The sequence below is a fragment of the Pristiophorus japonicus genome, chromosome 19, assembly GCF_044704955.1.
Source record: "Pristiophorus japonicus isolate sPriJap1 chromosome 19, sPriJap1.hap1, whole genome shotgun sequence".
NCBI classification, from domain to species: domain Eukaryota; kingdom Metazoa; phylum Chordata; class Chondrichthyes; family Pristiophoridae; genus Pristiophorus; species Pristiophorus japonicus.
The window spans coordinates 2,817,137-2,889,225 of NC_091995.1; the positions used below are offsets into that span (position 1 = coordinate 2,817,137).

Sequence of the window (72,089 nt, forward strand, 5' to 3'; positions counted from 1 at the left end):
CCAGAAATGCCTGAAGCGGTTCCCAATCATGTACAATGAAAATAGTTCTGCGTTAAACCCAGGGGCCGGGAGAGGCAAACACGCCCAGAGACAGGTATTTTCAGTTTATCCGGATGCAAACAAAGGGACATAGGAATTCCAAGCCGAAAAGGACGGAGGTCCACCAAGTTCCCCTGGTACAATCGCGGCAGTCGCATAATAGATCAATATTGGGGATGGTGACAAATCATAGCAAACCTGTCTGCGGACTGACAGCGTCAAGAATGATTCGGCCCTTTGCCACTTGGAGCCTTGTATTAAACAGGTAACAGAGATCAACCCAAGCGGCTGTCCACTGATTTGTGACTTATTTAGTTTTCCAATTGACTCAGCAAGAGCAGGAGACAGATTGTATAATGTTGCTTCTACATCCGTTTTTATAATAAGCTGCAATTTAAGTTCCTTTACAATTCTCTTACATTTTTCTTTCATAACAATCAGATAGCGAGTTAATTGTTGTATTAAAGCAAGGTGCACGACAGGTGCCAGCCATGGCTCAGTGGGGGGCACTCTCGCCTTTGTGTCAGAAGGTTGTGGGTTCATGTCCCACTTTAGCATCGCAGCATAGAATTATATAAATTTACAGCACAGAAAGAGGCCATTTGGGCCCATCGTGTCCGTGCAGACCGACTAAGAACTTTCCAGCTCGTGGTCCATAGCTCTGTAGCTTACTGCACATCCAGGTACTTTTTAAATAAGGTGAGGCTTTCTGCCTCTTCCATCCTTTCAGGCAGTGAGTTCGAGACCCCAACTCCCTCTGCGTCGAGATATTTCCCCTCATATACCTCCCCGCAATTACTTTAAATCTATGCCCCCTGGTTGTTGACCCCTCTGCCAAGGAAAACAAGTCCTTCCTTCCCACTCTACTTAGGCACCACGTAATTTCATAAACCTCAATCAGGTCTATACTCAGCCTCCTCTGTTCCAAAGAAAACAGACCCAGCATCTCCAATCTTTCCTCATAACCAGAATTCTCCAGTCCATGCAACATTCTTGTAAATCTCCTCTGCACCCGTTCCAGTGCAATCAAATCTTACCTGTAATGTGGTGACCAGAACTGCAAACAGTATTCCAGCTGCGGCCTAACCAGTATTTGATATATTTTAAGCATAAAGTCCTTGCCCTTGTATTCCATGCATCGCATAATATAGGCAAGTATTCCACGGGCCTTCTTAACCCCCTTATCTACCTGGCTGGCTTCTTTCAGCGACCTGTGGAACTGCACTCCAAGGTCACTTTATTCCTCTACTTTTCATTGTCATACAATTTAATATGTACTCTCTTGCCTTGTTAGATCTCCCCAAATACATCACCTCACACTTAATCTAATTGTATTCAATTTGACGCTGATCTGCCCACCTGACCAGTACATTGGTATCTTCCTGCTGTCTGCCGCTTTCTTCATTTTCAACCACGCAGTGCCATCCCTAAACGTTTTAATCATAACCCCAACATTCAAGTATAATCATTGATATATACCATGGAAAGCAAGGGACCCAGCACTGAGACTTGCGGAATCCCACTGGATATAGCTTCCTGACTCTGGGCCAATTTTGGTTCCAACTTGCTACTTTGCTTTGGATCCTATGGGCATTTACTTTCCGTGACCAGCCTGCAATGTGGGACCTTATCATAAGCTTTGCTAAAATCCATATACACTACATTATATGCACTGCCTCTTCGACTGTCCCAGATACCTCCTTGAAAATTTCAATCAAGTCAGTCAGACACGACTTTCCCTTAACAAGTCGATGCTGAATGTCCTTGGTTAATCCATGTCTTTCCAAATTAAGATTTATTCTGTCCCTGAGGAATATTTCCTCTAATTTTTCCACCACTGAGGTTAGGCTGACTGGCCTGTAATTACTCTGTCAATCACTTTCTCCCTTTTGAAACAAAGGTACACCATTAGCAGTCCTCCAGTCCTCTGGCACCACAGCTGTTGTCAGAGAAAACTGAAAAATGATGGTCAGACCTTCTGCCTTTTCCACTGTTGCTTCTCTTAACAGCCTAGGATACAGTTCATGGAATACTCTCCACCTGCCTGGATCAGTGTCGGTCCAACAACATTCAAGAAGTGAACTAACACAGTAAGTAATCAGGAAGTCGAATGGAATGTTGGCCTTTATTGCAAGGCGGATAGAGTATAAAAGCACGGATGTCCTGCTACAACTCAACAGGTTATTGGCGAGGCCACATCTGGAATTTGCTTACAGTTTTGATCTCTGCATTGAAGGGCCGATATGGTTGCAGAGAAGATTCACTAGACTGATTCCGGAGATGAGGGAGTTGACTTATGAGGATATGTTGATTAGGTTGGGCCTATACACATTGAAGTTCAGAAGAATGAGAGATGATATTATTGAAACTTATAAGATAATGAGGGGGCTCGACAAGGTGGATGCAGAGAGGATATTCCCATTCATAATGGAAACTAAAGCAATGGGACATAGTCTTAGAATAAGGGTCCGGCCACTTAAAACTAAGATGAGGAGAAATTTCTTCTCTCAGAGGGTCGTGAATCTGTGGAATTATCTGCTCCAGAAAGCTGTGGAGGTTGAGTCATTGAATATATTTAAGGTGGGGACCGACAGATTTTTGAGTGATAATGGAGTAAAGGGTTATGGGGAGCGGGCAGGGAAGTGGAGCTGAGTCCGTGATCAGATTAGCCATGATCTTATTAAATTGTGGAGCAGGCTCGAGGAGCGAAATGGCCAACACCTGCTCCTATTTCTTTCGTTCTTTTGTTCGTAAAGGAATCTCAACACCGACCAGGACAAAGCAGCTCGCTTGATTGGCACCCCATCCACCACATTGAACATTCACTCCCTCCACCACCGCTGTATCGTGGCTGCAGTGTGTACCATCTACAAGACGCACTGCAGCAACTCGCCAAGGCTTCTTCGGCAGTACCTCCCAAACCCGAGATATTTACCACCTAGAAGGACAAGGGCAGCAGGTGCATTGTAACTCCATCACCTCCAAGTTCCCCTCCAAGTTGCACACCATCCTGATGTGTAAATAAATCGGGCGTTCCTTCATCGCTGGGTCCAAACCCTGGAACTCCCTCACTAACAGCACTGTGGGAACACCTTTGAGACGTTCCTTAAAACCTATCACTTTGAGCAAGCATTTAGTCACCTGTCCAACTATCTCAGCGGTTCAAGAACGTGCTATCCACTACCTTCTCAAGGGGCAATTAGCGACGCCCGCATCACATGAGTGAATTAAAAAAGAGAGAGACGGACGGACGGACGGAGAAGCGCACAGAGGGACTCCTCAAGGTTTAAAAATGTGTTTTTGTTTGTTTCCCAATTCTGCCACGTGGTGACGCTGTTGTCTGCTCAGTTACAGCAGGCGCTCGGTTCTGCCAGAGATGCCTGCAGCAGTTCCCAGTATTGTCCAATGCAAGTAGTCCTGCCTTAAAACCAGGGACCTGGGGAGGCAAACTCGCTTAGAGACAGGAATATTCAGGTTAGCCCGATGCAAACAAATGGACATAGGAACCACAAGCCAAAAAGGATTGAGGGCCACCAAAATCCCCTTCTACCTTCGCGGCTGTCACATAATAGAACAATATTGGAGATGGTAACAAATTATAGCAAACCTGACTGCGGACTGACAGCGTCAAGAATCATTCGGCCCTTTCCCACTTAGAGCTTTGAAATTAACCAGGTATCCGAGACCAACCCAAGCAGCTGTCTACTGGTTTGTGACTTATTTAGGTTTCCATATGACTCAGGAAAAGCAGGAGACAGGTAGAAAAGTGTTCCTTTTAAATCCATTTTTATTAAGATTTTGCAATATAATGTCCTTTACAATTCTCTTACATTCTCCATTAATAACAATCAGATAGCGAGTTAATTGTTTTAAAGCAAAATACTCAACAGTTGCGAGCCGTGGCTCAATGGGCAGCAATTTCACCTCTGAGTTAGAAGGTTGTGGGTTCACGTCCCACTCCAGAGACTTGAGCAGCTAATCGCAGTGCTGCACTGAGAGGGCGATGCACTGTCGGAGATGCTTTCTTTGGAATTGGCACTGTCTTTTCCTGAAGATCACGATATTACTTGAGAATCGCTTGCTGCAGCTGGAGCGTAACTCAGGCGTTGCTCGCAAAGCCAGGAATTTCTGGTCAACGGCTCGCCATTCTGCTTCAAGACGGAAGATTATATGTTCGGATTCCGTTCGGCAGCAGCCACATCGCTCGCCCTGCCGATCCTGCTCCCCCCATTTCCCCGTTCCACACAAGCTTCATTCAGCCCGGCTTTACATCCGTCGGGTTTCCGCCTCAAAATGCGCTCCTCCACCAATTGATATCCTGACTTTGCCCACTCAGAATGAGCTCCCCCCCGCACTGGGAACGGGGCTCAGTTTGTGATGTTCCCCAGTGAGTGCTGCACAGATTGCACCAACACCCCACACTCTCTGCTCCTTAATGAAGACGCTGAGCTGTTTCATTCAATGGGTTGACGGTTCCGCTAAAACCGCAGTCAAAGGAAGGTCACAGGGAATAAAGTTAAATGTCGATCCGGGTAATGTCGCCAGAGGAATGCCAGGCTGTGGTCCCTGGAGGGAGAGACTCTATCCCAGTACAGGTTGGGCGGGAGTGATATGTTGCAGGGTGAGGATGGGAGGGTTATTCAGTGACCCGGCCCTGCTGGGGTTACAGTCAAACACTGATTGCAGACTGAGATACAATTGGAAATGTTCATCACACAAACACACCCGGGGAGTGAATGGAGTCAGAAACTGGAATTGGAGGGAAAATGATGGAAACAGACCCATTAATGTTAGTGTCCTTTAACCCCGCAGATTATCAGCGGTGCGGAGTTTTTCCCGTCATACCATCCCGGACAGAAGATGGGAAAGATTCTCTCAGTGAAAGTCTGGGTGAAAGTGTGGAGATGGGACATGTTGTCCGCATTATAAAATGACACCTGTCCGCCCTCATAGTCCAGGTACACCCCGATCTTCCGGGGCTCCACACTCGGGGTGAGGGGGATCTGTGAGGGGGAGGTGAGGGCAGCATAGACACTTCCGGGTCTCAGCCACACAATCCAGTATCCAGTCTCTGGGCTCGGGGTGATTGGCCCTTTCCTCCCGGCAGACTCTCGGGTCACTCCCAGACCCCATTGTGACTTGTCCCCCACCTCCACCTCCCAGTAGTGTCTCCCAGATGTGAATCCCACCGATCCCAGGACACAGTGCCAGTAATCAAACCTCTCCGGGGTGTCAGGGAGCGGCTGCCGTTTATCCCCGAGTCTCACACTGGTCCGGTCCTCAGACAGGATGAGCCGGGGACTCGCTGTGTTCGGATCCAGAGTCAGAGAGGCTGGAGCTGGGGGAAAGTTAAAATAACACAGTCAGTGATTTAAGCCGCGATTTCCGCTGTCTCGGCGGGTCGGTGGCGGGCGATGTCGGTGACAGGTCCCGGACTCGCTGCTGGCTCCAGCCCGCTGTCTGAAATTACTTCCCTGATTACACCTGTTAAGCCCCGCCCAGCGGGCTTGCCGGCCAATTGCAGGCAGCGGGTCTGATGACGTCTGGAGACCTTTGACCCACTGAAACAAATGCTATTTTTCCCACTGATCCCGCGAAAAATTCACCGATAATTTATTGATGTGACAGAATCAAACTCTGAGTGACATTCCTTCTTCTAATCCTCAGCTTTCTGCATATTATTGAAAAATTACTTTGTCTCAGTATTGATCAGCACGTCTGGCCAGATAAACATGACAGAGAAAAATAGATCAAATAAGATGCAATTATATTTAAGACAGAAAAGACAAGTTAATGATAAACTAATCAAATTCAGAGAGGATGAAACTCAAGGATTGCAAGACGCGCATTCAAATAAATGCACAAAGATATAGCACTATTTTATATTACAGGCTTTCATTTTATAATTATATAGGGGCATTGGAGGAAGTGCAAAATAGATTTACAAGGAAATAGTACAAAAAGGTGAGAGGCTATAATTATCAGGAAAGATTGAATCGGCTCTAGAAATGGGAAAGCTGAGGGGTGAAATGATAGAGGTTTTTAATATTATGAAAGGGTCTGATAGGGTAGATGTAGAGAAGACGTTTCCACTTGTGAGGAGACAAAAACTAGACACCATAAAAGCATAAAATTAAGTAATAAATCTAACAAGGGATTCAGGAGAAACCTCTTTATCCACAGAGTGGTGAGAATGTGGAACTCACTACCACGAGAAGCAGTTCAGGCAAATAGCACAGAAGCATTTAAGGGGAAGCTAGATTAACACATGAGGGAGGAAGGGACAGAAGGATGTGCTGATATGGTTAGATGAAGAGGGGTGGGAGGAGGCTGTTGTGGAGCATAAACACCGGCTTGGACCTGTTGGGTTGAATGGCCTGTTTCTGTGCTGTATATATTTTGTAAAAATAAATCATCAGGCTGCGCATTCAAAGCATTTTTACCAAAACGAAGTGGCAACATATGGGACCGGGAAGACGGTGGCTGACCTCGAGAGGAGACAGGGTTGCAGGGAGGGTGTAATGGGATGGAACCTCTCAAAGTCGGATTGGTGATAAGGGATGGGGGCTGTGGAGATGTTGATGTCAGTTCATTGGATATATTCAAGAGGGAGTTAGATATGGAGCTTATGACTAAAGCGATCAAGGGGCATTGAGAGAAAGCAGGAAAGCGGTCTTGAGGTGAAATATCAGCCATGATCTTATTGAAAGGTGGTGGAGGCTCGAAAGGCCGAATGGCCTACTCCTGTACCTATTTTCCCTGTTTCTATGTTTTTATGTTGAGTTCCCAGCTTTGGTCACCCTGGAGCCATGTCTTCGTGATGTCAATTATATCATACTCGTTAATTGCTGCCTGCATAGTTAATTCATTCACCTTATAACAAATACTCCTCGCATTGAGGCACAGAGCCTTCAGCCTTGCCTTTTTAACACACTTTGCCCATTTAGAATTTTGCCATATGTGGCCCTTTTGATTTTTGCCTTGGGATTCTCTGCCCTCCTCTTTTACTTTTCTTCTTTCTATCTTTTGCTTCTGACCCCATTCTACTTCCCTGTGTCTCCCTGCATAGGTTGCCATCCCCCTGCCATATTAGTTTAACCCTTCCCCAACAGCACTAGCAAACACACCCCCAAGGACATTGGGTCCGGTCCTGCCCAGGTGCAGACCGTCCGGTTTGTACCAGTCCCACCTCCCCCAGAACCGGTTGCAATGTCCCACGAATTTGAATCCTTCCTTTCTGCACCACTCCTCAAGCCACGTATTCATCTTAGCTATCCTGCAATTCCTATTCTGACTAGCACGTGGCACTGGTAGCAATCCTGAGATTTTTAAATTTAACTCCTAGCTCCCTAAATCCAGCTTGTAGGACCTCATCCCATTTTTTACCTATAACATTGGTACCTATATCCACCCCGACAACTGGCTGTTCACCCTAACCCTCCAAAATGTCCTGCAGCTGGTCCAAGACATCCTTGACCCTTGCACCAGGGAGGCAACATACCATCGTGGAGTCTCGATTTTGGCCGCAGAAAGGTCTATCTATTCCCCCTACAATAGAATCCCCGACCACTATAGCTCTTCCACTGTATTTCCTGCCATCCTGTGCAGCAGAGCCACCCACGGTGCCATGAACTTGGCTGCTGCTGCCCTCACCTGATGATTCATCCCCCCAACAGTACCCAAAACGGTGTATCTGTTTTGGTGGGGGATGACCACAGAGGGCCCCTGCACTACCTTCCTTCCACTGCTCTTCCTGCTGATCACTCATTCCCTATCTGGCTGTGTAAACTTTAGGTCCGCTGTGTCGAACTCACTAAACGTGCTACTCACGACATCCTCAACATCGCGGATGCTCCAGACTGAATCCATGCACAGCTCCAGTGCCGCAATGTGGTCTGTCAGGTGCTGCAGCAGGATATACTTCCTGCACATGTAGTATCAGGGACTCTGGAAGCGTCCCTGAGTTCCCACATAGCACAGGAGGAGCATGACACGTGTCCGAGCTTTCCTGCCATGACTTAACCCTTAGATTAACTTTATTTAATTTGGCTAAAATGATCAAGGTTACCGACTGATAAAGGAAAAGAAAAAGAAGAAAAACTACTCACCAATCACTAGCCAATCACTTACCGCCTTGGCTGTGACGTCACCCTTCGATTTCTATCTACGTCCTTTTTTGCCTTCTCACCCTGCTACAGGTGTACCAGCTGGCTCCTCCTCGACTCCCGCTCCCCGACTGTGACTGATGGGCCTTTTATAGGCCTCCCTCCGATCTCCTCCGCCTGGTCGATGAACTCCCGCCGCTCAGACTGATGGGCCTTTTATAGGCCTCCCTCCGATCTCCCGCGTTTCCTCGACGAACTCCCACTACTCCAATGAACGGACCTTTTCTCGGCCTCCCTCCAATCTCCCACGCCTCCTCGATGAGCCCCTCAAAGTCGGGGGAGTTCCGTGGGATGGGGGGTGGGACGTGTTGCCGGGCGAGGAGGAATCATGGATTCTGTTATATCTTGAACCTGTTTTGTGATGAGCAATCTGGGTATTTTACTGACACTGCAGTCACCGTCAGTCTGAAGGGTGAGAACATTGTTCTGTGTTGTCAATACCATACACTGCTTCTGTATCGAACCCGCACTCCTGGATCTGATATAGGGTCACAAACAGTTACACTGATTTCACACACCAGTTTCAATCTCCTTTTGGAGATTATTACATAATATTTTTGTATCTAATTGCACAAACACTGAAGCTGTGTTTCATTATTTCGATGTATTGACGCAACGAGATTTTTATGAAGTCTGAAATTGGGGTGCTGAAAACGTTTTACCTGGGCTGATGCTCTCTATCATGTCTTTCCACGCTATGTATTGATCGGGCCCTTTGAATATTCCCAGCGGCAGATTCCGGCCATCCAACGAAAGGAGATTAAATTCATCACTGATTCTGAAAATATGAAACATTCAACTCTAGAATTCTCACAGTGCATTCCTTTAACAAATGATATAACAATTCAGTAAAGTGAACCTCATACCTTCTCATCCGGGAAGCTGCCTCCTGAAATAAAACAGAAACACAGACCTGAGTTCACAGGGAGGGTCTGGGGGCAAAATTTCAGAATCAGTGTCATACGCTACACATGGTACCAAGTGAGAAATAGTTCATAAATAAAAACAGAAAATGCTGGAAATCTCTGTGAGTCAGGCAGTATCTGTGGAGCGAAACAGAGTAAATGTTTTGTGTCTGTGACCCTACATCAGAACTGGAAACCTACGAGAAGAAACAGATTTTTAAGTAAATGGAGGGGCACTGAAAGGGGGAGGGGAGGGAAGAACAAAAGGGAAGGTCTGTGATATTCTGGAAGACAGGAGTAATTTTAGACACAACAGGGATGATCGCCAAATTGAGCTGGTAATAGCACAAGTTAGGAAACAAAATATGAGCCGAGATGGTGTGTGAATGGTGGAATAACTTCCAGCTGCCTTGGGAAATTGAGAAACAATAAAGATACAAGAGGGAAGGGTGGTTTGTAAAAAAAAAACGAGGAAAGAGAACAAAATATGGGCAGAGGTTATGTTCTGAAATTGTTGAACTCCATGTTGAGTCCAGAAGGCTGTAAAATACCTAAACGAAAGATTGGAACAGAGGATGCTGAGAAGGGACATTGAGGCGTACAACATTGTGAGGATCCTGGATATAGTGGACATCAAGGGCTTATTTCCCTTGGTGGAGGGGTCAATTACGAGGGGCCTTAGTATTAAGATGATTGATGGTAGGTTCAGAGGGGATGTGAGGTGGCGGGGGGAGGGGCTTCTTGACACAGAAGGTTGTGGGGGTCTGGAACTCACTGCCTGGAAGGGTGGTGGATGCAGGAATCCTCATCACATTTAAAAGGTGATTGGATGGGCACTTAAAGGGCCGTAGCCTGCACGGTTACTGACTTAGAGCTGGTCAGTGGGATTAGACTGGATAACCTTTTGTTGGCTGGCGCAGATACAATCATAAGTCACGCAGTGCATCGAATACGAGCCGGATGATCTCCTGGAGTAGTTTCGATCGCCTGGATGGGACGGAGAGGAATTTTCAAGCTTTGTTCCCCAATTGGCCTGGATTTTTATCTGGTTTTTGCCTCTCTCAGGAGATCACATGGCTCTGGCTGGGGTGGAGTGTAGAATGTTTTGGTGCAAGGGGTGTCGCAGTTGTGTGGGGTGGACTGGTTGGGCTGGGTGCTCTTTGCCTTCCCGTCATTGTTCATTGTTCATTGGTTTATATGTAACCTTCAGGGCTGCTGACCGAGGGACAAGCTCGACTGGCCTTATGGCCTACTCCTGTTCCTATTTCTTATGTTCTTATCTGATCAATCCTACTTTCTACACAAACTAACTGAGAGACGGAAGAAATTCCATAGCATTTATTCAACCGGATTTCCCACAACCCGGAGTTACACTGTGCATGTAGCACCGTGATGGGCGCTTCTCCCTGGGGATCTCACACCACTTGGATTCAGGGCATTGAGTGTCACTTTGGTGCCTTCAGGTGCCTGGTCTGGTTGTAAGTAATGATCAGGTATATGAGCAAACTGTTTGTGCACAACTTATTAAGATCGAAATAAAATGTAAACGGTCGGAAGAAAACGAGAATGCAGTGAGGCAGATTTCAGTCAAACGAGAAGCGAGCTAACTAGCTTGAGGCAATAGAAGAAAGATAGATACACAGAAATGAACATCAAAAATGGGATGTTTTAAAAAGTGATTCGAACAATGTCGAATAAATGTATTCTGTTAAAACAGAAGGCAATTGCTAGAAGTTTTTGAGGTCCATGGAAAAATAACGATGCAAGAAGCCTATTTAAATTAAAGCTCAGATTTCAACTGAGATGATCTTGTTGGAAATACTTCACAGATAAGTTTGAGGATAAAATAAACATGGTTGATGGGACAATACATTGAATGCAGTGTACATGGAGTTTAGGAAAGCCTTGATAAGGTACCAGACAGGCGATGACTAGAGAAGCTCGTGGGATGTGGAATTCGGGGAGGATAGCAAATTGGATTAGAAATTATTTAGGATAAAATCAGAGAATAGCAATTAAGGGTGGGTTTTCAGGGCAATTAGAGGTGGGCAGTGGGGTCCCACAATGTTTCGTTCTGGGGATAGAATTAATTTGATACAAGACCAAAAGAAGTGGTGAAGGGTTAATAAGAGCATGCGTGAATGGCCTAAATTTTGTTGGACAGAATTATCTGCCAGTAAGTGTGAGCTGAGACAGGGGAAGTAACAGCAGGAATCCTACACCGAATGGATGTCGGCTCAGTGCGGTAGAAGAGCAGAAGGATTTGGGGATATAGGTTCACAGAGCATTAAAGGCAGCTCCAAGGGTTGATAAGGCTGTTTAACAAAAGCTAATAAGATACTAGGTTACATAGGATTAAATAGGATATACGACACTGAAATATGCCACTCGGGCCAACCAGTCCATGCCGGCGTTTAAGGTCCAATCGAGCCTCCTACTGCCTTTCCTCATCTAAATCTATCACCATAACAGGTTGTATCACAAGAGATATAGCATAGAAAATAAACAGGCAATGATGCAGTATTAGGCTCCACACCAGAGTGACGCTAATCTGGGTTGAATGTGGAGACAGCACAGATGGTCTCGGATGCTGCCTGGAATCAGGAAATGTAAATGTGAAGAAAGAAAAAATCAATTTATGGGGCAACACGATATAATATCATGGACTTATTTAAGTGAGACAAGGTATGTAGAAACAAACAATGGAGCTGCTGAAGAGATCACAAACTTTCGGTTTAAAGAATGGACTCAGTCGAGAATATTTCGTGGACTTTATTGGCTTTTCTGAGGGTATTTTCCCTGTGGTGGGATCACCCTGTGCCGATAAGTGAAAAAGCTGGTGTTGTTAAAACTCCAGAGACCGCATGGCAGTTAGCTGTGACAAAAGAACTGTCAGTCATCCAGAACGGGTTTGCCCACCAGTCCCAGCTAAAGGAAGGGGGACATGAATATTGACAAAAGAGCTGTCGGCCAGGAAGGGGGGCCACTGACAAAGCCACTCTAACATGCAAAAGCACTTCTCGCCTGCATCTCCGAAGGAAAGCAGAACAATGAACCCACTAGCCTGGTCAGACAAAGAGGAGCCAGGTCTTTCCCAACACAAAGACTGAGAGAGATGCCCAGATTAAGAGCCATCAGCCCAATACATATGGGTTGGATGGCCCATCACTGACCATGACTCATTTCATTTACACTCTGAATAATAATTCCCGGGTCTGGAACTTTCGTAAGGCGATTCGAACCGTCCATCTAGCAATTGGGCTAAGATCAAAACCGCTTACACTACTTGTTACAAAATTTATGATGTGCAAAGAGTTCAGAATTTGAGGAGCACAGATATCGTGGTGGGTTGTTTAGCTGGAGGAGGTTGCAGAGATAGGGAGGGGAGAGGCCACGGAGTGAGTTGTAAACAAGAATGAGAATGTCAAAATTGAGATGTTTCTTAACCAGGAGACAGTTTGCGCCAGCGAGCCCAGGCGTGATGGGTGGACGGGACTTGGTGTAAGTTAGGAAATGTGCCTCCGAGTTCTGGATGAGCCCAAGTTTATGGAGGGTATAAAATCGCAGGCCAGCCTGCAGAGCATTGGACTTAGTCAAGTTCATAGGTAGCAAAAGCATAGATGAGGGTTTCAGCAGCTGATGTTGAGGCAGGGGCTGTGACGGGCGATGTTACAGATGTGGAAATAAGTGGTGTTAATGATGGCGTGGATATGTGGTAGGAATCCCATATCGCGGTCAAATAAGACGCCAAGGTTGAGAACAGCCTGGATCAGCCTCAGACAGTGGCCGAGGAGAGGGGTGGAGTTGGTGTCGAGGGAACGGAATTTGTGGCGGGACCAAAGAAAATGGCTTCGACTATCCCAATAATTAGTTGGAAGAAATTGCTATTCTTCCACTTCTGGATATCGGACAAGCACCGTGACACATCTGGAACATTGCCGGGGTCGCGAGGTGAGCTGGGTGAGATGAGCATATGTGACGTTGTGTTTCAGATGATGTCACTGAATGTATTTAAATAAAACAAGGTATTACCTTCAGAAATGAGATTGTGTCTTGCTCCTCCATCTGTCTCTGTAACTCGGATATCTCTCGATTAATACCATTTAACTTCTGTTGGATTCCACTGAGGTTCACATCCATTGATTTTAGAATATTCCCCTCTTGTTCCCTGAGATCTCTGATCAAACGCTGCTCTTTATCACTGAGAATCTGGTGCATTTTAGCGAACTCTGATGCGATGTGGGTCTGCAGAATGCTCGACTGTTCCTACCAAATGAAATGTGAAACATAATTAATGTGCCGTGAAAAAGGGAACAAAACTAACCGAGATCCCAGAAAATCAGCACAGGGTGACATAGGAACATAGAAAATAGGTGCAGGAGCAGGCCATTCGGCCCTTCGAGCCTGCACCGCCATTGAATATGTTCATTGGCAGTTCATGCAACTTCAGAAAACTCCCGCCTCCTCTCTATACCCGCTGAACCCCTTAGCCGTAAGAGCCACATCCAAATCCCTCCTGAATATATCCAACAACTGGACTCAACAATTTTCTGTGGTCGAGAATTCAACAGGTGCACCACTCTCTGGGTGAAAAAGTTTCTCCTCATCTCGGTCCTATATCCCTTATTCTCAGACTGTGGCCCCTGATTCTGGACTTGCCCAACATCGGGAACATTCTTGCTGCATCTAACCTGTCCAGTTCCTTACCCTAACTCCGGAAATCTGCTTTTCCTGTCGCCGTGCGGTGTCCAGAGCCGAATCCTTTCTCTTTGTAGCCGATTTCAGGGATGATTTCAGTTTATCCTGCAATTAGAAATTAAATTAGTGTAAAGTTTAAACACAAGATGTTTAAATGTTGCCAGAGATTCTACCCTCCATGTTACCCTGTACATCTGTGCAGCCTCCGTCAGTCCCACGAAGTTGTGGGTCTTGTGACTCCGCCCCTCTGTCGGGACCAGACACTTCACACAGATCAGTTTCTTGTCAGTTTTACAAAATAGCGTCAGTTCTTCCTGATGTTCCCCACAGAGATGTTTACTGTCTCTATCTTTTGCATTCACGGTAATTTTTCGAACTTTCTCCGCCAGATTCGCCAAGGCCCGATTAACCTTGAGGTTTATTTCCGGAAACTCCTCTCTGCATTCCGGGCAGCAGTTTGTCTCCTTATCCCAAAACTGTGCGATACATGAGCGGCAGAAATTGTGCCCACAATCCAGCATTACTGGGTCGGTGAAAAAATCCAGACAAATGGGACAATTTAAATCTTCGGACAAACTCTGGGACTGCTGTGGGGAAGTCATGTTCTCTCTCAGCACTTCCTGATTCAATCCGCTTTCAGTTTCAATGTTTGTTTAAAGGGAGGAGCCAGAGCGAGTTTTGGCACAAACCTGCCCGACCTGTTCAGCACTGAGATGTCTACCAGTGCTTAGAGGTAAACGCCGACATAAGAATACACGAGGAAAAAGATTGACCTGTGTGTGTGTGGAGATTTCCCAATTGGAGGTTAGGCGCTTCATCTCTTCCCAGAGAACACTGGACCTGTGGATCAAGGTGCCCGCTGACGGTGGGCGATGATTGACGGGATTCCTTCAGGAGAGAGTCGGACCTGTTTCTGGGTGGGGAGGAGATGGCCTGGGACCAGAGATAGCTACCCTGATGGCTAGAGAGAGTTTGATCTCCTAGGTTACTTTACATGACCTAAAGGAGCCGGAGAGGAATTTTTCAGATTCTACCCACCCCCAGGAGATTATGTGACTCTCTGGGGGTTTGGAGTGTCTCTGTGACGACACATGAAGGCAGCACAACTGTATGGGACAGTCTAGGGAGACCCGATGAACTCTTCTGTTTGGTTTTTTCGTATGTTCGCTGTTCAATGTTACAATCTGTTGATGGAAAATGAAACAATCCGCTCACAGGACAGTATCAGTCAGTATTTAGGTTTAATCAGTAAATTGTGGATCTATAGACAATGTTAAACAGAGAATGAAAGAAAGTCTAGAATTTATATAGCGCCTTTCACGACTACTGGACGTCTCAAAGCGCGTTTCAACCAATGATGTACTTTTGAATCGTAGTCACTGTTGTCATGAGGGAAACGCAGCAGGCAATTTGCGCACAGCAAGTTCCCACAACCAGCAATGTGATAATGACCAGATAATCTGTTTTTACTTCTGCTGATTGAGGGATAAATATTAGCCAGGACACTGGGGATAACTCCACTGATCTTCTTCGACATAGTGCCATGGGATCCTTTCAATCCACCTGAAAGAGCAGAAGGGGCCTCGGTTTAATGTCTCCTGCAAAAGACGATACCTCCGACAGTGCGGCGTTCCCTTCGTACTGCACTGGAGTGCCAAGCCTCGATTTTTGTGTTTAAGTCCCTGGAGTCGGCCTTAAACCCACAAACCTCTGACACAGAGTGTGAGAGTGCTACCCACTGAGCCACTAATAATAACGCACAAGAAAATAAATTGATAGTATTTGAATATGGGTTGTTTTAGTATCTGTTTCCCGTGGCAAGCTGAGGATGGACATCCATTAACAGAGCAAAGAATAGTGTAAAAGGAGCAGGAAGTAAATGGATGTTAAAAATGGTGGATGGGATGTCAATCAAGTGGGCTGCTTTGTCCTGCATGCTGTCGAGATTCTTGAGTGTTGTTGGAGCTACACTCATCCAGACAAGTTGAGAGTATTCCATCGGACTCCTGATTTGTACTTTGTAGATGGTAGAAAGGCATTGAAGATTCAGGAGGTGAGACACGCGCCGCAGAATACCCAGCCTCTGATCTGCTCTTGTTGCCACAGCACTTATGTGACTGGTCCATTTAAGATCCTGGTCAATGGTGAGCTCCAGGGTGATGGGTGAGCGGGACGTGGTATGATTTAAGACTTGGGTAGCCGAGTTTTGATCACTTCTAGTTTATTAAGCAAAGAATGTTGATGCCAACCAGAAGTGCGTTGGAATAGTCAAGCCTGGACCTAACAATGGCATGGATGAGTGCTTCAGCAATGGAGGCATGTTAGAATGGTGCAAATAGGTGGTCTTAGTTATGCTGTAGATATGTGGTGGGAAGCTCATTTCAGGGTCAAATATCACACCAACATTGTGAACAGTCTGGTTCGGTGTCAGAAAGATATTAGGGAGAGGGATGGAGTCAATGATAGTGAACAGAGTTTGTAGCAGGGAACAAAAACATCAGCTTCAGTCTTCCCAATGTTGAATTGGTGAAAATTATTGCTCATCTAGACAGCATCAAACAAGAAATTAGGAATGCATACAATAAAGGTACAGCAGTTATCATGGGCGACTTTAATCTACATATAGATTGGTCGAACCAAACTGGTAGCAATACGATGGAGGAAGATTTCCTGGAGTGTATTAAGGATGGTTTTCTGGACCAATATGTCGAGGAACTAAATAGAGGGTTGGCCATCCTAGACTGGGTGATGTGTAATGAGAAAGGAATAATTAGCAATCTTGTTGTGCGAGGCCCCTTGGGGAAGAGTGACCATAATATGGTAGAATTCTTTATTAAGATGTAAAGTGACGCAGTTCATTCAGAGACTAGGGTCCTGAACTTAAGGAAAGGTAACTTCGATGGTATGAGACCTGAATTGGCTGGAATAGACTGGCAAATGATACTTAAGGGGTTGATGGTGGATAGGCAATGGCAAACATTTAAAGATCACAAGGATGAACTTCAACAATTGTACATCCCTGTCTTGAGTATAAAATAAAACGGGGAAGGTGGCTCAACCGTGGCTAACAAGGGAAATTAAGGAGAGTGTTAAATCCAAGGAATTGGCCAGAAAAAGCAGCAAACCTAAGGACTGGGAGAAATTTGTAATTCAGCAGAAGAGGACAAAGTGTTTAATTAGGAGGGCGAAAATAGAGTATGAGAGAAAGCTTGCTAGGAACATAAAAACTGACTGCAAAAGCTTGTATAGATATGTGAAGAGAAAAAGATTAGTGAAGACAAATGTAGGTCCCTTGCAGTCAGACTGAGCTGAAGTTATAATGGGGAACAAAGAAATGGCAGAGTAGTTGAACAAATACTTTGGTTCTGTCTTCACAAAGGTATACACAAATAACCTTCCAGAAGTACGAGGGGATCGAGGGGCTAGTGAGAAGAAGAAACTGAAGGATATCCTTATGAGGCGGAAATTGTGTTAGGGAAATTGATAGGATTGAAGGCCGATAAATCCCCGGGGCCTGATAGTCTGCATCCCAGAGTACTTAAGGAAGTGGCCCTAGAAATAGTGGATGCATTGGTAATCATTTTCCAACAGTCTATCGACTCTGGATCAGTTCCTATGGACTGGAGAGAAGCTAATGTAACACCACTTTTTTTTAAAAGATGGGAGAGAGAAAACGGGGAATTATAGGCCAGTTAACCTGACATCTATAGTGGGGAAAATGTTGCAATCAATTATTAAAGATGAAATAAGAGCGCATTTGAAAAGCAGTGACAGGATCGGTCCAAGTCAGTCTGGATTTATGAAAGGGAAATCGTGCTTGACAAATCTTATACAATTTTTTGAGGTTGTAACTAGTAGAGTGGACAAGGGAGATCCAGTGGATGTGGTGTATTTGGACTTTCAAAAGGCTTTTGACAAGGACCCACACAAGAGATTGGTGTGCAAAATTAAAGCACATGGTCTTGGGGGTAATGTACTGACGTGGATAGAGAACTGGTTGGCAGACAGGAAGCAGAGATTTGGGATAAACGGGTTGTTTTCAGAATGGCAGGCAGTGACCAGTGAGGTGCCACAGGGCTCAGTGCTGGAACCCCAGCTATTTACAATATACATTAATGATGTGGATGAAGGATTTGAGTGTAACATCTCCAAGTTTGCAGATGACACTAAACTGGTTGGCGTTGTGAGCTGTGAGGAGGATGCTAAGAGGCTGCAGGGTGACTTGGACATGTTCGGTGAGTGGGCAAATGCATGGCAGATGCAGTATAATGGATAAATGTGAGGTTATCCACTTTGGTGGCAAAAAGTTGAAAGCAGAATATTATCTGAATGGCAGCAGATTCGGAAAAGGGGAGGTGCAACGAGACCTGGGTGCCATGGTACATCAGTCATTGAAAGTAGGCATGCAGGTCGAGCAGGCAGTGAAGAAGGCAAGTGGTATGCTGGCCTTCATAGCTTGGGGATTTGAGCAGGGAGGTCTTACTGCAGTTGATGAGGCCTCACCTGGAACATTGTGTTCAGTTTTGGTCTCCTAATCTGAGGAAGGACGTTCTTGCTACTGAGAGAGTGCAGCGAAGCTTCACCAGAATGATTCCCGGGATGGCAGGACTGACATATGAGGAGAGAATGGATCGACTGGGCATTTATTCACTTCAGTTTAGAAGGATGAGAGGGGATCTCATAGACACACATAAAATTCTGACGGGACTGGACAGGTTAGATGCAGGAAGAATGTTCCCGATGTTGGGGAAGTCCAGAACCAGGGGTCACAGTCTAAGGATAAGTGATAAGCCATTTCGGACTGAGATGAGGAGAAACTTCTTCACTCAGAGAGTTGTTAACCTGTGGAATTCCCTGCCACAGAGAGTTGTTGATGCCAGTTCATTGGATATATTCAAGAGGGAGTTAGATAATGCCATTATGACTAAAGGAATTAAGGGGTATGGAGAGAAAGCAGGAAAGGGGTACTGAGGTGAATGATCAGCCATGATCTTATTGAATGGTGGTGCAGGCTCGAAGTGCGAATGACCTACTCCTGCACCTACTTTCTATGTTTCTATGGATGTCCGACAACAACATGACAATTCAGAGACTGTGGAGACATCGAGAGAGGTGGTGGTGAGGTAGAGTTGGCTGTCATTAGTGTACATGTAAGCTGATATCAGACACTTCAGTTGCCCTCTTCGCCATGAGCTTGAAACAGCCACGGTATTCTGATCCCTCCCACAAACAGGAATTATTCTCTCACTTTTGTTGTTCACCTGTCCCCAGCCATGATCGCAAACCTTTTACCGAGAACCTTCAAATAAAGCATGTAACTGAGCTCGATCGATTTGCCGTACAACATGTGGAATACAAAAGCAAAATTACAGATCACTGTGTAAATGTAACTCACGATGTGGGACAAGGAGCCAGAGATATAAACTAGTAAAAGCCAGGTTCAGGGCGGATGATAGGAAGCACTTCTCCATTGAATGGGTGATAAACACTGGAATTTGAATTAGAGATGGACAATAAAAGCAGCCTTTCCAATGTGGACCCCTTCTCGAAAACAGCAGCATTCCAAAGGAATCGCTCCTTCCGCGACATCCTGGTCCACTCCCCTATCATCCCCAGCACCCCCTCCCCTTCCCACGGCATCTTCCCGTGCAAGCGCAGGAGATGCAACACATGCCCTTGTACCGCCTCCCTTCCCACCGTCCAGGGCCCCAAACATCCTCTACATTGGGCAGACCAAACGCAGATTGGGTGACTGCTTTGCAGAACAACTCAGTTCAGTCCGTACGTGTGACCCCGAGCTTCCGGTCGCATGTCACTTTAATTCTCCGCTCCACTCCACTCCCACTCTGACCTCTCGGTCCTCGGTTTCTTACACTGTTCGAATGAAGCTCACCGTAAGCGCAGGGAACAGCAGCTCATGTTTTACATACTTCTGGACTCAACATCGAGATCTACAATTTCATTCCATAAACTCTGCCCCTATATTTTTCGGATGGCAGCTATTGATTGTTCTGATATTCCCAGATACATCTCTTCTCGACCTATCTTTTCTTTCTTTACTTGTCCCATTACCATCTCCTTTTGCTTTTTACAATCATACGTCTTATTATTTCATCATTCCTGCTTTCCACCCTATCACAGACCTTCCCTTTTGTTCATTCCTCCCCCCGCCGCGCCCTCCCCACCTTTCCCTACCCCTGCAGTTGGTTAAAACCTGTCACATCTCTAATAAAAACCAGAAAATGCTGGAATTCTCAGCAGGTCAGTCAGCATCTGTGGAGAGGAAGCAGAGTTAACATTTCGGGTCAATGACCCTTGGTCAGATCGGACCAGAATCGTTAAATCTGCTTCCTCTTCACAGATGCTTTTCAAGGATACACTCAAAGCCTCCTTGATAAAATGCAACATTCCCACCGACACCTGGGAATCCCTGGCCAAAGACTGCCCTAAGTGGAGGAAGAGCATCCGGGAGGGCGCTGAGCACCTCGAGTCTTGTCGCCGAGAGCATGCAGAAACCAAGCGCAGGCAAAACCTCCCTGAGTTAAGCAATCCAGGGAACCGGACAAGCATGGCCGGTACTCCTGCCCACCTTATTGATGAGACTGTGTGCTACACCGAACCGCACAACAGCACTTACCCCTTATGTACTAATAACTGGACGAGCAATAAAACTTCCCAAGGAAACAGTGAAGGGAGAAGTAGAGTTCGGATCTTTACACTATAGAATTAGCAAGTATGTGACGGAACTGAGTCGGCAGTTGAAAGATATGTGAAAGGATGTGTGCGATAACGAGGAAGAGGAAGACAAGGATAAAGGAACAAAACCCCCGGCACTGGTACACGAGGTGGGGGCAAGGGTAATGGTTAAGGTGTTAACAGAAAAATGTGGATTTGCACCCTGACAGAGCGGACCCGATGAAGTACTGATTAGCGGAGACATGTGTGCATGCGTAAATATGAAAGGTGGGGGCTGCTGGAAAATGACAATGGGTAAAGGTTGATATGTGTTTTTGTAACTGGAAGGCGGTATCCAGTGGGGTTCCACAGGGCTCAGTGCTGGGACGTTGGCTTTTTGTAGTATATATCAATGACTTGGGCTTGAATGTTAAGGGTATGAATAGGACGTTTTCAGATGACAGAAAGATAGACTGCGTGGATGAAAATGGAAAGAAAGCTTCGGACGACAGGAAGATATCAATGTACTGGTCAGGTGGGTAGAACAATGGCAAATAGAATTAAATCCACATATGTTGGAGGTCATGCATTTGGGGAGGTCTGACAAGGCAAAGGAATAAATATTCAATCGTATGACGCTGAAAAGTGTAGAGCAATAAAAGGACCTTGGAGTGCAGGTCCACAGCTCCCTGAAGGAAGCAGGCCAGGTAGATATGGTGATGAAGAAGGCATATGGAATACTTGCCTTTATTTGTCGAGGCATAGAATACAACAGCAAGGACGTTATGCTTGAAGTTAATAAAGCACTGGTTTGGCCACAGTTAGAGTACTGTGTGCGGTTCTGATCACCACATTACAGGAAAGATGTGACTGCACTAGAGAGGGTACAGAGGAGATTTACAAGAATGTTGGCTGGACTGAAGAATTTTGGCTATGAGGAAAGATTGGAGATGCTGAGTCTGTTTACTTTGGAACAGAGGAGGCTGAGGGGAGACCTGATTGAGGTGTATATAATTATGAGGGGCCTAGATAGAGTGGAAAGTAAGGGCCTGTTTCCGCTGGCAGAGGGGTCAACCACCAGGGGGCACGGAATAAAAGTTATTGGAGGGAGGTATAGAGGAGATATGAGGTAAAATCTCGTCACGCAGAAGATTGTTGGGGTCGGGAACTCACTGCCTGAATGGGTTGTAGAGGGAGAAACCCTCACCACATTTAAAAAATACCTGCATGTGCACTTAAAGTGCCGTAACCTACAGAACTCGGACCAAGAGCTGCAAAGTAGGATTAGGCTGGGTAGCTCTTGGTTTGCTGGTGCAGACGCGATGAGTCAATATGGCCTCCTTCCAAGCTGTAAATTTCTAAGATGCTATGATGTGTGAGCCTTCCCCTTGGCCCAGATTCTCTGCAGTACAAAGGGCGCAACACATTCACCACTTCTGGATATTGTTTCAATTTTGAACTTGGATGAGGTTACTTCCCTGAAAAAGAAAACCACTGTAAGTAATCACCGAGGGAGAACCCTCAATAAGCTAATCTTCATGAAACAGGGAACACCCAACTGGTCTCACCTAGGATTCTTGACCAATTTTGGCCTGCAACGTACAGACTCGCGTTGTTTAATCAAGCCAGAGAATTTATTGTGCATCACAAAGATATACAAAGTTAATATTCAACAAAGGCAATAGATATACAGCGAGACTTCAGTCCGACGGTTCCTGCTTCCAAACTCTCTGGGGCACCATCTCCTGTTCTGTTGACCGCAGTCGATATTCTTCCTCTCGATGTGCAACCGATTTTCTGTCGCCTCAAGTTTATCCGGCTCGGGGTGCTGGTGTCTCCCCACATTAGGTCATGTATCGTGTAGGCCGAAATGATTGTATTATGGACGCATGTTGTTCTTTCCTGATCTCCTCATGTCCCAACATGCAGACCTCGTACGGGTGATTCCTGTTTTCCGATCTTGCAAGCGACACAAAGTTCAGAATTCGTCTAACTGCCACCCTACGGTTTCTCAACCGTCTATTCGGATCGTCAGTTCTCGCAGACAAGTACAGATGAATTACAGTGTCTCTGCCATTGTTATTACACAAATGTTAACATTGAAAAACATTTCTTTCAGCAACAGTCATGCCAATTCCACGTCACCACACTTCAGCAGAACCCTATTCACTAATGCAAGTGCTTACAGCATATTAGATTAGCCTTCCTATCTTGCATTCTGGTTACGGTTCCGCTTTATCAATACAAGTAACAATACAAAGTCAGTGTACAAAGCAAGTAATAACACAACGCAGAGTTATAGTTCAGACAACATATGTGAATCTATCAAAGCCTACAGTTCCCCACCTCCAGGTTGAAGTGCTATTCGCACTGATTCCTCGCACAATGTATTGACGTCTCAGCAATAGCTCACACCCTTCCACTTGCAGTCTTTCGATACCATCACCACACGGACTGCAGCGGTTCAAGAAGGCGGCTCACCACCACCTTCTCAAGGGCAATTAGTGTTGGGCAATAAATGTTGGCCTTGGCAGCGACGCCCACATCGCATGAACGAATTAATAAAGAGAGAGATGGACGGTCGGACAGGCAGACAGAGGGACTCCTCATGGATCAAAATAGATGCTTTTTTCTGTGTTTACCATTGCTAACTCGTGGTGACGCTGTTGCCTGTTCAGATACAGCAGGCGCTCGGTTCTGCCAGAAATGCCTGAAGCGGTTCCCAATAATGTACAATGAAAATAGTTCTGCGTTAAACCCAGGGACCGGGGGAGGCAAACACGCCCAGAGACAGGTATTTTCAGTTTATCCGGATGCAAACAAAGTGACATAGGAATTCCAAGCCGAAAAGGACGGAGGTCCACCAAGTTCCCCTGGTACAATCGCGGCAGTCGCACAATAGATCAATATTGGGGATGGTGACAAATCATAGCAAACCTGTCTGCGGACTGACAGCGTCAAGATTGATTCGGCCCTTGCCACTTGGAGCCTTGAAATTAAACAGGTAACAGAGATCAACCCAAGCGGCTGTCCACTGATTTGTGACTTATTTAGCTTTCCAATTGACTCAGCAAGAGCAGGAAACAGATTGTATAATGTTGCTTCTACATCCGTTTTTATAATAAGCTGCAATTTAAGTTCCTTTACAATTCTCTTACATTTTTCTTTCATAACAATCAGATAGCGAGTTAATTGTTGTATTAAAGCAAGGTGCACGACAGGTGCCAGCCATGGCTCAATGGGGGGCACTCTCGCCTTTGTGTCAGAAGGTTGTGGGTTCATGTCCCACTTTAGCATCGCAGCATAGAATTATATAAATTTACAGCACAGAAAGAGGCCATTTGGGCCCATCGTGTCCGTGCAGACCGACTAAGAACTTTCCAGCTCGTGGTCCGTAGCTCTGTAGCTTACTGCACATCCAGGTACTTTTTAAATAAGGTGAGGCTTTCTGCCTCTTCCATCCTTTCAGGCAGTGAGTTCGCGACCCCAACTCCCTCTGCGTCGAGATATTTCCCCTCATATACCTCCCCGCAATTACTTTAAATCGATGCCCCCTGGTTGTTGACCCCTCTGCCAAGGAAAACAAGTCCTTCCTTCCCACTCTAGTTAGGCACCACGTAATTTCATAAACCTCAATCAGGTCTATACTCAGCCTCCTCTGTTCCAAAGAAAACAGACCCAGCATCTCCAATCTTTCCTCATAACCAGAATTCTCCAGTCCATGCAACATTCTTGTAAATCTCCTCTGCACCCGTTCCAGTGCAATCAAATCTTACCTGTAATGTGGTGACCAGAACTGCAAACAGTATTCCAGCTGCGGCCTAACCAGTATTTGATATATTTTAAGCATAAAGTCCTTGCCCTTGTATTCCATGCATCGCGTAATATAGGCAAGTATTCCACGGGCCTTCTTAACCCCCTTATCTACCTGGCTGGCTTCTTTCAGCGACCTGTGGAACTGCACTCCAAGGTCCCTTTATTCCTCTACTTTTCATTGTCATACAATTTAATATGTACTCTCTTGCCTTGTTAGATCTCCCCAAATACATCACCTCACACTTAATCTAATTGTATTCAATTTGACGCTGATCTGCCCACCTGACCAGTACATTGGTATCTTCCTGCTGTCTGCCGCTTTCTTCATTTTCAACCACGCAGTGCCATCCCTAAACGTTTTAATCATAACCCCAACATTCAAGTATAATCATTGATATATACCATGGAAAGCAAGGGACCCAGCACTGAGACTTGCGGAATCCCACTGGATATAGCTTCCTGACACTGGGCCAATTTTGGTTCCAACTTGCTACTTTGCTTTGGATCCTATGGGCGTTTACTTTCCGTGACCAGCCTGCAATGTGGGACCTTATCATAAGCTTTGCTAAAATCCATATACACTACATTATATGCACTGCCTCTTCGACTGTCCCAGATACCTCCTCGAAAATTTCAATCAAGTTAGTCAGACACGACTTTCCCTTAACAAGTCGATGCTGAATGTCCTTGGTTAATCCATGTCTTTCCAAATTAAGATTTATTCTGTCCCTGAGGAATATTTCCTCTAATTTTTCCACCACTGAGGTTAGGCTGACTGGCCTGTAATTACTCTGTCTATCACTTTCTCCCTTTTGAAACAAAGGTACACCATTAGCAGTCCTCCAGTCCTCTGGCACCACAGCTGTTGTCAGAGAAAACTGAAAAATGATGGTCAGACCTTCTGCCTTTTCCACTGTTGCTTCTCTTAACAGCCTGGGATACAGTTCATGGAATACTCTCCACCTGCCTGGATCAGTGTAGGTCCAACAACATTGAAGTGAACTAACACAGTAAGTAATCAGGAAGTCGAATGGAATGTTGGCCTTTATTGCAAGGCGGATAGAGTATAAAAGCACGGATGTCCTGCTACAACTCAACAGGTTATTGGCGAGGCCACATCTGGAATACTGCTTACAGTTTTGATCTCTGCATTGAAGGGCCGATATGCTTGCATTATATGCCGTTCAGAGAAGGTTCACTCGACTGATTCCGGAGATGAGGGAGTTGACTTATGAGGATATGTTGATTAGGTTGGGCCTATACACATTGAAGTTCAGAAGAATGAGAGGTGATATTATTGAAACTTATAAGATAATGAGGGGGCTCGACAAGGTGGATGTAGAGAGGATATTCCCACTCATAATGGAAACTAAAGCAATGGGACATAGTCTTAGAATAAGGATCCGGCCACTTAAAACTAAGATGAGGAGAAATTTCTTCTCTCAGAGGGTCGTGAATCTGTGGAATTATCTGCTCCAGAAAGCTGTGGAGGCTGAGTAATTGATTATATTTAAGGTGGGGACCGACAGATTTTTGAGCGATAATGGAGTAAAGGGTTATGGGGAGTGGGCAGGGAAGTGGAGCTGAGTCCGTGATCAGATTAGCCATGATCTTATTAAATTGCGGAGCAGGCTCGAGAGGCGAAATGGCGACACCTGCTCCTATTTCTTTCGTTCTTTTGTTCGTAAAGGAATCTCAACACCGACCAGGACAAAGCAGCTCGCTTGATTGGCACCCCATCCACCACATTGTACATTCACTCCCTCCACCACCGCTGTATCGTGGCTGCACTGTGTACAATCTACAAGACGCACTGCAGCAACTCACCAAGGCTTCTTCGGCAGTACCTCCCAAACCCGAGATATTTACCACCTAGAAGGACAAGGGCAGCAGGTGCATTGTAACTCCATCACCTCCAAGTTCCCCTCCAAGTTGCACACCATCCTGATGTGTAAATAAATCGGGCGTTCCTTCATCGCTGGGTCCAAACCCTGGAACTCCCTCACTAACAGCACTGTGGGAACACCTTTGAGACGCTCCTTAAAACCTATCACTTTGAGCAAGCATTTAGTCACCTGTCCAACTATCTCAGCGGTTCAAGAACATGGCTATCGACTACCTTCTCAAGGGCCAATTAGCGACGCCCGCATCACATGAACGAATTAAAAAAGAGAGAGACGGACGGACGGACGGAGAAGCGTACAGAGGAACTCCTCAAGGTTTAAAAATGTTTTTTTCTTTCCCAATTCTGCCACGTGGTGACGCTGTTGTCTGCTCAGTTACAGCAGGCGCTCGGTTCTGCCAGAGATGCCTGCAGCGGTTCCCAGTATTGTCCAATGCAAGTAGTCCTGCCTTAAAACCAGGGACCTGGGGAGGCAAACTCGCTTAGAGACAGGAATATTCAGTTTAGCCCGATGCAAACAAATGGACATAGGAACCACAAACCGAAAAGGACTGAGGGCCAGCAAAATCCCGTTCTACCTTCGCGGCTGTCACATAATAGAACAACATTGGAGATGGTAACGAATCATCGCAAACCTGTCTGCGGACTGACAGCGTCAAGAATCATTCGGCCCTTTCCCACTTCGAGCTTTGAAATTAACCAGGTATCCGAGACCAACCCAAGCAGCTGTCTACTGGTTTGTGACTTATTTAGGTTTCCATATGACTCAGGAAAAGCAGGAGACAGGTAGAAAAGTGTTCCTTTTAAATCCATTTTTATTAAGATTCTGCAATATAATCTCCTTTACAATTCTCTTCCATTCTCCATTAATAACAATCAGATAGCGAGTTAATTGTTTTAAAGCAAAATGCTCAACAGTTGTGAGCCGTGGCTCAATGGGCAGCAATTTCACCTCTGAGTCAGAAGGTTGTGGGTTCACGTCCCACTCCAGAGACTCGAGCACCGCATCGCAGTGCTGCACTGAGAGGGCGATGCACTGTCGGACATGCTTTCTTTGGAATTGGCACTGTCTTTTCCTGAAGATCACGATATTACTTGAGACTCGCTTGCTGCAGATGGAGCGTAACTCAGGCGTTGCCCGCAAAGCCAGGAATTTCTGGTCAACGGCTCGCCATTCTGCTTCAAGACGGAAGATTATATTTTCGGATTCCGTTCGGCAGCAGCCACATCCCTAACCCCAATCGCTCGCCCTGCCGATCCTGCTCCCCCCATTTCCCCGTTCCACACCAGCTTCATTCAGCCCGGCTTTACATCCGTCGGGTTTCCGCCTCAAAATGCGCTCCTCCACCAATTGATATCCTGACTTTGCCCACTCAGAATGAGCTCCCCCCCGCACTGGGAACGGGGCCCAGTTTGTGATGTTCCCCAGTGAGTGCTGCACAGATTGCACCAACACCCCACACTCTCTGCTCCTTAATGAAAGCGCTGAGCTGTTTATATTCAATGGGTTGACGGTTCCGCTAAAACCGCAGTCAAAGGAAGGTCACAGGGAATAAAGTTAAATGTCGATCTGGGTAATATCTCCAGAGGAATGCCAGGCTGTTGTCCCTGGAGGGGAGAGACTCTATCCCAGTACAGGTTGGGCGGGGGTGATATGTTGTAGGGTGAGGATGGGAGGGTTATTCAGTGACCCGGCCCTGCTGGGGTTACAGTCAAACACTGATTACAGACTGAGATACAAATGGAAATGTTCATCACACAAACACACCCGGGGAGTAAATGGAGTCAGAAACTGGAATTGGAGGGAAAATGATCGAAACAGACCCATTAATGTTAGTGTCCTTTAACCCCGCAGATTATCAGCGGTGCGGAGTTATTCCTGCCATCATACCATCCGGGATTGAAGAAGGGAAAGATTCTCTCAGTGAAAGTCTGGGTGAAAGTGTGGAGATGGGACATGTTGTCCGCATTGTAAAATGACACCTGTCCGCCCTCATAGTCCAGGTACACCCCGATCTTCCGGGGCTCCACACTCGGGGTGAGGCGGGTCTGTGAGGGGGAGGTGCGGGCAAAATATTCACTTCCGCGTCTCAGCCACACAATCCAGTATCCGGTCTCTGGGCTCGGGGTGATTGGCCCTTTCCTCTCGGCAGACTCTCGGGTCACTCCCAGACCCCACTCAGTCTTGTCCCCCACCTCCACCTCCCAGTAGTGTCTCCCTGATGTGAATCCCTCCGATCCCAGGACACAGGGCCAGAGATCAAACCTCTCCGGGGTGTCAGGGAGCGGCTGCAGTCTGTCTCCGAGTCTCACACGGGTCCGGTCCTCAGACAGGATGAGCCGGGGATGGGCTGTGTTCGGATCCAGAGTCAGAGAGGCTGGAGCTGGGGGGAAGTTAAAATAACACAGTCAGTGATTTAAGCCGCGATTTCCGCTGTCTCGGCGGGTCGGTGGCGGGCGATGTCGGTGACAGGTCCCGGACTCGCTGCTGGCTCCAGCCCGCTGTCTGAAATTACTTCCCTGATTACACCTGTTAAGCCCCGCCCAGCGGGCTTGCCGGCCAATTGCAGGCTGCGGGTTTGATGACGTCTGGAGACCTTTGCCCCACTGAAACAAATGCTATTTTTCCCACTGATCCCGCGAAAAATTCCCCGATAATTTATTGATGTGACAGAATCAAACTCTGAGTGACATTCCTTCTTCTAATCCTCAGCTTTCTGCATATTATTGAAAAATTACTTTGTCTCAGTATTGATCAGCACGTCTGGCCAGCTGAACATGACAGAGAAAAATAGATCAAATAAGATGCAATTATATTTAAGATAGAAAAGATAAGTTAATGGTAAACTGATCAAATTCAGAGAGGATGAAACTCAAGGATTGCAAGACGCGCATTCAAATAAATGCACAAAGATATAGCACTATTTTATATTACAGTATTTCATTTTATAATAAGGATATAGAGGCATTGGAGGAAGTGCAAAATAGATTTACAAGGAAATAGTACAAAAAGGTGAGAGGCTATAATTATCAGGAAAGATTGAATAGGCTCTAGAAATGGGAAAGCTGAGGGGTGAAATGACAGAGGTCGTTAATATTATGAAAGGGTCTGATAGGGTAGAGGTAGAGAAGACGGTTCCATTTGTGAGGAGACAAAAACTAGACACCATAAAAACATAAAATTAAGTAATAAATCTAACAGGGGATTCAGGAGAAACCTCTTTATCCACAGAGAGGTGAGAATGTGGAACTCACTACCACGAGAAGCAGTTCAGGCAAATAGCACAGAAGCATTTAAGGGGAAGCTAGATTAACACATGAGGGAGGAAGGGACAGAAGGATAGGCTGATATGGGTAGATGAAGAGGGGTGGGAGGAGGCTCGTGTGGAGCATAAACACCGGCTTGGACTGTTTCTGTGCTGTATATACTTTGTAAAAATCAATCATCAGGCTGGGCCATCAAAGCATTGTTACCGAAACAAAGTGGCAACATATGGCACCAGGAAGACGGCGGCTGACCTCGAGAGGGAACAGGTTGGGGGGGGGGGTGGTGTAGTGGGATGGAACCCCTCAAAGTCGGATTAGTGATATGGGATGGGGGCTGGGGAGTTGTCGATGTCAGTTCATTGGATTTATTCAAGAGGGAGTTAGATATGGCGCTTATGACTGAAGCGTCCAAGGGGCATTGAGAGAAAGCAGGAAAGGGGTCTTGAGGTGAAATATCAGCCATGATCTTATTGAAAGGTGGTGCAGGCTCGAAAGGCCGAATGGCCTACTCCTGCACCTATTTTCCCTGTTTCTATGTTTTTATGTTGAGTTCCCAGCTTTGGTCACCCTGGAGCCATGTCTTCGTGATGCCAATTATATCATACTCGTTAATTGCTGCCTGCGCAGTTAATTCATTCACCTTATTATAAATACTCCTCGAATTGAGGCACAGAGCCTTCAGCCTTGCCTTTTTAACACACTTTTCCCATTTAGAATTTTGCCATATGTGGCCCTTTTTGATTTTTGCCTTGGGTTTCTCTGCCCTCCACTTTTACTTTTCTTCTTTCTATCTTTTGCTTCTGCCCACATTCTACTTCCCTCTGTCTCCCTGCATAGGTTGCCATCCCCCTGCCATATTAGTTTAACCCTTCCCCAACAGCACTAGCAAACACTCCCCCGAGGACATTGGGTCTGGTCCTGCCCAGGTGCAAACCGTCCGGTTTGTACCAGTCCCACCTCCCCCAGAACCGGTTCCAATGTCCCAGGAATTTGAATCCCTCCTTTCTGCACCACTCCTCAAGCCACGTATTCATCTTAGCTATCCTGCAATTCCTACTCTGACTAGCATGTGGCATTGGTAGCAATCCTGAGATTACTACTTTTGTGGTCCTACTTTATAATTTAACTCCTAGCTCCCTAAATCCAGCTTGTAGGACCTCATCCCATTTTTTACTATAACGTTGGTACCTATATCCACCCCGATAACTGGCTGTTCACCCTAACCCTCCAAATTATCCAGCAGCTGCTCCAAGACATCCTTGACCATTGCACCAGGGAGGCAACATACCATCCTGGACTCTAAGTATGGAAGAACTCCACAAGACAGTACTGTGAGCTAAAACTGATGTGACCTTAGTCTCTTCAATACAATTCCAGAGTGCCTAAGCAGCATGACATACAACCTTTTATACTCCCTTGCACGAGGTGTGCAGGTGACCTTTGGGCCTCCAACAGTTGCGTCCTCTGGTGGCAAGTCTTACACAGTTGCAATGTTTACATACATAACATCACTCCCACCACCCCCCACCCCCCCAAAGTCTTTGATACAAATTATTTACAAGTTGAGATGATCCAGGGCCCTATGCTCCCTGGTTGATCATCTGAGTTCAAACTCTGACATGGGTGAGTTGGTCGGACCATTGCTGCACTGCGGCGTGACTGGTCTGACAGGACTGTAGAAACGTCTATCTATTTCCCTTACAAAAGAATCCCCTACCACTATAGCTCTTCCACTTTATTTCCTGCCATCCTGTGCAGCAGAGCCACCCACGGTGCCATGAACTTGGCTGCTGCTGCCCTCACCTGATGATTCATCCTCCCAACAGTACCCAAAACGGTGTATCTGTTTTGGTGGGGGATGACCACAGGGGGCCCCTGCACTACCTTCCTTCCACTGCTCTTCCTGCTGATCACCTATTCCCTATCTGGCTGTGTAAACTTTAGGTCCGGTGTGTCGAACTCACTCAACGTGCTACTCACGATATCCTCAACATCGCAGATGCTCCAAACTGAATCCATGCACAGCTCCAGTGCCGCAATGTGGTCTGTCAGGTGCTGCAGCAGGATATACTTCCTGCACATGTAGTATCAGGGACTCTGGAAGCGTCCCTAAGTTCCCACATCGCACAGGAGGAGCATGACACGTGTCCGAGCTTTCCTGCCATGACTTAACCCTGAGATTAACTTTATTTAATTCGGCAACAATGATAAAGGTTACCTACTGATAAAGGAAAAGAAAAAGAAGAAAAGCTACTCACCAATCACTAGCCAATCACTTACCCCTTTGGCTGTGACGTCACTGTTCGATTTCTTTCTACGTCCTTTTTTGCCTCTCACCCTGCTGCAGGTGTACCAGCTGGCTCCTCCTCGACTCCCGCTCCCCGACTGTGACTGATGGGCCTTTTATAGGCCTCCCTCTGATCTCCTCCGCCTGGTCGATGAACTCCCGCCGCTCAGACTGATGGGCCTTTTATAGGCCTCCCTCCGATCTCGCACGCCTCCTCGCCGAACTCCTGCCTCTCCGAACGATGGGCCTTTTATAGGCCTCCCTCCGATCTCCCGCGTTTCCTCGATGAACTCCCACTACTCCGACTCACGGACCTTTTCTAGGCCTCCCTCCAATCTCCCACGCCTCCTCGATGAGCCCCTCAAAGTCGGAGGAGTTCCGTGGGATGGGGGGTGGGACGTGTTGCCGGGCGAGGAGGAATCATGGATTCCGTTATATCTTGAACCTGTTTTGTGATGAGCAATCTGCATATTTTACTGACGCTGCAGTCACCGTCAGTCTGAAGGGTGAGAAGATTGTTCTCTGTCAACATTACCATACACTGCTTCTGTATCGAACCCGCACTCCTGGATCTGATATAGGTCACAAACAGTTACACTGATTTCACAAACCAGTTTCAATCTCCTTTTGCAGATTATTACATAATATTTTTGTTCTTAATTTCACAAACACTGAAGCTGTGTTTCATTATTTTGATGTATTCACTCAACGAGATTTTTACGAAGTCTGAAATTGGGGTGCTGAAAACGTTTTACCTGGGCTGATGTTCTCTATCATGTCTTTCCACGCTATGTATTGACCGGGCCCTTTGAATATTCCCAGCGGCAGATTCTGGCCATCCAATGAAAGGGTATTACCCTCTTCACTGATTCTGAAAATATGAAACATTCAAATACAGAATTCTCGCAGTGCATTCCTTTAACAGATGAAATAACAATTCAGTAAAGTGAACCTCATACCTTCTCATCCGGGAAGCTGCCTCCTGAAATAAAACAGAAACACAGACCTGAGTTCACAGGGAGGGTCTGGGAGCAAAATTTCAGAATTCAGTGTCATACGCTACATATGGCACCAAGTGAGAAATAGTTCATAAATAAAAACAGAAAATGCTCGAAATCTCTGTGAGTCAGGCAGCATCTGTGGAGCGAAACAGAGTAAATGTTTTGTGTCTGTGATCCTGCGTCAGAATTGGAAACCTCCGAAAAGAAACAGATTGTTAAGTAAATGGAGGGGCACTGAAAGGGGGAGGGCAGGACAGAACAAAAGTGGAGGTCTGTGATATTCTGGAAGACAGGAGTAATTTTAGAGACAACAGGGATGATCGCCAAATTGAGCTGATAATGGCGCAAGTTAGGAAACAAAATATGAGCCGAGATGGTGTGTGAATGGTGGAATAAATTCCAGCTGCCTTGGGAAAGAGAGAAACAATAACAGTAAAAGAGGGGAGGGTGGTTTGTAAAAAAAAAAGGAGGGAAGAGAACAAAATATGGTCAGAGGTTATGTTCTGAAATTGTTGAACTCGATGTTGAGTCCAGAAGGCTGTAAAATACCTAAACGTAAGATTGGAACAGAGGATACTGAGAAGGGACATTGAGGTGTACAACATTGTGAGGATCCTGGATATAGTGGCTAGCAAGGGCCTATTTCCCTTGGTGGAGGGGTCAATTACGAGGGGGCATAGTTTTAAGGTGGTTGGTGGTAGGTTCAGAGAGGATTTAAGGGGGATGGGGGGGGGCTTCTTGACCCAGAGGGTTGTGGGGTTCTGGAACTCACTGCCTGGAAGGGTGGTGGAACAGGAATCCTCATCACATTTAAAAGGTGATTGGATGGGCACTTAAAGGGCTGTAGCCTCCATGGTTACTGACTTAGAGCTGGTAAGTGGGATTAGACTGGGTAACTTTTGTTGGCTGGCGCAGATACGATTGTAAGTCATGCAGGGCATCGAATACGACACGGGTAATCTCCTGGACTAGTTTCGATCGCCTGGATGGGACGGAGAGGAATTTTCAAGCTTTGTTCCCCAATTGGCCTGAATTTTTATCTGGTTTTTGCCTCTCTCAGGAGATCACATGGCTCTGGCTGGGGTGGAGTGTAGAATGTTTCGGTGCAAGGGGTGTCGCAGTTGTGCGGGGTGGACTGGTTGGGCTGGGTGCTCTTTGCCTTCCGTCATTGTTCATTGTTCATAGGTTTATATGTAACCTTCAGGACTGCTGACCGAGGGGCAAGCTCAACTGGCCGTATGGCCTACTCCTGTTCCTATTTCTTATGTTCTTATCTGATCGATTCTACTTGCTACACAAACTAACTGAGAGATGGAAGAACTTCCATAGCAATTATTGAACCGGACCTCCCACAACCCGGAGTTACGCTGTGCATGTAGCACCGTGATGGGCGCTTCTCCCTGGGGATCTCACACCGCTTGGATTCAGGGCATTGAGTGTCACTTTGGTGCCTTCGGGTACCTGGTCTGGTCGTAAGTAATGATCAGGCATATGATCAAACTGTTTCGGCACAACTTATTAAGATCGAAATGAAATGGAAACGGTCGGAAGAAAATGAGACTGCAGTGAGGCAGATTTCAGTAAAACGAGTAGCGAGCTAACTAGCTTGAGGCAATAGAAGAAAGATAGATACACAGAAATGAACATCAAAAATGGGATGTTTTAAAAAGTGATTCGAACAATGTAGAATAAATGTATTCTGTTAAAACAGAATGCAATTCCTAGTAGTTTTTGAGGTCCATGGAAAAATAATGAAGCAAGAAGCCTATTTAAATTAAAGCTCAGATTTCAAATGAGATGATCTTGTTAGAAATATTTCATAGATATGTTTGAGAATATAATACACGTGGTTGATGGGACAATACATTGAATGCAGTGTACATGCAGTTTAGGAAAGCCTTGATAAGGTACCACACAGGCGATGACTAGAGAAGCTCGTGGGATATGGAATTCGGGGAGGATAGCAAATTGGATTAGAAATTACTTAGGATAAAATCAGAGAATTAAGGGTGGGTTTTCAGGGTGATTAGAGGTGGGCAGTGGAGCCCCACAGTGTTTCGCTCTGGGGATAGAATTAATTTGATACAAGACCAAAAGAAGTTAATAAGAACATGTGTGAATGGGCTAAATTATTTTTGGACAGAATTATCTGCCAGTAAGTGTGAGCTGAGACAGGGGAAGTAACAGCAGGAATCCTACACCGAATGGATGTTGGCTCAGTGCGTTAGAAGAGCAGAAGGATTTGGGGGTATAGGTTCACAGAGCATTAAAGGCAGCTCCACGGGTTGATAAGGCTGTTTAACAAAACCTAATAGGATACCAGGTTACATAGGATTAAATAGGATATACGACACTGAAATAGGCCATTCGGGCCAACCAGTCCATGCCGGCATTTATGCTCCACTCGAGCCTCCTCCTGTCTTTCCTCATCAAAATCTAGCACCATAACAGGTTGTGTCACAAGGGATATAGCATATAAAATAAACAGGCAATGATGCAGTATTAGGCTCCACACCAGAGGGACGCTAATCTGGGTTGAATGCGGAGACAGCACAGATGGTCTCGGATGCTGCCTGGAATCAGGAAATGTAAATATAAAGAAAGAAAAAATCAATTTATGGGGCAACACGATATAATATCATGGTCTTATTTAAGTGAGACAAGGTATGTAGAAACAAACAATGGAGCTACTGAAGAGATCACAAAGTTTCGGTTTAAAGAATGGACTCAGTCGAGAATATTTCGTGGACTTTATGGGTTTTTCTGAGGGTATTTTCCCTGTGGTGGGATCACCCTGTGCCGATAAGTGAAAAAGCTGATGTTGTTAAAACTCCAGAGACCGCATGGCAGTTAGCTGTGACAAAAGAACTGTCAGTCATCCAGAACGGGTTTGCCCACCAGTCCCAGCTAAAGGAAGGGGGACATGAATATTGACAAAAGAGCTGTCGGCCAGGAAGGGGGGGCCACTGACAAAGCCACTCTAACATGCAAAAGCACTTCTCACTTGCATCTCCGAAGGAAAGCAGAACAATGAACCCACTAGCCTGTTCAGACAAAGAGGAGCCAGGTCTTTCCCAACACAAAGACTGAGAGAGATGCCCAGATTAAGAGCCATCAGCCCAATACATATGGGTTGGATGGCCCATCACTGACCATGACTCATTTCATTTACACTCTGATTAATAATTCCCGGGTCTAGAATGTTTGTAAGGCGATTTGAACCATCCATCTAGCAATTGGGCTAAAATCAAAACCGCTTACACTACTTGTTACAAAATTTATGATGTGCAAAGAGTTCAGAATTGGAGGAGCACAGATATCTTGGTGGGTTGTTTACCTGGAGGAGGTTGCAGAGATAGGGAGGGGAGAGGCCACGGATTGAGTTGAAAACAAGAATGAGAATGTCAAAATTGAGATGTTTCTTAACCAGGAGACAGTTTGCGCCAGCGAGCACAGGGGTGATGGGTGGACGGGACTTGGTGTAAGTTAGGAAATGTGCCTCCGAGTTCTGCATGAGCCCAAGTTTATGGAGGGTGTAAAATCGCAGGCCAGCCTGGAGAGCAATGGACTAGTCAAGTCCATAGGTAGCAAAAGCATAGATGAGGGTTTCAGCAGCTGATGATGAGGCAGGGGCTGAGACGGGAGATGTTACAGAGGTGGAAATAAGTGGTGTTGATGATGGCATGGATATGTGGTCAGAATCCCATATCGGGGTCAAATAAGACGCCAAGGTTGTGAACAGCCTCGATCAGCCTCAGACAGTGGCCGAGGAGAGGGGTGGAGTTTGTGTCGAGGGAATGGAATTTGTGGCGGGGACCAAAGAAAATGGCTTCGACTATCCCAATAATTAGTTGGAAGAAATTGCTATTCTTCCACTTCTGGATATCGGACAAGCACCGTGACACATCGGAACATTGCCGGGGTCGCGAGGTGAGCTGGGTGTGATCAGCATACATGATGTTGTGTTTCAGATGATCTCACCGAATGTATTTAAATAAAACAAGGTATTACCTTCAGAAATGAGATTGTGTCTTGCTCCTCCATCTGTCTCTGTAACTCGGATATCTCTCGATTAATACCATTTAACTTCTGTTGGATTCCACTGAGGTTTTCATCCATTGATTTTAGAATATTCCCCTCTTGTTCCCTGAGATCTCTGATCCATTGCTGCTCTTTATCACTGAGAATCTGGTGAATTTTAGCGAACTCTGATGCTATGTGGGTCTGCAGAATGCTCGACTGTTCCTACCAAATGAAATGTGAAACATAATTCATGTACCGTGAAAAAGGGAACAAAACTAACCGAGATCCCAGAAAATCAGCACAGGGAGACATAAGAACATAGAAAATAGGTGCAGGAGCAGGCCATTCGGCCCTTCAAGCCTGCACCGCCATTGAATATGTTCATTGGCTCATCATGCAACTTCAGAACACTCCCACCTCCTCTCTATACCCGCTGAACGCCTTAGCCGTAAGGGCCACATCTAAATACCTCCTGACTACATCCAACAACTGGACTCAACAATTTTCTGTGGTAGAGAATTCCACAGGTTCACCACTCTCTGGGTGTAAAAGTTTCTCCTCATCTCGGTCCTATATGGCTTACCCCTTATCCTTAGACTCTGACCCCTGGTTCTGGACTTGCCCAACATCGGGAACATTCTTGCTGCATCTAACCTGTCCAGTTCCTTACCCTAACTCCGGAAATCTGCTGTTCCTGCCGCCGTGTGGTGTCCAGAGCCGAATCCTTTCTCTTTGTAGCCGATTCCAGGGATGATTTCAGTTTATCCTGCAATTAGAAATTAAATTAGAGTAAAGTTTAAACATAAGATGTTTAAGTGTTGCCAGAGATTCTACCCTCCATGTTACCCTATACATCTGTGCAGCCTCCGTCAGTCCCACGAAGTTGTGGGACTTGTGACTCCGCCCCTCTGTCGCGACCAGACACTTCACACAGATCAGTTTCTTGTCAGTTTCACAAAACAGCGTCAGTTCTTCCTGATGTTCCTCACAGAGGTGTTTACTGTCTCTATCTTTGGTATTCACAGTTATTTTTCGAGCTTTCTCGGCCAGATTCGCCAAGGCCCGATTATCCCTGAAGTTTATTTCCGAAAATTCCTCTCTACATTCCGGGCAGGAGTGTGTCTCCTTATCCCAACACTGTGTGATACAGGAGCGGCAGAAATTGTGCCCACACTCCAGCATTACCGGGTCGGTGAAGAAATCCAGACAAATGGGACAGATTGCCTCCTCGGTCAAACTCTCCGACTGCCATCCAGATGCCATTTTTCTCTCAGCACTTCCTGATTCAATCCGCTTTCAGTTTCAATGTTTGTTTAAAGGGAGGAGCCAGAGCGAGTTTCGGCACAAACCTGCCCGACCTGTTCAGCACTGAGATTTTTACCAGTGCTCAGAGGTAAACGCCTACATTAGAATACACGAGGAAAAAGATTGAGCGTTGTGTGTGTGGAGATTTCCCAGTTGGACGTTAAGCGCTTCATCTCTTCCCAGAGAACACTGGACCTGTGGATCCAGGTTCCCGCTGACGGTGGGCGATGATTGACGGTATTCCTTCAGGAGAGAGTTGGACCTGTTTCTGGGTGGGGAGGAGATGGCCTGGGACCAGAGATAGTTATCCTGAAGGTCAGGGACAGTGTGATCTCCTGCATTATTTTCCATGACCTAAAGGAGCCGGAGAGGAATTTTTCAGATTCTACCCACCCCCAGGAGATTATGTGACTCCCTGGGGGTTTGGAGTGTCTCTGTGACGACACATGAAGGCAGCACAACTGTATGGGACAGTCTGCGGGGACCCGATGAACTCTTCTGTTTGGTTTTTTCGTATGTTCGCAATCCAATATTACATTCTGTTGATGGGAAATGAAACAATCCGCTCACAGGACACTATCAGTCAGTATTTAGATTTAATCAGTAAATTGTGGATCTATAGACAATGCTAAACAGAGAATGAAACAACGTCTAGAAATTTATATAGCGCCTTTCACGACTACTGGATGTCTCAAAGCGCTTTGCAACCAATGATGTACTTTCGAATCGTAGTCACTGTTGTAATGCGGAAAAAGCAGCAGGCAATTTGCGCACAGCAAGCTCTCACAAACACCAATATGATAATGACCAGATAATCTGTTTTTACTTCTGCTAATTGATGGATAAATATTGGCCAGGACACTGGGGATAATTCCACTGATCTTCTTCGAAATAGTGGGATCCTTTCAATCCACCTGAGAGAGCAGAAGGGGCCTCGGTTTAACGTCTCATGCAAAGGACGATACCTCCGGCAGTGCGGCGTTCCCTTCGTACTGCACTGGAGTACCAAGCCTCGATTTTTGTGTTCAAGTCCCTGGAGTCGGCCTTAAACCCACAAACCTCTGACACAGAGTGTGAGAGTGCTACCCACTGAGCCACTAATAATAACGCACAAGAATAGAAATTGATAGCATTTGAATGTGGGTTGTTTTAGCAACTGTTTCCCGTGGCAAGCTGAGGATGGACATCCATTAACAGAGCAAAGAATAGTGTGAAAGGAGCAGGAAGTAAATGGAGAGATAAATCAAAGCAGGATTATGATATATTGGCTGAAGCGGAGAGTTGGCTTAAACATGGGTAAGAATTGGAACTAAACATTCCAGGCTATAATATATTCAGGAAGGATTGGGATGAGAAAAAGACAGGAAGGAGTGGGGTGCGGAGCGGTGGGGCGGGGCGGTGGCAGTATTGATCAAGGATAATCTTACTTGAATGTAGGGGGTATGATTAAGAAGTTTGCAAATGACACTAAAATGGGCTGTGTGGTTGATAATGAAAAGAAAGCTGCGGACCGCAGGAAGATATCAGTGTGCTGCTCAGGTGGGCAGAACAGTGGCAAATGGAATTCAATCTGGATAATTATGAGTTAATGCATTTGGGGAGGGCTAACAAGGCAAGGGAATACACATTAAATGGTAAGGCACTGAAAAGTGTACAGGAACAACGAGACCTTGGAGTGCAGGTCCACAGATCCCTGAAGGTAGCAGGCCAGGTAGATAAGGTGGCTAAGAAGGCATATGGAATGCTTGCCTTTATTAGTAGAGGCATAGAGTAAAAGAGGAGGGAGGTTCTGCTTGAACTGTATAAAACACTTGTTAGGCCACAGCTGGAGTACTGCATGCAGTTCTGGTCACCACATTACATGAAAGATGTGATTGCACTGCAAAGGGTGCAGAGGAGATTCACAAGAATGTTGCCGGACTGGAAAATTTTGGCTATGAGGAAAGATTGGAGATGCTGGGTCTGTTTTCTTTGTAACAGAGGAGGCTGAGGGGAGACATAATTTAGGTATATACAATTATGAGGGGCCTGGTTATATTGGATAGGAAGGATCTGTTTCCCTTGGCAGAGGGGTCAACAACCAGGGGGCGTAGATTAAAATTAATTGGGGGAAGGTTTAGAGGAGATATGTGGGGAAATTTCTTCACCCAGAGGTTGGAGAGGGTCTGTAACTCATTGCATGAAAGGGTGGTAGAGACAGTAACCCTCACCACATTTAACAATTACCTGGATGTGCACCTAAAGTGCTGTAACCTACAGGGCTATGGACCGAGAGTGGGGAAGTGAGATTAGGCTGGATAGCTCTTGGTCGGCCGGCATGGACACGATGGGCCGAAATGGCCTCCTTTCGTGCTGTAAATTTCTATGATTCTATAATAGGTTAGTCTCCCCCTTGGCCCAGATTCTCTAGCACAAAGGGTACAACACATTTACCACCCCTGGAATTGGTTCAGTTTTAAACTTGAATGATCTTAGTTCCCCAATTAAGAACTCCATATTTATCACCTGTACATGTAATATCAGACACATCACCTTGTGTGATGTACCACAACTACTTGTATTTATATAGCACCTTTAATGTAGTGAGTTATCCCAAGGCTCTTCACAGTAGTATTATAAGAGAAAACATTTAACACCGAGCCACAAAAGGAGAAAGTAGAGCAGGTGACGCCATAGTTGGTGGAAGAAGTGGATTTTAAGGTGCGTCTTAAAGAAGGATAGAGAGGCAGAGAATTCCAGCGCATCATAATGCACGGCCACCAATGGTTGAGCGAATATAATCTGGGATGCTCCAGAGGAAAGAATTAGAGGAGTGTGGACAACACAGCAGGGTGGGGGTGCTGCTGGAGGAGATATTTTTTTTAATTCGTTCATGGGATGTGGGTATTGCTGGCAAGTCCAGCATTTACTCTCCATCTCTAAGTGCCATTGAATGGCTTGCTGTGTGATTTCAGATGACAGTTAAGAGTCGAGAGTCACATGCAGGCCAGACCTGGTGAGGACAGCATGTTTCCTTCCCTCACAGAGATTAGTGAACCAGATGGGTTTTTACAACAATTTTGTAATTTGATGGTCACCGTTACGAAAACGATCTTTTTAATTCCAAATTTATCTAATTAACCGAAATTTAAATTTCACAGTTGCCATTGCAGGATTTGAACTCACTTCTTCTCTGGTTCATTAGACCAGGCCTTGGGATTAGCAGTCCAGTAACACAACCACTATGCTACCATCTCCTTACAGCAGGGGAGCCGATATTGATGAACTCACCGCACACTGCCACCAACATTCCTCTGCTCGAACCGCCCAGTGCCAGTGGCCTGGAGCGGGCGGGAGGGGAGAGCTGCTGGGAAGCGTCCGCTGACGTCAGCGGATGGTTGTTGCATGTAAGTAGACTCCCGCACGCCGAGATGCCAGATTTGGTGCGGTCGGGAGTCGGAGGTGGACCGCTGCGTTGAGGTTGCTCTATCCTGAATGATGAGGGACAATATCCTGTAAAAAATGGTTTAAAATCATTTCTTTACAGGTACTCACCTGGATGGGGTCTCCTGAAGGTCCTCAGAAGTTCCTCTTTTTTTGTTTGTTGATGATTTTTATATTTATCTCTTCGACCCTCCGTGGGCCCGACTCCATCCTCGGTGACACTTGGGCAGCAAGTGCCTCTGCCGCCGAGAATGAGACCTCCCGCCTGCTGCCGCTCAGATTGGTGGAGTACGTCGTCCTATTGCTACCCGCTGACCTTCGAGGGCCCTCGATGATGAAAGTCCCACGCAAAATACCGTCCGGTACCTCGGCGGCCATCGGCGGAATGTTGGCCGTCACTTGGCCGGGCAGAGGCCTTGACCAAATTCTGCCCCATGGAGGGGCGGGGCCATGGAGGCATTTGAAAATAAGGAGGAGAATTTTGATATTGAGGCTTTGCTTAACTGGGAGCCAATTTGGTCAGCGAGCTCAGGTTTTTTTTCTTCTTTCCAGGATGTGGGCATCGCTGGCAAGACAGAATTAATTGCCCATTATAATTACCCTTAAGAAGATAATGTTGAGCATGTCTTCTTGAACCGCTGCAGTCTGTGTGGTGAAGGTGCTCCCACAGTGCTGTTAGGGAATGAGTTCCAGGATTTTTGACCGAGCCACGATGAAGGAATGGCCGATATATTTCCAAGTCAGGATGGTGTGTAACTTGGAGGGGAACTTGCAGGTGGTGGTGTTCCCATGCGCCTGCTGACCTTGACCTTCTAGGTGGTCCAGGTCGCGGGTTTTGGAGATGCTGCCGATGAAGCCTTTGATGAGTTGGTGCAGTGCATCTTATCGATGGTACACATTGCACCCACGGTGCACCAGTGGTGGAGAGAGTGAATGTTGAAAGTGGTGGATGGGATGTCAATCAAGTGGGCTGCTTTGTCCTGCATGCTGTCGAGATTCTTGAGTGTTGTTGGAGCTGCACTCATCCAGATAAGTGGAGAGTATTCCTGATTTGTACCTTGTAGATGGTGGTAAGGCATTGAAGATTCAGGAGGTGAGACACGCGCCGCAGAATACCCGGCCTCTGATCTGCTCTTGTTGCCACAGTATTTATGTGACTGGTCCATTTAAGGTCCTGGTCAATGGTGAGCTCCAGGGTGATGGGTGAGCGGGACGTGGTATGATTTAGGACTTGGGTAGCCGAGTTTTGATCACTTCTAGTTTATTAAGCAAAGAATGTTGATGCCAACCAGAAGTGCGTTGGAATAGTCAAGCCTGGACCGAACAATGGCATGGATGAGTGCTTCAGCAATGGAGGCATGTTAGAATGGTGCAAATAGGCGGTCTTAGTTATGCTGTAGATATGTGGTGGGAAGCTCATTTCAGGGTCAAATATCACACCAACATTGTAAACGGTCTGGTTCGGTGTCGGAAAGATATTAGGGAGAGGGTTGGAGTCAATGCTAGAGAACGGAGTTTGTAGCATGGACCAGAAACATCAGCTTCAGTCTTCCTAATGATGAATTGGTGAAAATTATTGCTCATCTTGACAGCATCAAACAAGAAATTAGGAATGCATACAATAAAGGTACAGCAGTTATCATGGGCGACTTTAATCTACATATAGATTGGTCGAACCAAATTGGTAGCAATACGATGGAGGAAGATTTCCTGGAGTGTATTAAGGATGGTTTTCTGGACCAATATGTCGAGGAACTAAATAGAGGGTTGGCCATCCTAGACTGGGTGATGTGTAATGAGAAAGGAATAATTAGCAATCTTGTTGTGCGAGGCCCCTTGGGGAAGAGTGACCATAATATGGTAGAATTCTTTATTAAGATGTAAAGTGACGCAGTTCATTCAGAGACTAGGGTCCTGAACTTAAGGAAAGGTAACTTCGATGGTATGAGACCTGAATTGGCTAGAATAGACTGGCAGATGATACTTAAGGGGTTGATGGTGGATAGGCAATGGCAAACATTTAAAGATCACAAGGATGAACTTCAACAATTGTACATCCCTGTCTTGAGTATAAAGTAAAACGGGGAAGGTGGCTCAACCGTGGCTAACAAGGGAAATTAAATCCAAGGAATTGGCCAGAAAAAGCAGCAAACCTGAGGACTGGGAGAAATTTATCATTCAGCAGAGGAGGACAAACGGCTGAATTAGGAGAGGGAAAATAGAGTATGAGAAAAAGCTTGCTAGGAACATAAAAACTGACTGCAAAAGCTTGTATAGATATGTGAAGAGAAAAAGATAAGTGAAGACAAATGTAGGTCCCTTGCAGTCAGACTGTGGTGAATTTATAATGGGGAACAAAGAAATGGCAGACCAGTTGAACAAATACTTTGGTTCTGTCTTCAGGAAGGAAGACACAAATAACCATCTAGAAGTACTAGGGGACCGAGGGGCTAGTGAGAAGAAGGAACTGAAGGATATCCTTATGAGGCAGAAATTGTGTTAGGGAAATTGATAGGATTGAAGGCCGATAAATCCCCGGAGCCATTTAGTCTGCATCCCAGAGTACTTAAGGATGTGGCCCAAGAAATAGTGGATGCATTGGTAATCATTTTCCAACAGTTTATCGACTCTGGATCAGTTCCTATGGACTAGAGGGAAGCTAATGTAACACCACATTTTTAGAAAAGATGGGAGAGAGAAAACGGGGAATTATAGGCTAGTTAGCCTGACATCTGTAGTGGGGAAAATGTTGTAATCATTTATTAAAGATGAAATAACAGCGCATTTGAAAAGCAGTGACAGGATTGGTCCAAGTCAATATGGATTTATGAAAGGGAAATCGTGCTTGAAAAATGTTCTAGAATTTTTTGAGGATGTAACAAGTAGAGTGGACAAGGGAGAACCAGTGGATGTGGTGTATTTGGACTTTCAAAAGGCTTTTGACAAGGACCCACACAAGAGATTGGTGTGCAAAATTAAAGCACATGGTATTGGGGGTAATGTACTGACGTGGATAGAGAACTGGTTGGCAGACAGGAAGCAGAGATTTGGGATAAACGGGTTGTTTTCAGAATGGCAGGCAGTGACCAGTGAGGTGCCACAGAGCTCAGTGCTGGGACCCCAGCTATTTACAATACACATTAATGATTTGGATGAAGGATTTGAGTGTAATATCTCCAAGTTTGAAGATGACACTAAACTGGGTGGCGGTGTGAGCTGTGAGGAGGATGCTAAGAGGCTGCAGGGTGACTTGGACACATTAGGTGAGTGGGCAAATGCATGGCAGATGCAGTATAATGGATAAATGTGAGGTTATCCACTTTGGTGGCAAAAAGATGAAAGCAGAATATTATCTGAATGGCAGCAGATTCGGAAAAGGGGAGGTGCAACGAGACCTGGGTGCCATGGTACATCAAGTCATTGAAAGCAGGCATGCAGGTCGAGCAGGCAGTGAAGAAGGCAAGTGGTATGCTGGCCTTCATAGCTTGGGGATTTGAGTATAGGACCAGGGAGATCTTACTGCAGTTGGAGAGGGCCTTGGTGAGGCCTCACGTGGAACATTGTGTTCAGTTTTGGTCTCCTAATCTGAGGAAGGACGTTCTTGCTTTTGAGAGAGTGCAGCGAAGGTTCACCAGAATGATTCCCGGGATCGCAGGACTGACATATGAGGAGAGAATGGATCGACTGGGAATTTATTCACTGCAGTTTAGAATGATGAGAGGGGATCTCATAGAAACACATAACATTCTGATGAGACTAGACAGGTTAGATGCAGGAAGAATGTTCCCGATGTTGGGGAAGTCCAGAACCAGGGGACACCATCTAAGGATACGTGATAAGCCATTTAGGATTGAGATGAGGAGAAACTTCTTCACTCAGAGAGTTGTTAACCTGTGGAATTCCCTGCCACAGAGAGTTGTTGATGCCAGTTCATTGGATATATTCAAGAGGGAGTTAGATAAGGCCCTTACAACTTAAGGAATCAAGGGGTATGGAGAGAAAGCAGGAAAGGGGTACTGAGATGAATGATCAGCCATGATCTTATTGAATGGTGGTGCAGGCTCGAAGTGCGAATGGCCTACTCTTGCACCTACTTTCTATGTTTCTATGGATGTCCGACAACAACATGACAATTCAGAGACTGTGGAGACATCGAGAGAGGTGGTGGTGAGGTAGAGTTGGCTGTCATTAGCGTACATGTAAGCTAATATCAGACACTTCACTTTCCCTCTTCGCCATGAGCTTGAAACAGCCACGGTATTCTGATCCCTCCCACAAACAGGTAACACTGTTTGGAATTATTCTATCACTTTTGTTGTTCACCTGTCCCCAGCCATGATTGCAAACCTTCTACCGAGAACCTTCAAATAAAACATGTAACTGAGCTCGATCGATTTGCCGACCATTGCCGTACAACATGTGGAATACAAAAGCAAAATTACAGATCACTTGTAAATGTAAATCACGATGTGGGACAAGGAGCCAGAGATATAAACTAGCAAAAGCCAGCTTCAGGGTGGATGATAGGAAGCACTTCTCCATGGAATGGGTGATAAACACTGGAATTTGAATTAGAGATGGACAATAAAAGCAGCCTTTCCAATGTGGACCCCTTCTCGAAAACAGCAGCATTCCAAAGGGATCGCTCCTTCCGCGACATCCTGGTCCACTCCCCTATCATCCCCAGCACCCCCTCCCCTTCCCACGGCATCTTCCCGTGCAAGCGCAGGAGATACAGCACCCGCCCTTTTACCGCCTCCCTTCCCACCGTCCAGGGCCCCAAACATCCTCTACATTGGGCAGACCAAACGCAGATTGGGTGACTGCTTTGTGGAACAACTCCGTTCAGTCCGTAAGTGTGACCCTGAGCTTCCGGTCGCATATCACTTTAATTTTCCGCTCCACTCCCACTCTGACCTCTCTGTCCTCGGTCTCTTACACTGTTCAAATGAAGCTCACCGCAAGCGCAGAGAACAGCAGCTCATGTTTTACATACTTCTGGACTCAACATCGAGATCTACAATTTCATTCCATAACCTCTGCCCCGATATTTTCGGATGGCAGCTATTGATTGTTCTGATATTCCCAGATACATCTCTTCTCGACCTAACTTTTCTTTCTTTACTTGTTCCTTTACCATCTCCTTTTGCTTTGTACAATCATACGTCTTATTATTTCATCAGTCCTGCTTTCCACCCTATCACAGACCTTTCCTTTTGTTCATTCCTCCCCCCACCGCGCCCTCCCCACCTTTCCCTACCCCTGCAGTTGGTTAAAACCTGTCATATCTCTAATAAAAACCAGAAAATGCTGGAATTCTCAGCAGGTCAGTCAGCATCAGTGGAGAGGAAGCAGAGTTAACATTTCGGGTCAATGACCCTTGGTCAGATTGGACCCAAAACGTTAACTCTGCTTTCTCTCCACAGATGTTTTTCAAGGATACACTCAAAGCCTCCTTGATAAAATGCAACATCCCCACTGGCACCTGCGAGTCCCTGGCCAAAGACCACCCTAAGTGGAGGAAGAGCATCCGGGAGGGCGCTGAGCACCTCGAGTCTTGTCGCCGAGAGCATGCAGAAAACAAGCGCAGGTAAAACCTCCCTGAGTAAAGCAATCCAGGCCGGAACTCCTGGACACCATATTGATGAGACTGTGTGCTACACCGAACCGCACAACAGGACTCACCCTTTACTAACTAATAACTGGACAAGCAATAAAACTCTCTGAGGAAATAGTTACAGGAGAAGTAACGTTGGGACCTTTACACAATAGAATTAGGAAGTATGTGATGGAACTGAGTCGGCAGTTGAAAGGTCAGTGACGGGATGTGTGAGATAAGCAGGAAGAGGAAGATGAGGATAAAGGAACAAAACCCCCGGCGGTAGTACCCGAGGTGGGGCAAGGGTAATGGTTCGGGTGTTAACAGAAAAATCTGGATTCGCCCCTCGACAGAGTGGACCCAATGAAGTACTGATTAGCGGAGACATGTGTGCAGGCATAAATATGAAAATTGGGGGCCGATGGAAAGATTGGTCCCAGCTGAAAGAATAAGGAGTGGAGGGATGTATTATTAGATGGACTTTTCGGGGGACTAGGTTTAATATTTTCAATACTGGAGTACTTGCCATAATAAAATGGACCTGGGTAAGGTCAGAAAAATGGTGCAAACATTCCGGTAAGTAGAAATGGTAAGAATCTAACTAAAAGCCTGAAATATCCAGGATGTATTTTATCAACAGAATGCATATAAACGTGATCACCACCACCCTTATAATTCTACAAGGACAAGGAAGAAACTAGTAGCCCATTACCTGCCCCAGAGGGAAGTACAAGTTCCCTTTTTCCCTTTTTCTCAAGGTCCATTCCCTGAATACATCATTGGTTATCCAATCTGGGACCTCCCCATTTTGTAGCTGTTCTAAGTTATGTTCTAGTGTACTTATCATCCATGCTCCATACCCGGCGCATACCGCGTCATTTCGACCGCTTTCGCTATTTTACTTTTTGGTTTGCGTTTATTAAGTTAATTGTCTTGGCATGATCCCTTAGTATGTGGGCCGCTTGTAACAATTCTCGTTCGGCGAGAATTGTTACAAGCGGCCCACATACTAAGGGAGGGAGCGATGTTTCTGTGTATGAGGAGAACTCCAAGGAGCCCTCACATAACAAAGGGGGGTTAGTAATGAAATACATGAAGGAAAAGATACACTTTGGAATATGCCAGAAGATAATCATGATATTTCTAAATCTGACCGATCTGACAATCCCCAGTTCCTGCGGGTCAAAAACAATAAACATGTATAAAAATCTTACACTGCAGGCCTTCGATGGACTCGAGTCTAAGACCCTGAGGTTTATTACATTAAAAGGGAAGATTAGACAAAAAAGGGGGATATTAGAAATGATGGGGGTGTGGGATATGTGGCAGGTGTAGCCACGGTAAACACTACAGATCTCCAGATGGTAGAAGAGCAGGTTGACCAACTCACCCAAACCCTAAGAGGGTTGCTGGAGAGGAGAAATTATAGTGAGAAAATGCAGGCCCAATCGGGAGATGGGGCCGAACGAGAATTGTTACAAGCGGCCCACATACTAAGGGATCATGCCAAGACAATTAACTTAATAAACGCAAACCAAAAAGTAAAATAGCGAAAGCGGTCGAAATGACGCAGTATGCGCCGGGTATGGAGCATGGATGATAAGCACACTAGAACATAACTTAGAACAGCTACAAAATGGGGAGGTCCCAGATTGGATAACCAATGATGTATTCAGGGAATGGACCTTGAGAAAAAGGGAAACAGATGCCGGTGAAATCAGGTGAAATAGCCATGCATGGGTTCCTAAAACGAAATGTGTAACTGGTCATCAGAATATAATCGGATTTGTACTGTCAATACCACAATATGATGTGGCCAAGGGAAACCTCCTGTATAAAGTTGACAATATAGGAGAAATAAGAAATCAAACACAGGTCAGAGACCACAAACTGCACCATAACGTTATTAAGAAGGGAGATGATACCAAGGGTGCGTGCGTTAAAGATTGTTATAAGAATAACCAGGTTGTTTTGTGCTGAGAACATCACAAATTTGATCAAGCTGACTGTGGATACAGACGCACAGAAGGATGCGTCCTGAACATAACACCGCTGATGCTGGATTTCGAGACAACAGTAGCACCACGAAGTAACAGGCAATGGTGTGTCAGCACCACAGCCACTAACATGACTGTGGGAGGAGTAACTCACTGCCCCATCACTACCCCCGACTTTTGCTTTACGACCAGAGAAGTGGTTAATATTCAGGGACATATTATATACCCAGAATTAAAAGAAGAAACTATCAGTGGAATGGTGGTAGACACTACACAGGCAGGGTACGAGGGCTTCGAAGGGCCTCAGGGAAAACCCATTCCCAAACTAAGTGAGGAACAGACAGCGTTGGAGAAGAGTGTCAATGAGCAACGACAAAATACATCATCCTGATGAAAAAGATTGTGAAGCTGAAAAAGGACACAAACAAAGTGCTGGCCAATGGAATTTTGGATTTAATGTTCATTTGGATAAGAATTATATCTAATGTATTAGTGATAGTGTTTGAATGGTGCTTTAGATGTAGGAGGAGAAGGATGAAAGCGCTTGGTAAAAGCCGCTCAGAAATCCAAAAGGAAGCCTTTGCTGAAAGTAAGTAACAGGGGAGATGAACCAAATCAACATGAATACCTGATACGAGTTGTGAGTGTCCCAATCCTATCACCTGATCAACAAAATCGGGGCTGGAGACACACGAGTCTAGTAAGGTAAAAAGATTGGTCAGAGTGGGTTAATAGAATAACCATATGACCAAAGGGGAGATTGAAGGGGTGATTAAAGAGTTAAAAACGCTTTATGCTGGCCAGGCAAAAAATAAGCTGATATGGCAAATTATCATTGCAGCCGAACCACAGGACGCATTTTTTCAGAACAATGGCCCTAAGTTTTTGGTGTAAGTTCCTGTTATTGGCAGGAGCACGGCTGTAGGATAAATATATTTATACCCAAGTAAGATGTTGAAACAATCTGTAACAAAGCGAAAAAATTGTCACGCGGTAGAAAGACTGAACAATGATAATGTAAATGATGACTTTGCAAAGAATTCTGGTTAAAAGAAGCAGCTCCTGAAGTGTTCGAGGAGAATGGTTGGGAAGACATCCAGTTAAGGAACTGGTGTAGACCGTGTCTACCTTGAGCAAGCAATCAAACAATTCTTTTCTCCACAACAGGCCTGTGTTGATTGTCTTTGTCATACTCCATATCACTTTACTACATTATCGCTCAAAAATGTGTCTACCTCCATCTTAAATATTCAATGACCCAGCCTCCACAGCTCTCGAGGGCAGAGACTTCCACAGATTTACAATCTTCTGAGAGAAGAAATTCCTCCTCATCTCCGTTTTAAATGGGTGGTCACTTATTCTGAGACTATGTCCCCCTAGTTCTAGATTGCCTTGAGTGGAAACATTCTCTCTGCAGCCTTCTTGTCGAGCCCACTCATTATCTTAAAAGTTTCAATAAGATCACCTCTCATTCTTCTGAACTCCAATGAGTATAGGCCCAACCTACTCAACCTATCTTCATAAGTAAACCCTCTCATCTCCAGAATCAACCTAGTGAACCTTCTCTGAACAGCCTCCAATGCAAATAAATCATGTTGGCGTCCTCGACCAGGCCAACAACCCCAGCGTTGAAGCACTGACCACACTCGATCAGCTCCGCTGGGCGGGCCACATTGTTCACATGCCTGACACGAGACTCCCAAAGCAAACGCTCTACTCGGAACTCCTTCACGGCAAACGAGCCAAAGGTGGGCAGAGGAAACGTTTCAAGGACACCCTCAAAGCCTCCTTGATAAAGTGCAACATCCCCATTGACACCCGAGAGTCCCTGGCCAAAAAGCACCCTGAGTGGAGGAAGTGCATCCAGGAGGGCACTGACCACCTCGAGTCTCATTGCCGAGAGCATACAGAAACCAAGCACAGGCAGTGGCTGGAGCGTGCGGAAAACCAGTCCCACCCATCCTTTCCTTCAATGACTATCTGTCCCACCTGTGACAGGGTCTGTGGTTCTTGTATTGGAATGTTCAGTCACCTAAGGACTCATTTTTAGAGTGGAAGCAAGTCTTCCTTGATTCTGAGGGACGGCCTATGATGATGATGATCGTTCCTTAAATATGGAGACCAAAACTGAACGCTGTACCCTAGGTGTGGCCTCACCAATACCCTGTACAGTTGTAGCAGGACTTCTCTGCTTTTATACTCCATCGGCCTTGCAATAGAAACATAGAAAATAGGTGCAGGAGTAGGCCATTCGGCCCTTTGAGCCTGCACCACCAATCAATGAGTTCATGGCTGAACATGCAACCTCAGTACCCCATTCCTGCTTTCTCGCCATACCCCTTCATCCCCCTAGTAGTAAGAACTACATCTAACTCCTTTTTGAATACATTTAGTGGATTGGCCTCAACAACTTTCTGTGGTAGAGAATTCCACAGGTTCACCATTCTCTGGGTGAAGAAGTTTCTCTTCATCTCGATCCTAAATGGCTTACTCCTTATCCTTAGACTATGACCTCTGGTTCTGGACTTCCCCAACATTGAGAACATTCTTCCTGCATCTAACCTGTCAAAACCCGTCAGAATTTTAAACGTTTCTATGAGGTCCCCTCTCATTCTTCTGAACTCCAGTGAATACAAGCCCAGTTGATCCACTCTTTCTTGATATGTCAGTCCCGCCATCCCAGGAATCAGTCTGGTGAACCTTCGCTGCACTCCCTCAATAGCAAGAATGTCCTTCCTCAAGTTAGGAGACCAAAACTGTACACAATACTCCAGGTGTGGCCTCACCAAGGCCCTGTACAACTGTAGCAACACCTCCCTGCCCCTGTACTCAAATCCCCTCGCTATGAAGGCCAACATGCCATTTGCTTTCTTAACCGCCGGCTGTACCTGCATGCCAACCTTCAATGACTGATGGACCATGACACCCAGGTCTCGTTGCACCTCCCCTTTTCCTAATCTGTCACCATTCAGAAAATAGTCTGTCTCTCTGTTTTTACCACCAAAGTGGATAACCTCACATTTATCCACATTATACTTCATCTGCCCACTCACCTAACCAATCCAAGTCACTCTGCAGCCTCATAGCATCCTCCTGACAGCTCACACTGCCACCCAACTTAGTGTCATCTGCAAATTTGGAGATACCACATCACGTCAGAGGGAGCGACGTGCAGTGGCCCGACCCGGAAATCGGTGCGGTCTCGGCCTGCAAGACCATCATCAGGCCGGGGCTATTGGAGGGAGCAGCGCGTGCTGTGGCAGGGGGGGGGGGGCGACGGCTGACTGCAGTGCGGGCAGGTACAGCAGGAGCTGTGAGGTCGAGGCGAAGGAGCGGCGAGGGTTCGTGGAGGGATGTGATCGGGGCCCAGGAGAGGCGACAGTCCGGGACCCAGAAGAGCCGAGGGCCCAGGGGCAGCGCGGGTCAGCCCACACTGCGATATGTGAGCGCACTGGGTCCGTGCAGCAGAGCAGGTCTCCAGCCGTCCTGGTTAACCCTTGCCACTGGATAAAGGCCGAGCTCTGTCAAGCCCCGTGTGGTGGCTGATGTGTGACGGTCACCACACGTTAAAACAATCCAGGCACAGGCATCTTCCACCCTTCAAGATGTAGTTTGGTATCTGGAATATTATGTCCTTCATTGAAACACCGGTGAACTCATCCCTTTTTGGCATAGAAGCAAGTCATCCTCAATGCGAGGGACTGCCTATGATGATGAATATCACTTCCACCTCGTCGTATTCCAGACCTCTTGTGATAAAGGCCAACATTCCATTCACCTTTCTAATCATGTTATGTACCAGTCCACTAGCTGTTGGTGATATTCTGAACTTGGTCCCCTAAATCTCTCTGCCTCTCCACAGTACCTAGCTTCTCACCATTTAGGAAATACTCTCATCTACTTTTCTTGGGTCCAACCTTTCCCAAGTTAAACTGCATTTGCCGCAGTTTTGCCCACTCACTTAATCTCTCAATGTCCCTTTGAACCTTCCTGCTACCGTCTACCCTGTTTACAGTGACACCTCATCATCATCATAGACAGTCCTTCGAAATCGAGGAAGACTTGCTTCCACTCTAAAAGTGAGTTCTTAGGTGACTGAACAGTCCAATTCTGGAATTACAGTCTCTGTCACAGGTGGGACAGACAGTCATTGAAGGAAAGGGTGGGTGGGACTGGTTTGCCGCACGCTCCTTCCACTCCTGGCACTTGATTTATGCACGCTCTCGGCGATGAGACTCGAGGTGTTCAGTGCCCTCCCGGATGCACTTCCTCCACTTAGGGCAGTCTTTGGCCAGGGACTCCCAGGTGTCAGTGGGGATGTTGCACTTTATCAAGGAGGCTTTGAGAGTGTCCTTGAAATGTTTCCTCTTTCCACCTTGGTGGTATTTCTCTAGTGATTTTAGGTGTCTACTGTATATGGTCCATGTCTCTGAGTCATACAGGAGGGCGGGTATCACTACAGCCCTGTAGACCATGAGCTTGGTGGCAGATTTGAGGTCCAGTTCTTCGAACATTCTTTTCTTCAAGCAGTCGAAGGCTGCACTGGTGCACTGGAGGCGGTGTTGAACCTCGACATCAATGTCTGCCCTTGCTGATAATAGGCTCCCAAGTTATGGAAAACCTAACTTGGCATTATCAACAAACGTGAATATACCACTCTCTATTCTGTCATCAAAGTCATTAATAAATGTAGTAAAAAGCTGAAGCCCCAGTATTGATCCCTGCGGGGACAACACCAGTCTCATCCTGCCAATTTGAGTACATTTGGGACCCCAGCTATTTACAATATGCATCAATGATTTGGATGAAGGAATTGAGTGTAATATCTCCAAGTTTGCAGATGACACTAAGCTGGGTGGCGGTGTGAGCTGTGAGGAGGACGCTAAGAGGCTGCAGGGTGACTTGAACAGGTTAGGTGAGTGGGCAAATGCATGGCAGATGCAGTATAATGTGGATAAATGTGAGGTTATCCACTTTGGGGGCAAAAACACGAAGGCAGAATATTATCTGAATGGCAGCAGATTAGGAAAAGGGGAGGTGCAATGAGACCTGTGTGTCATGGTACATCAGTCATTGAAAGTTGGCATGCAGGTACAGCAGGCGGTGAAGAAAGCAAATGGTATGTTGGCCTTCATAGCTAGAAGATTTGAATGTAGAAGCAGTGAGGTCTTACTGCAGTTGTACAGGGCCTTGGTGAGGCCTCACCTGGAATATTGTGTTCAGTTTTGGTCTCCTAACCATAGGAAGTACATTCTTGCTATTGAGGGAGTGCAGTGAAGGTTCACCAGACTGATTCCCGGGATGGCAGGACTGACATATGAGGAGAGACTGGATCGACTGGACCTGTATTCACTGGAGTTTAGAAGGATGAGAGGGGATCTCATCGAAACATATAAAATTCTGATGGAACTGGACAGGTTAGATGCAGGAAGAATGTTCCCGATGTTGGGGAAGTCCAGAACCAGGGGTCACAGTCTAAGGATAAGGGGTAAGCCATTTAGGACCGAGATGAGGAGAAACTTCTTCACTCAGAGACTTGTTAATCTGTGGAATTCCCTACAGCAGAGAATTGTTGATGCCAGTTCATTGGATATATTCAAGAGGGAGTTAGATATGGCCCTTATGGCTAAAGAGATCAAGGGGTATGAAGAGAAAGCAGGAACGGGGTACTGAGATGAATGATCAGCCATGATCTTATTGAATGATGGTGCAGGCTCGAGGGGCTGAATGGCCTACTCCTGCACCTATTTTCTATGTTTCTATGTTACTGTACCCATTATCTCTAATCTGTCTCCTTCCTTCCATCCATTTCCCTACCTATGTCAATAGATTGCCTCCAGTTCCACTCAGTCACATTTTTGTTGACATTCTCTTGTGTGGAATGTTATCAAATGCCTTCTGGAAGTCCATATAAATAATATCCACACACACTCCCGCATCCACCACTTTAGTTACCTCCTCAAAAAAATTCAACGAGCTCTGTAAGACATGGAGTTGTTTCTTTGGAACAGAGGAAGTTGAGAGGAGAGTTAATTGAGGTATATAAGAACAAAAGAACATAAGAAATTGGAGCAGGAGTCAGCCATTTGGTCCCTCGAGCCTGCTCCACCATTTAATATGATCATGATGACCTGATCATGGACTCAGCTCCACTTGCCTGCCCGCTCCCCATAACCCTTAACTCCCTTATCATTCAACAAATGTCTATCTCCGCCTTAAATATATTCAATGACCAGCCCCCACAGCTCCCTGGGGTAGAGAATTCCACAGATTTACAACCCTCTGAGAGAAGAAATTCCTCCTCATCTCAGTTTTAAATGGGCAGCCCCTAGTTTTAAATTCCCCCATGAATGGAAATATCCTCTCTGCATCCATCTTGTCAAGCCCCCTCAATATCTTATGTTTCGATAAGATCACCTCTCATTCTTCTGTACTCTAATGAGTAGAGGCCCAACCTACTCAACCTATCTTCATAAATCAAACCCCTCATCTCCGGAATCAACCTAGTGAACCTTCTCTGTACTGCCTCCAAAGCAAGTATATCCTTCCTTAAATACGAGACCAAAAATGTACGCAGTACTCCAGGTGTGACCTCACCAATACCCTATACAGTTATACCAAGACATCTCTGCTTTTATACTCTATCCTCCTTCCAATAAAGGCCAACATTCCATTTGCCTTCCTGATCACTTGCTGTACCTGCATACTAACTTTTTTTGTTTCATGCACAAGTACCCCCAGGTCCCGCTGTACTGCAGCACTTCACAATTTTTCACCAATTAAATTATAATTTGCTTTTCTATTTTCTCTGCCCAAGTGTATATATAACCTCACATTTCCCCACATTATACTCCATCTGCTAAATGTTTGCCCACTCACTTAGTCTGTCTACATCCCTTTGCAGATGTTGTGTGTCTTCCTCACAATTTGCTTTCCCACCCATCTTTATGTCATCAACAAATTTGACTTTTTTCCACACGGTCATTAATATAGATTGAAAGAAGTTGAGGACCCAGCACTGATCTCTGTGGCACCCCACTAGTCACTCTTTGCCAACAGAAAATGACCCATTTATCTCGAATCTTTGCTTCCTGCTAGTTAGCCAATAGTCTATCCATGCTAATATATTACCCCCAACCCCGTGAACTTTTATCTTGTGCAGTAACCTCTTATGTGGCACCTTATCGAATGTCTTATGGAACTCCAAATACACCACATCCACTGCTTCCCCTTTATCCACCCCGCTCGTTACATTCTCAAAGAACTCCAGCAAATTTGTCAAACATGATTTCCCTTTCATAAAACCATGCTGACTCTGCACGATTGATCATGCTTTTATCATGGGCGACTTTAATCTACGTATTGATTGGGCTAACCAAACTGGTAGCAATGCAGTGGAGGAGAATTTCCTGGAGTGTACTAAGAATGGATTTCTAGACCAATATATCAAGGAACCAACTAGAGGGCTGGCCATCCTAGACTGGGTGATGTGTAATGAGAAAGGACTAATTAGCAATCTTGTTGTGCGAGGCCCCTTGGGGAAGAGTGACCATAATATGGTAGAATTCTTTATTAAGATGGAGAGTGACACAATTAATTCAGAGACTAGGGTCCTGAACTTAAGGAAAGGTAACTTCGATGGTATTGGCTAGAATAGGCTGGCGAGTGATACTTAACGGGTTGATGGTGGATAGGCAATGGCAAACATTTAAAGATCACATGGATGAACTTCAACAATTGTACATCCCTGTCTGGAGTAAAAATAAAATGGGGAAGGTGGCTCAACCGTGGCGAACAAGGAAAATTAAGGATAGTGTTAAATCCAAGGAAGAGGCATATAAATTGGCCAGAAAAAGCAGCAAACCTGAGAACTGGGAGAATTTTGTAATAGAGCAGAGGAGGACAAAGGGTTTAATTAGGAGGGGGGGGAATAGAGTATGAGAGGATGCTTGCTGGGAACATAAAAATTGACTGCAAAAGCTTCTATAGATATGTGAAGAGAAAAAGATTAGTGAAAACAAACATAGTCAGATTCACGTGAATTTATAATGGGGAACAAAGAAATGGCGGACCAGTTAAACAAATACTTTCATTCTGTCTTCAGGAAGTAAGACACAAATAACCTCCCGGAAATATTAGGGGACCGAGGTTCTAATGAGAAGAAGGAACTGAAGGAAATCCTTATTGTGTTAGGGAAATTGATGGGATTGAAGGCCGATACATCCCCAGGGCCTGATAGTCTGCATCCCAGAGTACTTAAGAAAGTAGCCCTAGAAATATTGGATGCATTGGTGATCATTTTCCAACACTCTATCGACTCTGGATGGTTCCTATGGACTGGAAGGTAGCTAATGTAACACCACTTTTTAAGAAAGGAGGGAGAGAGAAAATGGGTAATTATAGACCAGTTAACCTGACATCAGTGATGGAGAAAATGTTGGAATCAATTATCAAAGATGAAATAGCAACGCATTTGGAAAACAGTGACAGGATCGGTCCAAGTCAGCATAGATTTATGAAAGGGAAATCCTGCTTGACAAATCTTCTGGAATTTTTTGAGGATGTTTCCAGTAGAGTGGACAAGGGAGAACCAGTTGATGTGGTATATTTGGACTTTCAGAAGGCTTTCGACAAGGTCCCACACAAGAGATTAGTGTGCAAAGTTAAAGCACATTGTATTGGGGGTAATATACTGACATGGATTGAGAACTGGTTGTCAGACAGGAAGCAAAGAGTAGGAGTAAATGGGGACTTTTCAGAATGGCAGGCAGTGACTAGTGGGGTACCGCAAGGTTCTGTGCTGGAGCCCCAGCTGTTTACACTGTACATTAATGATTTAGACGAGGGGATTAAATGTAGTATCTCCAAATTTGCGGATGACACTAAGTTGGGTGGCAGTGTGAGCTGCAAGGAGAATGCTATGAGGCTGCAGAGCGACTTGGATAGGTTAGGTGAGTGGGCAAATGCATGGCAGATGAAGTATAATGTGGATAAATGTGAGGTTATCCACTTTGGTGGTAAAAACAGAGAGACAGACTATTATCTGAATGGTGACAGATTAGGAAAAGGGGATGTGCAATGAGACTTGGGTGTCATGGTACATCAGTCATTGAAGGTTGGCATGCAGGTACAGCAGGCGGTTAAGAAAGCAAATGGCATGTTGGCCTTCATAGCGAGGGGATTTGAATACAGGGGCAGGGAGGTGTTGCTACAATTGTACAGGGCCTTGGTGAGGCCACACCTGGAGTATTGTGTACAGTTTTGGTCTCCTAACCTGAGGAAGGACATTCTTGCTATTGAGGGAGTGCAGCGAAGGTTCACCAGACTGATTCCCGGGATGGCGGGACTGACCTATCAAGAAAGACTGGATCAACTGGGCTTGTATTCACTGGAGTTCAGAAGAATGAGAGGGGACCTCATAGAAACGTTTAAAATTCTGACGGGGTTAGGCAGGTTAGATGCAGGAAGAATGTTCCCAATGTTGGGGAAGTCCAGAACCAGGGGACACAGTCTAAGGATAAGGGGGAAGCCATTTAGGACCGAGATGAGGAGGAATTTCTTCACCCAGAGAGTGGTGAACCTGTGGAATTCTCTACCACAGAAAGTTGTTGAGGCCAATTCACTAAATATATTCAAAAAGGAGTTAGATGAAGTCCTTACTACTCGGGGAATCAAGGGATATGGTGAGAAAGCAGGAATGGGGTACTGAAGTTGCATGTTCAGCCATGAACTCATTGAATGGCGGTGCAGGCTAGAAGGGCCGAATGGCCTACTCCTGCACCTATTTTCTATGTTTCTATGTTTCTATGACCTGGGTGTCATGGTACATCAGTCATTGAAAGTTGGCATGCAGATGCAGCAGGTGGTGAAGAAGGCAAATGGTATGTTGGCCTTCATAGCTAGGGGATTTGCGTATAGGAGCAGCGAGATCTTACTACAGGGCTTTGGTGAGGCCTCACCTGGAATCTTGTATTCAGTTTTTCTCTCCTAATCTGAGGAAGGACATTCTTGCTATTGAGGGAGTGCAGCAAAGCTTCACCAGACTGATTCCCAGGATGGCAGGACTGACCTATGAGGAGAGACTGGATCAACTGGGCCTGTATTCACTGGAGTTTAGAAGGATGAGAGGGGATCTCATAGAAACATATAAAATTCTGATGGGACTGGACAGGTTAGATGCAGGAAGAATGTTCCCAATGTTGGGGAAGTCCAGAACCAGGGGGCATAGTCTAATGATAAGGGGAAGTAATTTAGGACTGAGATGAGGAGAAACTTCTTCACTCAGATAGTTGTTAACCTGTGGAATTCCCTACCACAGAGAGTTGTTGATGCCAGTTCATTGGATATATTCAAGAGGGAGTTAGATATGGCCCTTACGGCTAAAGGGATCAAGGGGTATGGAGAGAAAGCAGGAAAGGGGTACTGAGGGAATGATCAGCCATGGTCTCATTGAAGGGCCGAATGGCCTACTCCTGCACCTATTTTCTATGTTTCTATGTTTCTATATTTTCCAAATTTCCTGCTACTGCTTGCTTAATAATGGACTCCATTTTCCTAATGACTGATGTTAGGCTAACTGGTCTATAGTTTCCTGCTTTTTTCTGCCTCCTTTTTTAAATAGGTGCCTGGATAGAGTGGAAAGGAACATAAGAACACAAGAAATAGGAGCAGGAGTAGGCCACCTCGCCCATCGAGCCTGCTCTGCCATTTAATAATTTCATGGCTGATCTGATCATGATTTCAGCTCCACTTCACTGCCAAATGGCCTACTCCTGCTCCTATTTCTTATGCTGTTACGTTCACCACACTCCTTAAAACCTACTCTTTGACCAAGCGTTTGGTCACGTGCTAATTTCTACTTATGTGGCTCGATGTCAATTTATTTTTGTCTCATACTCCTGTGAAGCACCTTGGGACATTTCACTACATTAAAGGCACTATATAAATATAAGTTGTTGTTGTTGTTGTTGTTGTAAATACACCACCTCCAGTGCGCCAGCGCATCCTTCGTCCACCTGAGGAAGAGAGTGTTTGAAGAGCAGGCCCTCAAATCTGGCAGCAAGCTTATGGTCTACAGGGCTGTAGTAATACCCGCCCTCCTATATGGCTCAGAGACATGGACCATATACAGTAAACACCTCAAGTCACTGGAGAAATACCACCATCGATGTCTCCGCAAGATCCTGCAAATCCCCAACGTTAGCGTCCTCGACCAGGCCCAACATCCCCTGCATCGAAGCGCTGACCACACTCGACCAGCTCCGCTGGGCGGGTCACATCATTTGCATACCCGACACGAGGCTCCCAAAGCAAGCGCTCTACTCGGAACTCCTTCACGGCAAACGAGCCAAAGGTGGGGAGAGGAAACGTTACAAGGGTCACCCTCAAAGCCTCCCTGATAAAGTGCAACATCCCCACCGACAACTGGGAGTCCCTGGCCAAAGACCGCCCGAAGTGGAGGAGCTGAGCTCCTCGAGTCTCGTCGCCGAGAGCATGCAGAAATCAAGCACAGGCAGCGGAAGGAGCATGCGGCAAACCAGTCCCACCCTCCCTTTCCTCAACCACTGTCTGTCCCACCTGTGACAGAGACTGTAATTCCCGTATTGGACTGTTCAGTCACCTGAGAACTCACTTTTAGAGTGGAAGCAAGTCTTCCTCGATTTCGAGCGACTGCCTGTGATGATGACAGGAAAATCCATTTCAGCCAATAGAAATTCCGATCCTCCCGAATTTGTCATATTCGCTGAACGCCAGTGACCCACGAGCTCTAATATATTATTGCTTGGTGTTTCAATATATAATCACAAAGTGGTTGTGGAAAAAGGACAACTCGCTATTGTCTTCGCTTGAAACTGCTACAGTTTATTGATTACATTACATTCACTGAAAAACGCAAATGGACAATAAGCATTTTTTAATTAAGAATTGGTTTGCAGACGATGTCTGCACTGGCATGCAAGGGTTACCGAAGTGATTGCAAATATTTATATATGCTTTAAAACCCCGAAACCGCGGCGTGTTTATCCCACGCCCTAGTCTGACGCAGCCGACGCACACATATGAAACTGAGAGGAGAAGGGGTTAACCTCAGACAGGAAATGCCTTGTCTGCCGCCGATTGCATTCCCTGGCAACAGAGCTCCCTGAATCTGTAAACACGGCGAATAAACACATACACATTGCAGCAATTTGTACCAAATCTCTCCGTGTGTGTAAATGACTCGGGAGGTGTAAAGATACAATATGGGGATCGAGAGAGAAGGATCAAGGTTTCTGGAAGTGCTTTGCTCTGGTTACATTGTGGCGACTGATCAGTTACAGTGTAGCAACTGATCAGTTACATTATGGGAACTGATCAGTTACAGTGCAGAGACCGATCAGTTACATTGTATCAACTGATCAATTACAGTGTAGCGACAGATCAGTTACAGTGTAGAAACTGATCAGTTACAGTGTAGCGGCCGATCAGTTACAGTGCAGAGACCGATCAGTTACATTGTGGCAAATGATCAGTTACATTGTAACAACCGATCAGTTACAGTGTGTCAACTGATCAATTGCAGTGTAGCGACAGATCAGTTACAGTGTAGAAACTGATCAGTTACAGTGTAGCGACCAATCAGGTACAGTGTGGCAAATGATCAGTTACATTGTAGCAACTGATCAGTTATAGTGTGGCAACTGATCAGTTACAGTTTGTAATGATCGGTTACATTGTAGCAACTGATCAGTTATATTGTGGCAACTGATCAGTTACAGTGTGTCAACCGATCAGTTACATTGTAACAAATGATCAGTTACATTGTAGCAACTGATGAATTACATTGTAGCAATTGATCAGTTACAGTGTGACAACTGATCAGTTACATTGTAGCAACTGATCAATTACATTGTAGCAACCGATCAGTTACATTGTGGCAACCGATCAGTTACATTGTAAGAACTAATGAGTTACAAGATGTCAATTACAGCCCTTCTCAGTGAAACTGCTCCATTGTCCCTGCGAATTGCAGATCCAGGATGATTTCCCGTTGGCTTTTCTCGGGGAAAGCTTATTATTTTTTTTTGTTTTTAAAAAATAAATCGCCACTTGTGCCGAAGGGAGTCCAGGGTCGGAACTGAAATGTCGGCTTCGGCTGTGAGACCGACGCAGGCAGACGGAAACCCAAGGGCGAGCTCTCTCCCCGCCCACCATCTCTCTCTCTGTCTTTCCCCTCTCCGCCGCCCTTTAGAAGGGTTTTCCAGATCCAAATATAACCCACCACCCCTCCCAAACCTTGCCAGACATGGCTTCTAGGCTTGAAGCCGAGAGCTTCACCGAGGAGCTGGTCTGCCCCGTCTGTCTGGAGCTGTTTAGCGATCCGGTGACACTGGAGTGCGGGCACAATTTCTGCCGGGGCTGTATCGGCCGCTGCTGGCGGGGCCGCGACACCAACTCTTGCCCCGAGTGCCGGGAGGTGTGCCCGCAGCGCAGCGTGCAGGTCAACCGGGTGCTGGCTAACCTGGCCGACAAGGCGCGCCGCTTCAGCCTGCAGCCGGGCGGCGGGGAGGACGGGCGGTACCGCGGCCGCCGCCAGCACCAGCACCAGCACCACTTCTGCGAGGAGCACCAGGAGGAGCTCAAGCTCTTCTGCGCCACCGACAGCCAGCTGGTGTGCCACATCTGCAGGGACGGGCGCAGCCACCGCGGGCACAGCTTCATGCCCGTGCAGGAGGCGGTGGAGAGCTACAGGGTGAGCCGGGCTTGTGGGACTGTGGTGTAGGGGGGGTGTATGTATGTGTGGGGAGGGGATGTATAGGAGTGTGGGTGTGGGGTGCGTGTGTGTGTGGGGGTGTATGTGTGTGTGGGAGGGGGTGTATGTGTGTGTGGGAGGGGGTGTATGTGTGTTTGTGGGGTGTGTGTGTGTGGGGGGGTGTATGTGTGTGTGGGGAGGGGTGTATGTGTGTGTGTGTGGGGGGGTGTATGTGTGTGTGGGGAGGGGTGTGTGTGGGTGTGTGTGTGGGTGTGTGTGTGTGGGGGGGGGGTGTATGTGTGTGAGGGGGTGTATGTGTGTGAGGGGGTGTATTTGTGTGGGGGGTGTGTGTGTATGTGTGTGTGGGTGTGTGTGTGTGTGTGTGTGGGGGGGTGTATGTGTGTGTGTGTGGGGGGTGTATGTGTGTGTGTGTGTGTGGGGGGTGTATGTGTGTGTGTGTGGGGGGTGTGTGTGTGTGTGTGGGGGGTGTGTGTGTGTGTGTGTGGGGGGTGTATGTGTGTGTGTGTGTGTGGGGGTGTATGTGTGTGTGTGTGTGGGGGTGTATGTGTGTGTGTGTGTGTGGGGGTGTATGTGTGTGTGTGTGTGTGGGGGGGTGTATGTGTGTGTGTGTGTGTGTGGGGGGGTGTATGTGTGTGTGTGTGTGTGTGGGGGGGTGTATGTATGTGTATGTATGTGTGTGTGTGGGGGGGTGTATTTATGTGTATGGATGTGTGTGTGTGGGGGTGTGTGTGGGGGGGTGTATGTATGTGTATGTATGTGGGTGTGTGTGGGGGTGTGTGTGGGGGGGTGTATGTGTGTGTGTATGTGTGTGTGTGTGTGTGGGGTATGTGTGTGTGTGTGTGTGGGGTATGTGTGTGTGTGGGGTATGTGTGTGTGTGGGGGGGGTGTATGTGTGTGTGTGGGGGGGGGTGTATGTGTGTGTGTGGGGGGGGGATGTGTGTGCGTGTGTGGGGGGGGAGTGTGTGTGTGTGTGGGGGGGGGAGTGTATGTGTGTGTGTGGGGGGGAGTATATGTGTGTGTGTGTTTGGGGGAGTGTATGTGTGTGTGGGGAAGTGTATGTGTGTGTGGGGGAGTGTATGTGTGTGTGGGGGAGTGTATGTGTGTGTGTGGGGGGGTGTATGTGTGTGTGTGTGTGTGGGGGGGGGGTGTATGTGTGTGTGTGTGGGTAGGTGTATGTGTGTGTGTGGGGGGGGGTGTATGTGTGTGTGTGGGGGGGTATGTGTGTGGGTGTGTGTGTGTGGGGGGGGTTGTGTGTGTGTGGGGGGTGTATGTGTGTGTGGAGTGTATGTTCGTGTATGTGTGTGTGTGTGTGTGTGTGAGATGTGTGGGGTGGGGGACAGGTGTGTGGGGGGGTGTGTGTTTGTGTCGGGGGTGGGGGTGTTGGAATCAATTATTAAAAATGTAATAGCAGCACGTTTGGAAAGCAGTGACAGGATCGGTCCAAGTCAGCAAGGATTTATGAAAGGGAAATCCTGCTTGACAAATCTTCTAGAATTTTTTGAGGATGTAACCGGTAGAGTGGACAAGGGAGAACCAATGGATGTGGTGTATTTGGACTTTCAAAAGGCTTTTGACAAGGTCCCATACAAGAGATTGGTGTGCAAGATCATAGCACATGGTATTGGGGATAGTGTACTGACGTAGATAGAGAACTGGTTGGCAGACAGGAAGCAGAGAGTCGGGATAAACGGGTCCTTTTCAGAATGGCAGGCAGTGACTAGTGGGGTGCCGCAGGGCTCAGTGCTGGGACCCCAGCTCTTTACAATATACATTAACGATTTGGATGAGGGAATGGAGTGTAATATCTCCAAGTTTGCAGATGGCACTAAGCTGGGTGGCAGTGTGAGCTGTGAGGAGGACGCTAAAAGGCTGCAGGATGACTTGGACAGGTTAGGTGAGTGGGCTAACACGTGGCAGATGCAGTATAATGTGGATAAATGTGAGGTTATCCACTTTGGTGGCAAAAACACAAAGGCAGAATATTATCTGAATGGTGGCAGATTCGGAAAAGGGGAGGTGCAACGAGACCTGGGTGTCATGGTACATCAGTCATTGAAAGTTGACTTGCAGGTACAGCAGGCGGTGAAGAAGGCAAATGGTATGTTAGCCTTCATAGCTAGGGGATTTGAGTATAAGAGCAGGGAGGTCTTACTGCTGTTGTACAGGGCCTTAGTGAGGCCTCACCTGCAATATTGTTTTCAGTTTTGGTCTCCTAATCTGCGGAAGGACGTTTATGCTATTGAAGGAGTGCAGTGAAGGTTCACCAGACTGATTCCCAGGATGGCAGGACTGACATATGAGGAGAGATTGGATCGACTGGGCCTGTATTCACTGGAGTTTAGAAGGATGAGAGGGGATCTCATCGAAACATATAAAATTCTGACGGGACTGGGCAGGTTAGATGCAGGAAGAATGTTCCTGATGTTGGGGAAGTCCAGATCCAGGGGACATAATCTAAGGATAAGGGGTAAGCCATTTAGGACTGAGATGAGGAGAAACCTCTTCACTTCTTCACAGTTGTTAACCTGTGGAATTCCCTACCGCAGAGAGTTGTTGATGCCAGTTCATTGGATATATTCAAGAGGGAGTTAGATATGGCTCTTATGGCTAAAGGGATCAAGGTGTATGGAGAGAAAGCAGGAAAGGGGTACTGAGGTGAATGATCAGCCATGATCTTATTGGATGGTGGTGCAGGCTCGAAGGGCTAAATGGCCTACTCCTGCACCTATTTTCTGTGTGTGTGTGTGTGTGTGTGTGTGTGTGTGGTGGGGGTGTGGGGGGTATATATGTGTGTGTGGTGGGGGGTATATATGTGTGTGTGGTGGGGGGTATATATGTGTGTGTGGTGGGGGCTATAAATGTGTGTGTGGTGGGGGGTATATGTGGATGTGTGGGTGGGGGATGTATGTGGGTAGGTGTGTGGGGTATGTATATGAGTGTGTATGTGTGTGTATGCGGGGGTTATATGTGTGTGGTGTGTGTGTGGGGGAGGGTGTGTGTGTGTATGGCGGGTATATGTGTGTGTGTGTGGGGGGGTATGTGTGTATGTGTGTGTGTGTGGGGGGGGGTGTGTAGGGGGGTATGTGTGTGTGTGTGTGGGGGTATGTGTGTGTGGGGGGATGGGTGATGTGTGTGGGGAGGGTGGTGTGTGTGTGGGGGGGGTGGTGTGTGTGGAGGGGTGGTGTGTGTGGGGGGATGGGTGATGTCTGTGTGGGGGGGTGGTGTGTGTGGGGGGATGGGTGATGTGTGTGTGGGGGGGGGGGTGTGTGGAGAGTGTGTGTGTGTGTGGGGGGGAGGTTGTGTGTAAGATGGTGTGGGTGTGTGTGTATGGGGTGTGTGTGTGTGTGTGGGGGGGGTTGTGCGTAAGGTGGTGTGTGGGGGGGGGGGTTGTGTGTAAGGTGGTGTGTGGGGGGGGTTGTGTGTAAGGTGGTGTGTGTGGGGGGTGTGAAAGGTGGTGTGTGTGTGTGTGGGGGGTGTGAAAGGTGGGGTGTGTGTGTGTGTGTGGGGTGTGTGTGTGTGTGGGGGGGTTGTGTGTAAGGTGGTGTGTGGGGGGGGGGGGGGGTTGTGTGTAAGGTGGTGTGTGTGTGTGGGTGGCGGTGGGAGGTGTGGCCGGGGGTGTAGGTGGCAGGGCGGGTGTGTGTGTGGGGTGTGTGGGAGGGGCTGTATGGGGTGGGGTGTGTGTATGTGTGTGTGTAGGGTGGGGTGTGGGGTGGGATTTGTGTGTGTGTTTAGGGTGGAATGTGTGTAGGTGTGTGTATATGTGGTGGGTGCATGTGTGTGGGATGTGGTTGTGTGTGTGGGGGGGGGTGTGGGTGATGCGGTGTGTGGTGTGTGGGAGGGTGTGTTTTTGGGGGGTGTGTGTTGAGTGGAGGGGGTGTGGGGTGTGTGTGTGTTGGGATGGGGGTGTGATGTGTGGGGTATGGTGAATGTGTGGGGGTCTGGGGTGGTGGGTCTCAGCTTCCTCATCCCTCTCACTTGAGGCTTTCGAATGGCAGGCATCGGTTTTGTCCCCTCCTGCTCCCACCCACCCTCCCTCCATAAGGTGTTGATTCACGCCGAGGGGCTGATGGGCTATTCGGCCATGTAAGCATCACTGCACGGGCTGGATTCTGTGCCGAGAGTGACGGGCCACAAGCTATTCCACGATGTAAACATCACAGAATAGGGGATACATGCTGGCCTCGCGATGCCGGGAGTGACGAGTGACAGGCTATTTGGCCAAGCAATCATCACTGAATTGGCTAGATTTGGAAGAAGGGACCGAGTGTAACGTAGCCAAGTTTGCTGACAATACAAAGATGGGAGGAAAAGCAATGTGTGAGCAGGACACACAAAAACTGCAAAAGGACATAGACAGGCTAAGTGAGTGGGCAAAAATTTTGCAGATTGAGTATAACATTGGAAAGTGTGAGCCGAGCTTGTGGCTGAGTGTTTGTGGGGGGGGGGGGTGGAGGGGGAGCTGATAGGCAGGGCTTAGCTGCCTCCCTTTGGCAGAAAAAAATCAAAGAACAAGTTATTATTTAAATGGAGAAAAATTGCAAAGTGCTGCAGTACAGCGGGACCTGGGGGTACTTGTACATGAAATACAAAAGGTTAGTATGCAGGTACAGCAAGTGATCAGGAAGGCCAATGGTATCTTGGCCTTTATTGCAAAGGAGGCTGGGTCTTTGAATGTATTGAAACAGACATAGACAAATTTTTTAATGATGAGAGGTAAGGGGTTATGGGGAGCAGGCAGGGAAGGGGAGTTGAGGCTAGGATCAGATCAGCCATGATATTATTGAATGGCGGAGCAGGCTCGAGGGACCAATCAGCCTAGTCCTGCTCCTACTTCTTATGTTCTGATGTTCTTATGTTCTCCATAGATAAGGGGGGGGTGGTGTCAGAGGACTGCAGAATTGCAAATGTTACACCCTTGTTCAAAAAAGGGTGTAAAGATAAACCCATCAACTACAGGCCAGTTGGTTTAAATTCTGTAGTGGGGAAGCTTTTAGAAACGATAATCGGGGACAAAATTAACAGTCACTTGGATAGGAGTGGATTAATTAAGGAAAGCCAGCACGGGTTTGTTAAAGGCAAATCGTGTTTAATCAAATTGATCGAGTTTTTTTGATGGGATAACATATAAGGTTGATGAGGGTAACGCGGTTGACGGAGTGTACATGGATTTCCAAAAGACGTTCGACAATGTGCCACATAAAAGGCTTGCAAACAAAGTTGAAGCCCATGGAATATCATCATCATAGGCAGTCCCTCGGAATCGAGGAAGACTTGCTTCCACTCTTAAAATGAGTTCTTAGGTAGCTGAACAGTCCATACGAGAACCACAGTCCCTGTCACAGGTGGGACAGATAGTGGTTGAAGGAAAGGGAGGGTGGGACTGGTTTGCCGCACGCTCCTTCCGCTGCCTGCGCTTGGTTTCTGCATGCTCTCGGCGACGAGACTTGAGGTGCTCAGCGCCTTCCCGGATGCACTTCCTCCACTTAGGGCAGTCTTTGGCCCAGGGACTCCCAGGTGTCGGTGGGGATGTTGCACTTTATCAGGGAGGTTTTGAGGGTGTCCTTGTAACGTTTCCTCTGCCCACCTTTTGGCTCGCTTGCTGTGAAGGAGTTCCGAGTAGAGCGCTTGCTTTGGGAGCCTCGTGTCGGGCATGTGGACAATGTGGCCCTGCCCAGCGGAGCTGGTCGAGTGTGGTCAGTGCTTCAACGCTGGGGATGTTGGCCTGGTTCAGGAAGCTAATGTTGGTGCGTCTGTCCTCCTGGGGATACGAAATTGGCTAAGTGACAAGAAACAGAGAGTAGTGGTGAACGGTCGTTTTTCGGACTGGAGGAAGGTATACAGTAGTGTTCCCCCGGAGTCGGTACTAGGACCACTGCTTAGCTGGATATATATTACTGACTTGGATGTGGGTGTGCAAGGCACAATAAAAAAATTTGCAGATGTCACAAAACTTGGAACTATAGTGAACAGTGAGGAGGAGAGTGATAGACAGGCTGGTGAAATGGGCGAACATGTGGCAGATGAAATATAATGCAGAAAAGTGTGAATTGATACATTTTGGTAGAAAAAACTCAAAGAGCAAGTTATTATTTAAATGGAGAAAGATTGCAAAGTGCCGCAGTACAGCGGGACCTGGGGGTACTTGTGCATGAAACACAAAAGGTTAGTATGCAGGTACAGCAAGTGATCAGGAAGGCCAATGGAATCTTGGCCTTTATTGCAAAGGGGATGGAGTATAAAAGCAGGGAAGTCTTGCTACAGTTATACAGGGTATTGGTGAGGCCACACCTGGAATACTGCGTGCAGTTTTGGTTTCCATATTTACGAAAGGATATATTTGCTTTGGAGGCAATTCAGAGAAGGTTCACTTGGTTAAATCCGGAGATGAAGGGGTTGACTTATGAGGAAAGGTTGAGTAGATTGGGCCTCTACTCATTGGAATTCAGAAGAATGAGAGGTGATCTTATCAAAAGGTATAAGATTATGAGGGGGCTTGACAAGGTGGATGCAGAGAGGATGTTTCCACAGATGGGGGAGACTAGAACTAGGGGGCATAATCTTAGAGTAAGGGGCCACCCATTTAAAACTGAGATGAGGAGGAATTTTTTCTCAGAGGGTTGTGAATCTGTGGAATTCACTGCCTCAGAGAGCTGTGGAAGCCGGGATATTGAATAAACCTAAGACAAAAATAGACTGTGTCTTAACCGATAAGGGAATAAGGGGTTATGGGGAGTGGGCAGGGAAGTGGACCTGAGTCCATGATCGGATCAGCCATGATCGTATTAAATGGTGGAGCAGGCTCGAGAGGCCGTATGGCCTACTCCTGCTCCTATTTCTTATGCTCTTATGTTCTAATGCGGAGAGGACATAAAGACTAAATAGTACAATTCTAAAAGGGGTGCATAAACAGAGATCTGGGAGTATATGTGCACAAATCGTTGAAGTTGGCAGGGCAGGTTGTGAAAGCAGCTAAAAAGACTTACGGGATCCTGGGCTTCATAAATAGAGCTATAGCATACAAAAGTGTGAAAATTATGATGAGCCTGTATAAAACGCTGGTTCGGCCCCAACTGGAGTGTTGTATCCAATTCTGGGCACCATACTTTCAGAAGGATGTGAAGGCCTTGGAGAAGGTGCAGAGAAGATTTACAGAATGATTCCTGGGATGAGGGACTTCAGTTACGTTGATACACTGCAGAAGCTTGGGTTGTTCTCCTTGCAGCAGAGAAGGTTGAGAGGAGATTTGATAGAGGTGCTCAAAATCATGAGGGGTCGGGATAGAGTAGATAGAGAGAAACTGTTCCCATAGGTAGAAGGGTCAAGAACCAGAGGACGCAGATTTAAGGCGATTGGCAAAAATACCAAAGGCGATATAAGAAAAAACTTGCTTTATGCAGCGAGTGGTTATGATGTAGAACACACGGCCTGAAAGGGTGGTGGAGGCAGACTTAGTCGTATCTTTCAAAAGGGAATTCGATAAGTACTTGAGGGAAAAACTTTTTGGAGGGCTACGGGGCAAGGGTGGGACTAGCTGAGAGTTGGCATGGGCTCGACGGGCCGAATGGCCTCCTTCTGTGCTATAACCGTTCTATGATTCTCTATACAGACAATGGGTGGTGGCAGACTGTTTGGCTATATCAGCATCACTAAGGGCTGGATTGTTTTTTATTCGTTCCTGGGATGTAGGCGTCGCTGGCAAGGCCGGCATTTATTGCCCATCCTTAATTGCCCCTTGAGAAGGTGGAGGTGAGCCGCCTTCTTGAACCGCTGCAGTCCGTGTGGTGAAGGTGCTCCCACAGTGCTGTTAGGGAGGGAGTTCCAGGATTGTGACCCAGCGACGATGAAGGAACGGCCGATATATTTCCAATTCAGGATGGTGTGTGACTGGGAGGGGAACGTGGAGGTGGTGGTGTTCCCATGGACCTGCTGCCCTTGTCCTTCTAGGTGGTAGAGTTCGTGGGTTTGGGAGGTGCTGCCAAAGAAGCCTTGGCGAGTTGCTGCAGTGCATCTTGTAGATGGTACACACTGCAGCCACGGTGCGCCGGTGGTGGAGGGAGTGAGTGTTGAAGGTGGTGGGTAGCGTGTCGATCAAGCGGCTGCTTTGTCCTGGATGGTGTCGCACTTCTTGAGAGTTGTTGGAGCTGCACTCATCCAGGCAAGTGGGGAGTATTCCATCACACTCCTGACTTGTGTCTTGTCGATGGTGGGAAGGCTTTGGGGAGTCAGGAGGTGAGACACTCGTCGCAGAATACCCAGCCTCTGACCTGCTCTTGTTGCCACAGTATTTATGTGGCTGGTCCAGTTCAGTTTGTGGTCAATGGTGACCCCCAGGATGTTGATGGTGAGGGATTCAGTGATGGTAATGCCGTTGAATGTCAAGGGTGAGTGGTTAGACTCTCGCTTGTTGGAGATAGTCATTGCCTGGCACTTGTGTGGCGTGAATGTTACTTGCCACCTACCAACCCAAGCCTGAATGTTGTCCAGGTCTTGCTGCATGCAGGCATGGACTGCTTCAATATCTGAGGAGTTGTGAATGGAACTGAACACTGTGCAGTCATCAGCGAACATCCCCACTTCTAACCTTATGATGGAGGGAAGGTCATTGATCAAGCAACTGAATATATATATATCTAATATATATATATATATATATATAATACACATGCACACACCTTAATTGTAGTCTCTTAAAATAATAAAAGAAAGAAAGACTTGCATTTATATAGCACCTTTCATGACCATCAGATGTCCCAAAGCACTTTACAGCCAATGAAGTACAGCCACTTTTGTAATGTGGGAAACCATGCAACCAATTTGCACACAGCAAGCTCCCACAAACAGCAATGTGATAATTACCAGATAATCTGTTTTTGTTATGTTGATTGAGGGATAAATATTGGCCCCAGGACACCAGGCAGAACTCCCCTGGGATCTTTCACGTCCTCCTGAGAGAGCAAATGGGGCCTCGGTTTAATGTCTCATCTGAAAGACGGCACCTCCGACAGTGCGGCGCTCCCTCAGTACTGCACTGGAGTTCAGCCTCAAGTCGCTGGCATGGGACTTGAACCCACAACCTTCTGACTCAGAGGCGAGTGTGCTGCCCACTGAGCCACAGCTGACACTGTACCAGTATCAGCATGCACAGCTATTCGAGGATGGTGGCCACTAAATCTTGGAACTGCAGACTCACCCCCTCCGGCACCGGAAGCTAGGTTCATTAAAGGTGTGCCGGC

The 72,089-nt window shown here is 46.5% G+C and overlaps 2 protein-coding genes across 2 annotated transcripts in view; one reads left to right on the forward strand and one right to left on the reverse strand.

The window, feature by feature from the left end:
- Nucleotides 1–3,812: 3,812 nt before the first annotated feature.
- LOC139230622 (uncharacterized) lies at nt 3,813–38,167 on the reverse strand. The gene is made up of 12 exons (XM_070862438.1): nt 37,626–38,167; nt 37,450–37,545; nt 36,768–37,001; nt 32,715–32,737; nt 32,511–32,626; nt 28,039–28,585; nt 13,993–14,440; nt 13,817–13,912; nt 13,142–13,375; nt 9,071–9,093; nt 8,867–8,982; nt 3,813–5,377 (listed from the first exon to the last, which is right to left on the reverse strand). The coding sequence occupies exons 1-12, from the start codon at nt 38,040–38,042 to the stop codon at nt 4,830–4,832; spliced, it is 2,898 nt and encodes a 965-aa protein (XP_070718539.1). The 5' UTR covers nt 38,043–38,167; the 3' UTR covers nt 3,813–4,829.
- Nucleotides 38,168–62,273: 24,106 nt separating this feature from the next.
- Nucleotides 62,274–72,089, forward strand: part of LOC139230330 (nuclear factor 7, ovary-like) — an 18,356-nt gene continuing 8,540 nt past the window's right edge. Inside the window, exon 1 of the mRNA XM_070862158.1 lies at nt 62,274–62,835. Coding sequence (XP_070718259.1) covers nt 62,389–62,835 — 447 coding nt within the window. The 5' untranslated portion in view covers nt 62,274–62,388. The remainder of the gene's footprint in view (nt 62,836–72,089) is intronic.

Coding starts and splice junctions, on each gene's coding strand:
- LOC139230622 (XM_070862438.1), bottom strand. CDS start 38,042: ATGGCATCTGGATGGCAGTCGGAGAGTTTGACCGAGGAGGCAATCTGT. Junction 32,738..36,767: donor ACACAATCTCATTTCTGAAG/GTAATACCTTGT, acceptor GTTTTATTTCAG/GAGGCAGCTTCCCGGATGAG. Junction 14,441..28,038: donor ATCTGCGGGGTTAAAGGACA/CTAACATTAATG, acceptor TGAAACTGAAAG/CGGATTGAATCAGGAAGTGC.